Source organism: Triticum urartu, chromosome 2A, assembly GCF_056163025.1.
Source record: "Triticum urartu cultivar PI428250 chromosome 2A, HENAU_Tu73, whole genome shotgun sequence".
Lineage (NCBI taxonomy): Eukaryota > Viridiplantae > Streptophyta > Magnoliopsida > Poales > Poaceae > Triticum > Triticum urartu.
In genome coordinates this window covers 643298658-643370746 of record NC_141874.1, presented here as the reverse complement: position 1 = coordinate 643370746, position 72089 = coordinate 643298658, and the positions used below count along the sequence as shown (strand labels likewise).

At 45.1% G+C, this 72089-nt stretch overlaps 1 protein-coding gene across 2 annotated transcripts; it reads right to left on the bottom strand.

Annotated features, from left to right (window-relative positions):
- Window positions 1–50015: 50015 nt before the first annotated feature.
- On the bottom strand, window positions 50016–54440 carry LOC147986377 (F-box/FBD/LRR-repeat protein At1g13570-like). Of its 2 annotated transcripts, XR_015615198.1 has the most exons (6): window positions 54162–54440; window positions 52974–53109; window positions 51976–52842; window positions 51727–51882; window positions 50788–51207; window positions 50016–50596 (listed from the first exon to the last, which is right to left on the bottom strand). XR_015615198.1 is itself a non-coding variant. In XM_087540034.1 (5 exons), exons 2-5 carry the CDS (start codon window positions 53088–53090, stop codon window positions 50896–50898), a joined length of 1452 nt encoding a protein of 483 aa, XP_087396160.1. In that variant the 5' UTR covers window positions 53091–53109; window positions 54162–54440; the 3' UTR covers window positions 50623–50895. The 2 variants fall into 2 exon arrangements, 1 of the variants encoding a protein (XP_087396160.1); XM_087540034.1 differs by lacking the exon at window positions 50016–50596 and having other exon boundaries at window positions 50623–51207.
- Window positions 54441–72089: the final 17649 nt, after the last annotated feature.

Genomic DNA, 72089 nt, shown 5'->3' with positions numbered 1-72089 from the left:
TGGTCATATTCGACATGAATAACCTGCTTGCCTGCATCATGATAATTTTTTTTATGATTTGATGTTGTGATCATAGAAAATTTCAGAGCATGTTTATTCATTCGTTATATTATACCTGTGTTCTCAATGTTTGCGAGTACATTCAAAAGTACTCACTGGCTTGTCCCTGGCTATTGTCTTGGCCAGATTTCTTACATGGAGAGGAGCGTTGCGATGACAGCCCCGGAACCTATGCAAATGGAGATGGCAGCCTCGCGAAGATAGGAATTATCCTGGTTAGTTGTTCCTGTGGGAAATGGAGTCCCATAGACGCTGGTGATCCGCAAATCGTTTCCGCCATCAACCGCTAGAAACCATTTGTTGTACTCATAGGCCAGAATGGTCTTGTACTACACATTATGTACTTTGCTTGGAATTTATGTATCAAGTTGGTGCCTCATCAGCTAACAGTAATCCTGGGGCTGGTGAGCACAAGGACCATTTTCTGGGAAATTAATATCCCGAAAAACCGGTCCTGACACATATGCAACATGAAACCAATTATCACACTGTCAACTTAGAGCAAGCACCTGCGATGGTGGAGTACGGGAGATGAACTCATCATGTAGACTTGGGACTTCAACTTCATTAGAAGTAGCAGTTGCAAATCTAGAGAGTGTCTGTTTGCGTCGGTGCGGAGGACCACCAGCATCCCCTAACTTACTCTTTTCCTTCCTATTTTATGATATTGCCTTATGAAGTCAAAACCACAAGAAGATGAATAAAATTAGCTCTGCATAACTGGTTGATGCATGATACAGACGAACACTACTTTGATGTAAGGCAAGCATAGGATAGGAGGATGGAATATATACAAAAAAAGACAGCGTTTCATATTCACACGTACGATAGGAGGATGGAATATGTATGAAAAAACAGTAAGAGGAAGGCATTTCAATAAAATTAGAAGAAATGAAAGCTAGGCACCATATGAACATGCAACCAATATCACTCTATCAGGTAAAAAGTGTCTCATCGTAAGTGCCATTTCAAGAAATTAGAAGCAGTACAAGCTAGAAGACAATGCAAGATGCAACCTACATCACAGTCCCAAGGTAAATGTGTCTTATGGGTAAGTGATCGTTGCAGGTATAAGTTGTAAGCTACGCACATGCAACTCAACATAATCAGAAGCAATACAAACTAGACATCATACGGAAAATGCAACCACGTATAACAGTTCCAAGTAAGAGGAAGCACCTGTGATGGTGGAGTAGGGGAGATGTGCTCATCATGTAGACGTATGTTCTAGAAACAGGAACACGGGTCATATTCACAGGCATTATGTGTAAAGTAAGCAGATGCAATTCAAGTTAGAAGCAATACAAGCTAGACATCATGCGCAACATGCAACCACATATAATAGTGTCAAGTTAGATTAAGCACCTGTGATGGTGGAGTAGGGGAGATGTGCTCATCATCTACACAGCTACATTGACTGTCCAGCCTTGTGTTGTCTTGCGAATCTTGTTGGGAGGATGGCGGAGTAGAATCTATAGAGACCCCCTGTTTGAGTTGCTCCGAAGGACCACCATCATCCATTGCCGGACTAATTTCCTTCAGCTGTAATGATTTTGCATTGTGAAGTCAAACCAATAAGAAAAAGGAATAAAATTCGCTCTTCAGAACTCATTCATGCATGATACTGACGAACACTACTTGGATGAAAGGCAAAAACATGATGCGAGGATGGAATATGTATGAAAAACAGGATGGTGTCACATATTCACACCTATGATGTGGTAACTAAGCAGAAGGCATTTCAACAAATTAGAAGCACTGCAAGCTAGACACCATGTGAAAGATGCAACCAATATCACTCTGCCAAGTTCAAACTATATGGCGTTTCAACAAATTAGAAGCAGTACATGCTAGAAATCATATGCAAGACACAATCAATATCACAGTGGCGACTTAAAGGTGCCTTATCATAAGATATAGTATGTACCAAAAACAGGAAAGCGTGTCATATTCACATGTATCATGTGTAAGCTAAGCAGATGCAGTTTACACTAATTAGGAGCAATATGAGCAAGATACCATATGCAACATGCAACCAGATATCACATTGCTAAGTTAGAGCAAGCACCTTGGATGGTGGAGTAGGGGAGCGGAGACTTAGACCTTGCCATGCACTATCAGTACAAGGAGAATCGGTACAGATGCTCCGTTTATGTTGCTATAGAGGACCACCATCATCGCCTTCCTTACTCTTTTCCTTCCTCTTTCTTGATTTTGCCTTGTCAAGTCAAACCCACAAGAAAAAGGAATAAAATTTTCTCTTCAGAACTCATTGATGCATGATACTGACGAACACTACTTTCATGTAAGGCAGCCGCATGATAGGAGGATGGAATATGTATGAAAAATAGGACGGCGTGACATATTGACATGTATGATGTATAAAGTGTAAACTAAGCACAAGGTGCTTGAACTTGTTAGAATCGATGCAAGCTAGAAACCATATGAAAGATGAAACCAATATCACTCTGCCAAATTAAAAGGGTGCCCTAACAAATGTATTTGACCAAATTAGAAGCAATACATGGCAACAGGCTAGAAATAATATGCAATATGCAACGAATAAAGGTGACTCATCGTAAGTCATTGATATTGGTTTCATGTAAGAACAACGTTAACACATAGATGTAGTGTGTACCAAAAATAGGAAGGCATGTCATATTCACAGGTATAGTGTGTAAACTAAGCAGATGCAATTTACCCTAATTAGAAGCATTACAAGCTAGACATCGTATGCAACATGCAACCACATATCACACTACGAAGTTAGAGCAAGCACCTGTGATGGTGGTGTAGGGGAAGTGCGGTCTTCAGGTACAGAGCTACGTTCAATATCTTCATTTAGGATTGCTGTTTCTTGAGAATCATGTGGAGAGGATGAAATTGCATTCTTTATAAGAGTATTGCGTCTCATATTAACCAACGCGCGTGACTGTCTCATCATAAGCGATAGACGCAGGATACACAAGAACAGTAGTTTGATGTAAGAACATGGTGTGATAGGCAGATGTAGTATGTACCAAAAACAGGAAGGCGTGTCATATTCACATGTATAATGTGTAAGCTAAGGAGATGCAATTTAACAAATTAGGAGCATTGATGAGGGATACACAAGAAAAGTAGTTTGATGTAAGAACATGGTTAATAGAAAGACGTAGTATGTACCAAAAACAGGAAGGCATGTCATATTCACAGGTATAATGTGTTAACTAAGGAGATGCAATTTACCCTAATTAGAAGCATTACAAGGTAGTCACCATATGCAACATGCAACCACATATCACAATGCCAAGTAAGAGCAAGCACCTGCGATGGTGGTGTGGGGGAATTGTGGTGATCAACTAGACATCTACGTTGACTATCTTCATTTAGCCTTGCTGTTTCTTGAGAATCATGTGGGGAGGATGACACTGCACTCTTTAAACGAGTATGACGTCTTATAGTAACCCACCCGAGTGACTGTCTCATCATAAGTGATTGACGAGGGATACAAAAGAGCATTAGTTTGATGTACGAACATGGTTAATAGACATATGTAGTATGTATCAAAAACAGGAAGGCATGTCATTATCAAAGGTATAATGTGTAAAGTAAACAGATGCAATTTAACCAAATTGGAAGCAATAAAAGCTAGACACCATATGCAACATGCAAGCACATTTGACAGCGCGAAGTTAAAGCAAGCACCTGGGATGGTTGTGTGTGGCAATTGAGATCATCAACTGCAGAGCTACGTTTATTGTCTCCAACTACTGACACTGCACCCGATAGAGCGCTGGAACGCTTAGTGCTTATCTTCAAATTACACTGGAGCGACTTCTGTCTTTTCTTTTCTGCATTCATCAACATTGCGTCAGAGTCTGAAATACCCATGCATAAAAAAACAATAGTGTGAGTATGGGTGAAGTGTGTGCACAATTAGTACAGTGTAAAGGTAGCAGATAGCAGGTCGGTGAGAAATAAATGACGGGAGACATATGGTAGCTCTACAACATGCATGGCACACTAAATTACTACAGGATTCTATGAAAATAACAGTCGACTGAAAGCAAATAGGTCAGTCCATTTTTTCTGCACCGTCCGATGTACAAAGAACGGGCAGATCGCCTTCATCTACCTCCAGCCAGTCAGTGTTGACGATCTTCCTCGAAACGCCAGCAACCATCGGCCCAGTATTCCTCCCCTGCTTGTGCCCTCCCCTCGATCTCACCACACCGCCGTGCTTGGCACCGCCCCCCGGCCATCCATTCAAGCCCCGCCGACCTCCAGATCGGGCGCCAGCAGCTCCTGCGCCCCACACCCCTGTGATAGACACCGATGCGCCGCTTCCCTGGGGAACAGGCGGACTAGGTGCTCCGCGCGCCTAAGCGGGTGCTGCTTCTTTTAATTGCGGTTCGACTGACCCTGAATTGAAATCCAGGCGGGCTACTGACCTCTAGCAAAGGTGAAATAATAAAAGAGAGGAAAGCTTGTGCATTTAGTATCACGAAGAAGATGCAGTAAGAAGCGCTCAACTAGTTTCTTTCGTGGGATGAATACGGTGTGAGCGAAGACGTAAGATTTGCACGATTAAGGGAAGAGGGGTACCTCTTTCTCCTAGCAGTGATGTGTCCTCCTTCTGTTTTTCCGATGATCTTCTTATTGTTCGCCGGAAACCAGAAGTTGTGGAGGACGGTGCAGTCTTGGATGAACCCATGGCCAAGTTGTTGAGTGTGGTGCGGTGGCCATCTGTCTTCGGCGGGGAAGCAGATCCGAGGTGGCGAACGACAGCATAGTGGGAACAGCTCCGGTGCGGTAGACGGTTGCGACAGTGGAGCCGCAGCAGTGAGGCGCAGGACGGCGTGGTCGGAGTGGTTCTGGTACGGCGCACATCGGCGTTGGCATCGTGGAGGCAGCTCTGCCTCGGCTTTAGCTGCAAAGTCCTTGAGGGTGTTGCGGTTGCATTGGATGACGACGTTGGGGTACCGGCTCCGGCGTGATGGAGGAGGGCGGCGGTGGATTGGCCGCTATGGGGTGGAGGACGGAGGAGGCTGGGGTTTCGCGGCTGGTGAAGAGGGCGTTTTCGCGCCCATGGAGTATGAATGGGGAAACGGAGGGAGGCGGGGAACTAAGGGGGAACAATGTTTCGGTTTGAGACGCGCTTGTTTGAAATTTGGGGAAAGTTACAAACTTTGCCCCCATCTAAAATTTTGGACATATTGCGGGTTGGGGGTAGGACAGTCATGTCAGGTGTCCCAAATGTGGGTGGGATAGATTTCGGCCGAGCACATGGGTAGGCGCCCACGGCGTATGAGTGCTTCTCTGGCGTCTTGGTGAAGTTACAAACCTACCCCGGTTTAGACCTTTGGACATTAGTCTCGCACGGTTTCGGTGACCAGAGGCCTATTTGGCACTTCGTTCAATATTTGGGAGCAGAAGCATTAACGTTCTCGGTTCTCTTGAATTGAACTTTCAGGATTTGTCAAACTTCACAAATCTTTACTCTTGAAAATCCTAAAGCTATGATTATTTTGGAATGGAGGGGGTACATTTGAATATACATTGTACATGAGTATATATTAAAAAATATGCAACTTACCTCAGTTCATGCATGGTTCCAGATATAATCTCCTTGGTTGCAAAAGAAAAAGTTAGATATGCGTATGAATATATATAGCATGTTCGAACTCACAACAAAGATTGATGCCCCCTTCTACATCTGATTTACAAATGCCATTATCTCGGGTTCAAATAGATGAATGCACTTCCTATGAATTCGAATCTTCGAAACCCCCTTTATGTTGAATTCGACATGTATTCTATTTCGTAGCTAGCAATTTGGAATGTATCCATGCAAGTGACAAATGTATAAAGTGCTTCACACTAACAACATGGAGTGCACTAACTAATGTTTATATATGAACTGCAAAAGCATCCATTGCATGTATTTCAAACCGCTCTCACTCTATGGATCGATAATATGAAACAAACACATGCACATGCTAGAATTCAATTGCAGTTGAAGAAAGAGCCTACTCCTGGTACTGTATATTAGTGATAGGGGTGTGTACAAAGTACACGTGAATACCAGGCATTGTGCGTGTGTGTATACTATCGACGAACTAGCCCCCAAGCTTGTATAACATACTAAGGGCCTAGGGTTACAAATCATATATAGTCGGCTTATCACCAGTGGGGATAGAGTCCTCCGCGACTCTGGTAGTTTCGTGTTGTACGCCGAGTCCTCCACATGGGTGTTCGCATAACACGTCTCGGTCCAACCTATATGTGGCGCAGGATGGAACCGACCCATGAATCTTCATGTTGACCCACCACAACTAAAAATGATGTGCCCACCACACCACACACGCAATTGGCCAATAAGAAAATAAGCATATTCAATAGTACAACGGTATCTAGCTCATGATACGTCTCCATATTTTGTTGATGACACTGACGGACTTTGCATTTGATGCGTGCTCCGTATTTTGTTGACGACACTTATGGTCACTGGACTTCAGAATAAGCTCATCACGGTCACCACATACATTTTGTCGTGCTAACCAACATGTGGTTGGATGGTTAGTGGACAGTGGTTTCTCGAGCCCACCAAGGTTAAAATCCTGGTGCTCGCATTTATCTTGTGTTAATTTCAGAATTTTCCGGCGATGTACGTTCAGTGGGAGGAGACGTTCCACTCGACTACGAGGCACCTATGGTGACTTCATAAAATCTCAAGATCATATATTTTGGCCCACTCTCTCGAAGGTGCTCATAGGGGTAGGGTTCGCGTGTGTGCGCTTATAGCGGTGAGTGCTTGCGCGTATATATGAGCCCTTGCGTCTATACCGTGTTAAACAAATACATATCATGATTATACGGTCACTGGCTCACCCGTACAACTCCGTATTTTGTTGATGACACAATCAATTGACCAGTCAAACGTTCCACGCGGCGCAACTAGTGTTGCACCATCGGGGCGCGTAACCGTGGGGCCCACCCGTCAACCCGTATATGAAAGAAAGAAATGGTAGTTTGAGTCTGTACTGTGTTAATAAAATAGGAGTACATTTTAGGGTCATCATACGGTCACTGGCTCACCATACAGCTCTGTAATTTGTTGATAACACGATCAATTGACCAGTCAAATGGTCCACATTCAGCAGCGCACATTACCATAGGGTCGACCTGTCAGCGCGTATATGAAGGACATAAATGGTAATAAATTAGTGGTCACTGGGTATTCGAAGTCGTGAGACCTCTGGTTGGCAGTCACCGACGGTTGGGGTGGGGATCCCCGGAGAAAAAGCTCGGCGGGGGGGGGGGGGGGGGCTAGAGGGATGGCCGGTGCCGCGGTGGGCCGGCAATGGGGAGTGGTTTCGGGGACGGCGGGCCGGCCGCGGGCGGCGGGGGCTGGCGGTTCGGCCGGTGGTGGCTGGCGGCTCAGGGGGTGGAGGTTGATGATAGACTGGAGGCCCTTGATTTCGTATCCAACGACTGGAAAATCTAATGACCAGAGATGAAAAAGTCAGTCGACTGACGTGTAGCCTCACCCCGCACGTACACATGCACGGACGCAAGACACGCACGCATGTAGGCGTGCAACACTGACACGTACACATGCACGCATGCTGGCGTGCAACACTGACATGTACACATGCACTCACAAACACACGCACGTACGCACCCATGCATGCAACACTGAAACGTACCCTTGCACGCACGCAACACTCGCACGCCCGCATGCACACAGCACACGACGCAAGACACACGCTCAACCTATACGTGCATGCACCCTTTGTTAAGGACATGGATTGTTACGGGTATTAATCATCTTATCTGTGATAAAAAGAACATTGATGTTTGCAGCGGTCTGTATGAATCACAATGTATCGGATGGGCTATCAACATAGTAGGCTTATCTACATGAAAAAGATGACGTCACACTCAATGAACAATCATCGGTTTATGAAATGCCCACTTCTGATCGTCCTGGCCCACCAAAGGTTCCTCTGCTGTGCGCTGCCTGCGTTGGGTCACTGACATGCAGGCCATGCACCCAAAGAGCCCACACGTCAGTAGAATAACGGCGCGGTGTCCTAGGTCAGAGTCGAGAGCGCAACTCGCGGCATGCCCGGCTGAACACGCCTTCGTGCCGCATTCAAATGCCTCCATGAAACCCGCCCGTGTGGAAGCCGAGAAACCTACTATGCACACACGTCCGTTCATGACCGGGTCGGCGTTAAACGCAACGCCGGCCGAGCTCCTCCCATCCGCCGTCTATTTAATCTCCTATTTAAACGAGGCCAAACGCCGGCCAAGAATCGCACACCTCCGCCGCTCCCCTATCTCATCCACCATTTTGTCCACTCTTACAATGGCTTACGAAGAGTAGTTATTCCGCATCCAAGCCGGCTGGGTAGCCCGCCGGATACGAGCTATGCAGCTCGCTGATCCACCTCCCTCCCCTCGCCCGACAGAGCCAGTTGCCGCCCCAAGCCGGCGCGCGGTTCAGCAACTCGCCGCTCCAGGCCAGCTCGACGTGGAGCGGCGCACGGGCGCCGTTGTTGCCGTCCACGCCGCCGCCTCATACCACGTCTCCTGTTTCTGTGGCCGAGACTCCCATGCTGGCGGCTGGCCATGCAAGCAGCGACAGAAGCCGGGTCCGTGGAGAGCGACGAGTCGGTGGCCAGCGCCTCCGCGTCCGCCGCCATCATCGAGGAGAAGTAGAACACGGGAGGCCGCCGCCGCTTGGGTCCCATGAAGGCCACCACGGAGGCGACGCCTGCGTACATCGCAGGTGTCTTGCTGGATCCTTCTGTTGCGAGGACCTTTGTCGACCCCGCATGGGCTCCACAGAAGAGGTGAATGTTAGGATGAACTCGAGCCGGTGCCGGCAATGGCGAAGTAGTCGCCAATATTTTGGCTACCTCGGGCAAAATCCAAACAGCCGCTCCCAGCAGATTCAATTCCCTCGTTCGCCGTGGAATTTTGCCATGTGTTGTTTTCATGGACTAGCAAGATGCCCGTGCATTGCACGGAACATCAAGATGCATTTTTTTACAAACTCCCGCATGCATGGAAGGGATAATTAATGTCCTCCTTTGCTAGTACCACGAGGCAAACACCATTAATATTGCATCGATTAGTGTTAGTGGCCTTGTATATCTGCAAAATTGTAATTTTGATAGTGGCCCCATGTATATAAAAATGGAGGGAGAAAGATGAGAGATAAGGTGAGGAGGAGTGGGGCATGGTGGTGACTGGTGGTCGGACTGGGCGGAGGCATGGGGATGGACGGCGCATTATGTCTAGGTTTGTATCTCTCTCACACACACCCACGTAGGTGGGGGACATGCACGAAGAGAAGAGGTGCACACACGGCGCACGTACTCCCGTATCTTTCCCAACCACACCCGCGCGGGTACACGGTGGAGCTCATTTCTATACGAAAAAGGCAGCCAACGTGGTAATTTGGCACATGTACTGGTTGTCCACTTGGTGGAGGGAGGATCGTCTACCACGGGTGAACACACAAATTGCAACTTGACACGTTATGTTAAATTTAAAAAATAGGCAAACCATGTGGGGCCTACCTTAGAGGCAAGGCTCTATACACTGGAGTACTTTTGATGTGTCCCATCAACTCGCAGAACGAGGAGAAGCTTGCTTAGTACGCCGTATCCCCCGCCCACGGGCGTGGTGGCTCGCAGGATGAGGTGAAGCTTGCTTACTACACCTTACACCCGCTCCCTCGCCCACGCGCGCGGTGGCTCGCAGCGCGAGGAGAAAATTTTACTACTCCCTCCGTTTACTCCTCGTCCCTACTACGTACTTTGGTTAGTACTCCCTCCATTTACTTATACAAGACCACTATAAAAAAATACATTTTGCATCTATACAAGGCCACAAATAGTAATCGAGACAAAAGTTACTACTCTCTCTGTCGTGGTTTTGTCACGGCAGATATTCTCATGAAAGGACTTAGTCGTGGAGCCATCGCTATGGGTTAGCTTGAAGGGGTTAAAGCGGACACAGGGACGCAAGAGAGTTTATAGTAGTTCGGCCCCTTCGATGAAGGTAAAATCCTACGTCTAGATGTGATGGAATTGATGGGGTTTCGATGACTAGGGAGCAAACAAGCTTCGCCTAGGTCACAAGTTGTTGTCTATTGTCCTTGAACCACCGCCGGATCGTCCCCTTATATACATTGGTGACGCCCATCGGTTATACAGAGTCCCGACACCGGCTCAGAGATGTGTCTGGTTCGGTCTCCACTATTCCTAACTTACAATACAAGTTACATACCGACGCCGGTTTACGGCTACAGACCTTAAACCGATTATGGGCCTTGAGCCCTCATCTGCCTTCATGGGCTTTAACATACTCAACTACTCATGAAGTTAACCCGGCCTGTCTTGGCCGGTTTACGCCCAGTAGTAATATCCCCAGCATTAGGCCCCAGATTGATTTGAACAGGTTCATGTCAATCCTTAGTAAAATCTTCATCTTCAACATCTTCTGTAAATTGGTGAACCATCGTGACGTCATCTTCTCAGGTCGTTGTAAACCAGCGTGATGTCATCTGTTATAATGAAACTATCCATGATACCTCCTTATTAATAGATGTGCGATAATCAAGGTGACAGCTCTGTTTCCAACTTGCGGCCCCTTGATTCTCGCGCCTGACACATGTCCCTTGCTTTATAAATAGGACCGAAGGGTCATTTCTTTTCCCCCTTCATTCCCTTCTGCTTCGTCTTCCTTGCGTCGCTCAGCTTTGGAGCTTCACCACCGTCGTCGTCCTCTGCTCCGACCTTGGCCACTGCATCACCCTGAGCATACCAGAACATCGCGGCGACCTTCTGCTTCTTCCTCAGCTCCGGTAAGTCTTCTATCCTTTCCACCATAAATCTATTCTAGGGTTTCCAAGTTCTTCAGTGTTCATCGTTTGCTTCTTGTTCATATGATAGATCTTAGATGAATCTGCGAATCTTTGTTCTGTGTAGTTGTAGTTTTTATCCTACATCTTCACTTACGCATCTGAAGACCATAGATGTACCTGTACCTTTGCTCATTGATTCGGTACTGCTCCTTTTGGACCATGAATATTTATCTCTTTTCTGAACACGTTCCAGATCCAAAACTGTAGTATAATCTTGTGAAATCTGTTTTTGCCTACTTACTCATCTGCAATCTTGACTTTTCAATGTTTAGACTAGGCGGTTTAACTTTGTACAAAATTTGATAAGCCAGTATATACCATTAGTCCCCTGGTTGAACCGCCAGAGTCTTTTAGTAAGGCACGGTTACTTTGTAGACCTCCGGTTTAAGAATAACTGCCTCCGGTTTAACAAAATATGCATCAGTGTACGTCCTTCCAATATATTCTTGAACCGGTAATTACTGCTTTGTAGATCTTGACATGGCCAAACAAGCATATGAGTGCACACTACTAGGGAGCAGTAGCGCTGGTTTTGTGCTCACTAGTAGCACGGGTAGGCGCGCTACTAATAAGGCGCTACAGCTATTGCTTAGCAGTAACGCGTGCGGCACGCGCTACTGCTAGGACAAATAGCTGCAGTGCTTGTTCACTCCCACGCTGCTGCTAATGTAACTTCTGGCAGCGTGTTTTCTTTCCATCGCTACTAGTATTGTTTTTTTATTTTTTTATTTTTAGTGTATTTATGCGCCATCGTACAAATATTGGTACAATACCAGTATGAGGTTTACATCATTATGTCCATAACAGTGGGTCAAATGAAGGTGGATTAGGTTCAAGTGGAGGCAATATGTTGTGCATGTCAAAAGTATACTACTAATCCAAACTTGATCTAGTTTGGACTAGTAGTACTTTCGATGTGCACCACATGTTGCCTCCACTTGAATCTAATCCGCCAGCACAAGCTATTTAATCATCATCATAATCATTAGCACCAACAATATTTATTTAATCACCACTAACACTAGGTAATAATAATCATCAGTCATTACCACCAGCACTAGCTATTTTATCATCATAGTAATAGTGTAGCACATCATCATCCTCAAACTCATTTCTAGCTAATCACTCCTGCTGCTCTCTCTTAGGTAAAACAACATAAAACATGTGTAGCTCTCCTCCTTGATCAAGTTGGAGCATGCAGATGAACCTGTCTCCTAATTTTGGGTAGCACATCTGTTTGCTGCCCCCTAGTACTTGTCTGCGCTCCCCCATCACATATCTGGTCCAGTCTTGCACTATTAAGCATTCATCGCTGATCTTGAATGCACTAAAGTAACATGTAGGATATCTTGGCCGTAAGCTAATAATACTCATGGTACCTTTAGTCTCGATCCCATAACGCACAACATTCATCGGGAGTCCCTGTTGAAGAACATCGTATGGTCACATACTTAGCAATGAAGTTTAGCTTCACAAATAATGTATGGAAAAGATGCACTGAGGACAAATAGTAAAAATCTTACCATCCTTCCTAAATAGATGTGACCGTAGTTCATGACGAACACTATTGGTCACATGTTTTCAGTACTAAGATTTCTAAGTCCAGGAAGAAAATTTGTCTTAACAGTATCAAGATCCTCAAGCCATGAAACATAATGACTTAGCTCCTCGCAGTTTAGTTCAGCCCCGAGACAGTAGTAGGTCATGTCTACCAAGCGCTGGACATGTTTGCTTGCACCGAAATAAGATGACAATACAAATTAGTTGTCAACTATTTTTGAATAAAAAATATCAAAGACATAAATATGGTTGAGAAACTTACATTTTGGTGTAACTGGAGGCGTCTACACATCGACCCAGATGTCGGTATTACCTTCAATATCATCTTCCGGACGAATGTCAAAGGTGATAACCATATCAGGCTGAAACGCATAAGTCTTGCATAGTGCTCGCCATGTTTTGCATCCCAAATAGGTGTAGTCGTCTGAATTGTATAATTTTGCATGGAAAATATAACCATGCTCGGTCTTCAAATAAACTTTCTTTACCTCCATAGTATGACTGAAACATATCTTATCTAATACAAAAACTTATGCATGGCAGGGGATACGCTAGTAGAATAGTAAAAAAAATATAAGTTGAAGCAAATGAAGCAGATGTCATGCTTAATTACGAAAAAAGACTTGTCGTTGTGACTTACTGTATCCACTTCGAAGTTCTCGTCCAGCTTGATGCTGAAGCGCCTATCATCATCTAGGGAGATTCCGTCGCACAGGCCGCGCTCGTCTTCGCAGTATTTGAAAATACCGAAATCCTTTTTGTCGTTAGACATTTCCTATGTTCATAGTTAAAACATTAATTGAAAATCGATAGAAGACAACTACCAGGATACGGAACACACAAATCCGGGGCACTCGATATTTCCTACATATTCTGGCAAAAGTCATGCCAAAATTCACGGAAAAATCCGGCATGACCTTTGCTAAAATAGGATATATCGAGCGCCTGAAATTTGCCGGAACGGAAATGAATCAACACTCCGGCAATACATAGGCCACTCGGAGGTGTAACCTGCAAACATGACCGGCCACTTGGATATTGAGAAACACAAGATATACATTTCAAAATAACTTATATGTCTCAAATTAGCATGCATTCAATAAGAAAAAGTAAATCATCTCATGCATCCGTACATCGTCGAATATTATCACAAATACATCCTGAATAGTGTCATACATATAACATCACTAGTAAAACTAAAACCTTAGCACACGACGGGTATCGGTGCGGGCGGTGGACACCCACAGAGAAGGAACCATCATGGGATCATAGCTCCAGTGAGATCCCTGGAGAACCTGCCAGGTATTGGAGAACCTGTGCTCCAACACAAACAAGTAGCGACGGATGTGCGCGTCCTCCCCACTAACACGGTGACGCACCACCTCCGCGGAGTCCTCGAGCCTCTGGACCGTCACTGGCTCAGGCGACCGCCACCAAAGAAGGTTCGGGTCAACGACAGGCTGGCTCCTCACCAACCTGCGCCCCCCGGTAGGTAGCGCCTCCCAGTACCACCCCGGCAGAGCCCAGTCCCGGACATGGCCCATCTGGTCAAGCAGGTGTCGTCCTCCTCCGACTCGACGACGAGGATGCGGGATAGGCATCGTCCACGTCGATGCGGGAAAATTGCTTTAACTAAAAAAATAGCAACAAGTTCTTACTAACTAGTTCTATTAATTCAACTAGTTCTTACTAAAAATAAACTTACTATAAATAAAAATATTCTAGTACCTAATTAGTACCTAGTTCTTACTAACTAATTAGTACCTAAGTACTACTGCCCTAATTACCATCTAATTTGATGAACCTATAGGGGTGGAAAGTGGTAGCAGATATTCCAATTATCCAACTATAAAGTGAAATAAGTGGTCAAATTTTACTCGTTTTATGATTCATCTTAGAAATTTGATTCGTTTCCACCCTTACATGAACCCTAACTCATTTGAGCCGCATCCGCATCCGATTCATTTCCACCCTAACTAATTTGATGGAGGTAGAAACCCTAGGCAGAGGTAGGGGAGAGGGAGGAGCAGGCGTGCTCACCTCGGGTGCCTGCGACGAGGGAGGGGCAGGCGGCGTCGAGGTCATGGTCGGGGCTCCGGGGCGGCGTTGAGGTCGGGGGGGGGGGGCGGGGGCAGCGTCCGGGGCGGCGTTGAGGTCGGGGTCGGGGGCTGCGTCCTGGGCGACGTTGAGGTCGGGGGCGGAGCCGGCGTTGAATCTGGGGTCGGGGCGGCGTGGGGAGAGCGCGCGGCAGCCGAGGGGCGACGGCGGCGGCGAGAGTGGAGTTGATTTGGGGATGAAGTGGCCGTGGGGAAGGACGAACCGCGTGGTTAAGTCAGAAGTACCAGTAGCGCGTTCCAGAAAGGGCGCTACTGCTACGTTAGCTACAGCGTGTTCTGGAATACACGCTGCAGCTATAGCGATTTTCTGCAGAACCCGCTACTGCTATTCCTTTCTCCTTTTTCCCTTTTTTCTTTTATTTTTCTTTACATTTTATTTTTTCCCTTTCTCCTTTTTCTATTTCTTTCATTTTCATTTACTTTTCTACTTGTTTTTCACTTTATTTTATTTCCGTTAGCAGCAGCGCTTTACACATAAGCGCGCTACAGCTAACGAGATTAGCAGTAGCGCTGGCCCATTATACGCGCTACTGCTAGGTTGGGCTAGCCATGTCCGCCCAGTTCAAACGTAGCAGCAACGCTTTTCGCTAGTACGCGCTACTGCTAAAGTCATAGCAGTAGCGCGGTTTATTTACGCGCGCTGCTACTAAGTAGCAGCAGCGCTTGATTTTGTACAGCGCTACTGGTAAAATTCTGTGTATAGGCTTTTCCCTAGTAGTGGCAACTGGGTCCCTTCTCGAGTGACCGAAGCTCAACTGAACAATTTGGTCAGAACTGGCGCTTTAAGTAAGCAAGACGCCATTCATTGGAGGGTCCTTGGCCCGGAATGCCCTCCCACACCCCAAGCTGGAGAAGTTGTGGTTTTTGCCGATCACTTAGCCCGAGGCTTCAATCCTCCCGGTTCAAAGTTTTATCGGGATGTTTTAGCCAACTTCCAACTGTGGCCACAAGATACTGGCCCCAACTCTGTAACCAACATCTATCACTTTCAAGTTTTTTGTGAAGTGTACCTTCAAGAGGAACCTACTGTAGAATTATTCCGGGATTGCATTCACCTGAACCGCCGTACTGAGTTCACAGACGGACCCAATACAGAACTGGGCGGTATGGCCATTCAAAAGAGAAAAGAAGTCACCTTCCCTCACGCAAAACTGCACAGCCACCCCAAAGAGTGGAACCAAACGTGGTTTTACTACAAAGACACTTCTCCTTCTGAAGAAAATCCCCTGCCGGGTTATCGTCCGGAACGTCTGAGCAATACGCATCCTTTCCCACAAAGGCTGACTGCTAATGAAAGACTCAAGTATTCTCCTCAACTATCCAAACTGAGGGCCTTCATGGCAAATGGGTTGACAGGGGTTGACTTTGCTCACTGCTGGATATCTTGGAGCATACTACCCTTAAGCCAGCGCCCCGGTTTGATGTGCGAATATACAGGAGATGTAAAAGACCCTCAATGACACATTGATATCCAGCTCACAGATGGCGAAGTTACTGAAGCTGTGAAAAAGATATTGAATGAACCGGAAGCTGTCTGTGCTCAAACCGGCCTACTTCCTTTCTACGCTCTTAACAAACCGCCAGCTGTAGGACTCGTACCTTATGCTTTTATTGAATCTGACTTTGTTCAAAATACCCTCTGTTGACATTAACATCTTTCAAACAGGGTGATGATCCGTTTTGGAGCAAGAAGCCTCCACAAGAGAAACCGGAGAAACCAACCCGGCCCAAAACCAGAGTTGTGAAGAGACCCGCTAATAGGAAGAAAACCACTACGTCCTCCAATCCACCAGCTGATGATGATGTGGGTAACCTGGACCTTGAGGTAGAGCTTGACTCACTTGGTTTATTTTTCACACGCCTTATTGATAATGATCATTGCCAGGATGACACTGAAGTCAGTCACGCTGATGCTGTAGAGGTAATCGCTCTTTCTTCCAATTCAAACCCTTTGCCTTCACTAAAAATCCGTCAGGCAAAACGGAAAATTAAATTTTCTCATCCTCTTGCTTATTTGGACCCAAACTTTCTTGTGAAGACACAACAGCACGAAGCTCGCCGCACAACCCGGCACAGCGGCCAGGTAGTTACCTCCGCCGGTTTACAGAATAGTCCGGTTCGGAAATGCCGTTCAGAGGTCTCTAACTCTCTTGTCAATGCTTGTCCTAAAGCGGGTTGTTTTCGTCAACCTCTTAGTCCGTCTGACTTCGGTTATCAGGGCACGTCTCATTCATCCTCCAGCGAGTCATCAGCCACCAAGCTTCTGCCACTTAAAACGGTGCTTGGGTAAGTTGTATTTCATCTTGCGTCCTTGATATATTGCTTCAAACAGAAACTGTACTGATCCTTCTTAATTTTTCTTTCTCATGGCCAAACCTAGACCCAGCAAGAAAGCTCGTCTAGACAAAGCGGTAGAAGAAAATATCGCTCCTGAACCGGACAAAATACCAGATCCCGAAGAAACCATCCGTGATGATGTACCGAACGACCCACCACCGCAAGACCATGACTTTGTTGCTGAAGAGGCACATGTTGATGCCACATGCCCTTTTGATCAGCCCATAAGCCCTGTCCGGATTGACAAAACAACTAGTCCATCAAAGCACACTGACAAACCGGCGACCCCAGTACAAACCGGTGAAGCAAAAGATGATGATGTTGTTATTACTGGCATTGGTCGTATGGAGCCAAGCAATCCTGTCGCCTTATCCAAGCATACTGCCAAAGATGAATTTGCTGCAATTGGTAAAGGCAAATGGAATGCCGATTTGGCAACCTATGCCGCTCTGAACGCCCAAGATCTCCATTCCGGCTATCTGAACCGGCTATACACCACTCGTGATTATGAAGCTGGACTGGTTAATATGATGAAAGAAAATATGAGGTAATTTCTATATGCTTCTCTGCTTGTATATTACAGTCTGTCAACTCCAATAGCCCCCAAGTGATGGTTTAAGATATCAACTTAAACCGGGACTTTCCAAGGTGAACTTCAATTCATTTGTACTTTGCTGACGTAGCCCCCAAGGGCCGGTTCAACTTAATGCAGTTAAACCGGGACTTTAGATAGTAAAAATTCCAGCGTTAGTAATAACTGAGCAAATAGCCATTAGCCCCCAAGTGCCAAGTTGAATACTTGTATTGAGCTTGGGTCTTTATATAAATTGTATGATGAAAAGCAAATATGCATTAGCCCCCAAGTACCAAGGGCATAACTTGTTATGTGGTTGGCACTTCAATTCTATATCGTCATCTTCATCATATGATTATCTGTATGCAGGCTGAGCTGAGCAAAAGAGAAAGTCAAATCGCCGATCTGCAAGAAAACCTGAAATCCCAACAAGCTAAAACCTCTAAGGCAAAAGAGGAATTAACCAGCGCTTTAAGCGTCATGGAGAAGCTTAAGGAGGGCTACAACAAAGAGCGGGTGGATTGGGCCACTGAGAAAGCCGCTTTAACGCAATGAGCAGAGAATGCCGAAGCTGCACTCAAACTGGTGGTGGATGAATTAACCAGTGTAAAACGGCAAGTTCATGCCATGACTGCTGGTGTCTTTGGTAAGCCTTCTTGATTTCTGAAGTAACTAGGCCTTCTCATGTAACTGCCGGTTTATTAACCCTTGCAATGATACAGGAACACGCATTGGTCACTTGGGATCAGATGTTGGGAAGAAGTTGAAAGCCGCCTATACATTGATAGAACAACTGTATACTAGTGTGCAATGGATCATCTTTACTGCTTCCCACAACAACCCGCCGCCCACCTTGATCCAGGACACTATTAAAAGGTTGTCTATGCTTCCTGCCCGGGTTGAAGAGCTGAAGAAATCTGCTGCTAGAACCGGCGCTATAAACGCCTTAATCCAGGCAAAAGCGTGGGTGCCGGATTTTGATCCTGTTGAAGCGGCCCAAGGCTACCCTAGCTTGAAGGAAGACGGGACAGAGTTTTGTGAAGAGGATCTCCGAGCTATAAACCGGGAAGTGTGCCCTCTAGCTTGTCAATTGGTTGAAGAGGTGGATTTGTCCCACTATCATGCCCAATATGATGATCAAAACAAATGAGTGGCTGCACCAGTTCCTGAAGCGGAAAACCTTATACCCCCAATCCGTAAGCATACTTACGCTCCTGACATTGAACCGTCGTTGCTGATCGGTGATGAAGATATCTTTCAAGCATTAACTGGAATCGACTGGGCAACTGTTGACTTCCAGCCGCTGGGTAGGGAAGTAGAGGCTGAAGCGGCGCGAGATGACCCGCAACCATCAGGTCAAGCTGGTGACCAAGCATGAACCGGAAGCCGGTTTAAATCACTGCATGTTTGTGTTATCCAGAAAACAATGATCTTATTTGGGCACCGTGTTGCCTTGTAATAGGCTAGCTGATACACTTGGTTTTGATATGCCTTCGTGCATATTTATTGCAACTGATGCCTCCGTTAAATTATCAATCTCCAAACTATTTTCTGCAGCCAAAAAAAACTTAAAGCGCCGCCGCGGTTTTATCACCAGGCGGGTCATGATATCTATGTGTGTGAAATCAAAGATAATAGCTTAGATTTAAGCATATGGTCAAATATTGAGATACATAATACCTGCGATCATGGGGCATGAAGTTGGCTGGGCCAATCTTGAAGCGGAGTTTAGGAAACCCACACTATTGGAGGAGAAAGCAGCTCCTGTGTATATAAGGTCGGTTTACAATGTAAACCGTTCCTGGTTATGATAAACACCGGTTTTACTCATAATAGGATGGTAATAAAAATCAAACCGGGTAATTAGTCTTCGAATTAAAATTTGACCGTGCTCTGTCAATGTGTAATTGAGAGTTGAACCAGTTTAGTAATGTCGGTTTAAAAATGCAACAAAAAAGGTCTTTAACAAGAAAGAACAGAATTCAAGCAAAGGCAAAGAGAAAACCATTTGCAAATGAGGCTTTGGGCCGATCAAGTGGCATTACCATGGTCAGACAAGACCATGCCCCCAAAAAGGCGTAGCTATGGTTCAAGTAAGCCAGGTCCCCAAATGATGCATTGGCATTACGCCGATCAAGAGGTGTAGTGATGGTTCGGGTTCGACCAAAGCCCCCAAGTGATGTTGTGGCACTAGGCCGATCAAGAGGCGTGACTATGGTTCAGACATGACCAAGTCCCCAAGTCATGCTGTGGCTTTCGCCTACCAAGTGGCGTTGCTATGGTTCGGACACGACCAAGCCCCCAAGTGATATGATATAAAGCTTTGAGAAGCTAACTCAAGGGGTAAACCGGAGGCCGGTTTAAGACAGAAACTCCGTGTAACCACACATGATGTAAAAAGAACAGAGACCCCACTTTAGCTGAGGCTCCGGTTTATTGCATTGATCATAATATATACATTGTCATAATATGTACATAAGTAGAGCCTATGGCTCAAGTATAGTAACGCCGAAGATGGGCTATGTTCCACGGCATGTTGGTCTCCTCCTCTGATGTACGTGAGTCTTTGTGCTCTCGAATATCGATCAGGTAGTATGACCCGTTGTGTAGATTCTTGCTGAGCAGATAGTTACTCCCCCGGCCACCAGATCAGGTTTGGAAACCTGAATTATGTTGCTAACATCCAAGGAGACCTAGTCTTCGATGGGTTTGCGTCCTCGACCACCACTCTATGTCCCCGCCAAGAAGACTCTTCAGATCCCCTGCCAGATCTCGTCTAGGGGTCAACACCAACACCCACCTCGGCCTTAGATCCGGGGTAGGTCTCATTGTCCGAAGACGGGAACATAAGCCCCACCGAGCTTCTTTCCCTCAAGGAGCTTCCTACCGAAGACCCAGATGCAATCTTAGACTTGGCTCTGGGCAACCATCCCGAACTGCCGAGGTCTGCACTTAGCGGGTCTGATCAGGCGCCCCGTGCCGAATTCAGCACGACAGATCCGCAGTTCCCGGTCCCGCTTCCACTCCTAGATGAAGCATTGGGTTTGATGCAGTCTCTCGCCATCACGGAAGCTTTACCTCCGAACTGTACCCAGCTCGGTCTGGGGGCTGAGAGTGGGGAATTTTGCGCCCCACCCACCACCCACTTAGTAGACACTATCAAGGACTTAACTGACATGTTGTACTATGCGTCCGAAGACATCAACGACATGGACGACGATGCCGACGACGAACCAAGCCAAGTCCCACCCGTTACGGGGTGTTGGACGGCCACCCGTTACATGGTGGAAACTCCAAAGAAGGACGAGGATAACTCAAGACCAGATGAGGACAAACCTGTCGATAAACCTCAAAAACGCTGACGTCAACGGCACTGCTCACGATCGCATCGGGCAAAGGATAGCAATACCGGCACCGGAGATAATGAGACTCCGGACGATGCCGAAGATCCCGAATACCCTGTCGAGCCCACATCTGAACAGGATGAAAGGGAAGAGGATGAATATAGCCCCGGACACGCTGACAATGAAATTGTGGAGGACATCAACTATATGCCAGAATCCAAAGAGGAGGTCAGCCTCGGTGAGGAAGACTTCATTGTCCCAGAAGAACCCCTTGACCAAGAACGCTTTAAGCGGCAACTCATTGCTACAGTCCGGAGCCTGAAGAAGAAGCAGGAGCAGCTCAAAGAAGAACAAGACACACTAAATGAAAGGTGGACTAAGGTCCTGGCTGCTGAGGAATACGGCCAAGAGCGACCTGTCAAAAGTTACTATAGGCGCAAGCTACTGTTCGATGATGAGGTCCTTGAGCCAATACTGTTGAAATAAAATCAGGCAGATCAACCAGACCAACCACCGCGTGGACGGGACAAAACGACATATCAAGCCGAATACCAACCCGCACCCCCTCGCCGAAGAGGCAGGGAGATGGCAGTTGCGGGATACACATACGACTTGCAACATGACCTAGGCAATAAAGCTGGTTAGACTAGATCTATTTACGGATCAAGGGGCCGTGCCCCGGTGCGAGACAATGGCTATGAAGCCCGGCGTGATGACCGTTACTATGTTCGGGATCAGTACCGAACTCAGATGTCAGCCAATCTCCGTCGTGACATTGCGCGATACAGAGGGGCTGCACACCCCCTATGCTTCACCGATGAGGTTATGGAACATCAATTTCTAGAAGGGTTTAAACTTGTAAACATCGAACAATATGATGGAACGACGGATCCGGCCATCTGGATCGAAGACTTCCTTCTCCACATTGATATGGATCGAGGAGATGATCTCCACGCCATTAAATATCTTCCTCTAAATCTTAAAGGACCAGCATGGCACTGGCTAAATAGCCTCCCAGAAAACTCCATTGGAACCTGGGAAGACTTGGAAGATGCTTTTAGGGCTAACTTTCAGGGCACTTATGTCCGGCCACCAGATGCTAACGACTTGAGTCACATAATTCTGCAGCTAGGCGAATCAGCTCACAAGCTTTGGAATTGGTTCTTAACTAAAAAGAACCAGATCGTAGACCGTCCAGATGCCGAAGCCTTAGCGGCCTTTAAGCACAGCGTCCATGATGAATGGCTCGCCTGATACCTTGGGCAGGAAAAGCCGAAGACCATGGCAGCCTCAACGGCACTCATGACCCACTTTTGTGCGGGCGAAGACACCTGGTTGGCTCATAGAATCAATAGCTCAGGCATCCCCGGCACCTGCGAAGTGCGGTAAGGCAACGGTAAACCTTGCCGAAATAAAAACAAACGTCGGAACAACAACAACGATGATGCAGACGATACGGCAGTCAATGCCGGATTCACCGGTCCTATGTCCGGTCAGCGGAAGAAACCTTTCAAAGGCAACAAAGAGGGGCCATCCAACTTAGACAAAATCTTTGAGAGGCCCTGTCAGATTCATGGCACACTCGATAAACCTGCAAATCATACCAACGGGAACTATTAGGTTTTAAAACAGAGCGGTAAGTTAAATACCAAACACAAGGGAAAAGGGCCTCCAAACAAAGACGATGACGAGCCCCGTCAGCTGAACACGGGGGTCAGAAGAAATTTCCCCCTGGGGTGCGGACAGTGAACATGATGTACGTCACTCATATCCCCAAAAGGGAGCGCAAACGCGCGTTACGGGACGTCTATGCCGTAGAGCCTGCCGCTCCTAAATTTAACCCACAGTCAGCCTATCCGATCACCTTCGATCACAGGGACCACCCAACCAGTATCCATCATGGGGGTTCGGCCACCCTTGTTCTTGATCCAATCATCGATGCATACCACTTTACTAGAGTCCTTATGGACGGAGGAAGCAGTCTCAACTTGATCTATCAAGATACTGTCCGAAAATGGGTATCAACCCATCATGGATCAAGCCTAGTAACACTACCTTTAAAGGTGTGATACCAGGAGTGGAGGCCCGTTGTACGGGCTCAATAACACTGGAGGTAGTATTCGGCTCCCCAGATAACTTTCATTGTCAGGACCCCGATTCCAAGTCACATCGATCTAGCCGGTAACACCTCATATCACTTTGCGGCCTCACGCACGGTATTCCCACGGGTGTAGCCTTACCATGGCACGGGACCGTTTGCGCCTTTTGGCTCACGTATATGATAGTGTCGCTAGCATCCATATGACAGAGAACCCGGGCCGACATGACTAGTCATGAACCCAAAGTGGCACTAACTTACGGGGACAGGCATACATGAATCAACATCGAGCATGTCGGTCAGCAGCGTGCGAATCTGGGCTGTAGCACTGGGCTGACAGGACTCCGGTGAACCGGGTTGTAGCAGGCTAGACAGGACTCCGGATGTCACCGCGTGACATTTCCCCGAAGGGACAGACACGGGAACGAAGTGAATCACATGCCGGCCAGTCAAGTGTTCCGGAGCAGTAGTGCTGGGCTAGCAGGACCCCGGTGAACTGGGCTGTAGCGGACTACTATGGCTCATGGAAGCAAAAGACTACATTTCCCCATAAGAGAGGCTACCAAGGATAAACAACTAGGTTGTCAGATCCCACACATACCAAGCATTTCAATCATACACACAATATGCTCGATATGTGTAAATACAACATGGCATCACAACAAGACTCTACGACTCAAAGTATTTATTCATTAGGCTCCGAGGAGCAAGATATTACAAACATGGGTCTCATGACCCAACATTTAGAGCATACAAGTCAAAGCACATGCGGAAGCTTAACATGTCTGAGTACAGACATCTACAAATGAAAAAGGCTGAGAATCCTGACTATCTACCAGATCCTACTGAGGGCACAAGATCGTAGCTGAGGTATCAAGCTAAACATCGAAGTCCACGCGGAACTACTAGCGAGACTGACGTCTCTCTGCAAAAACATAAAATAGGCAAACGTGAGTACAAATGTACCCAGCAAGACTTACATCAGAACTAGCTACATATGCATCGGTATCAATAAAGGGGTGGTGGAGTTTGACTGTAGCAAGCCAGCTTTGACTCGGTGGCTATCCTAAACTATGACTGCAAGTAACTCTTTTGAGGTGGCGCACACGAGTCCACATATTCACCATATCAATACACCACTATGGATCCGCTCCCGTCTCCGTACGAGAAGGCCATCCATAGCACTCATGCTTATCTTTCGAGTTTTAGAGTATCCACTTTCACTTGTCTATGAACTGTTATAGGCAACCCAGGAGTCCTTTACCGCAGACACGGCTATTCGAATAGATGATGTTAACCCTGCAGGGGTGTACTTCTGCACACACGCTCTCACCACTTATCACCGTTTACACGACATGTAATCGGCAACCATCAAGCGGAAGCCCAGCGAGGGTGTCGGCCACGGCCTACCTAAACACTCAAGTCTCTAGTCCAGGTTTATCGCCTATTCAGGTTACATCCACAGGGAGTGCGGCCGAGGTTTCCACATACGGCCCCGAACGATGTGAGCAGGGTTCCCGAGACACCAAACGGGCGCCCGGTACACCGTGCCACATGCCTACCACATCACAGCCCACCCCTCAGGTCAGCGCTTCCCACGGCTTCCAGCATACTACAAACACCAGAAACTACTTGCAACTCCTGGACAGAGGACAAGGGTGATCAAGAAGCCGAGAGGGTCCATTGGTTTCGGGCCCAATGCGTGGTAGTAACTGTTTCATGGATCACAAACACAGAACTCAGTTCCTGAGGACGGCTTCAATGAGACAACACACCATGTACTCCTACATGGCCTCTCACCACTACCTTTACCAAATCGTGTTCACACACTTAGCTCACACACAGTAGGACATGTTCATCACCATTCCAATTCATCCCCGATGAATCAGACCTGACTCAACTCTAAGCAGTAGCAGGCATGACAAACAAGCATGAATGAGTAGGCACATCAGGGCTCAAACAACTCCTATTCATGCTAGTGGGTTTCATCTATTTACTGTGGCAATGACAGGTCATGCAGAGGAAAGGGGTTCAACTACCGCAGCAAGTAACAGTTGAATCGATGCTGTCCTAATGCAGTAAAAGAGAGTAGGAGCGAGAGAGTCGGATTGTATCGGAATGAACAAGGTGGTTTTGCTTGCCTGGCACTTCTGAAGATAGTATAACTATTCATCGGTGTCATCGATCTCATCGTCGGAATACGTCTATCGAGAGGGGACAACCACCGCCAATAGAGAGGAAACACAATCAATGCAATGCAACAATATGATGCATGAATGTGCCATGGTAATATGAGTGTGTTGGGCTAATGCAACTACAACCAGGGTGGTTTGAGCTTATTTCAATCAAAGATTCAAACACTAACTCAAGTTATGAATTCAAAAGAGTGCATTATCATGTTTGATCTAAACAGCAGGGTTAAGTTGCTTTAACATGCATGAAAATGGTACAGATGGATAGATTGGATTTTTTCTGATCATTTTTCATATATAACTTATTTCATTCCGAGCTACGGTTGAATTTCTATGATTTTTTTGAAGTTTGAACTATTTTCTGGAATTTCCTGTATAAGAATAATTCCAGTAATTGAATTAATGTGTCAGCATTGCGTCAGGGTGACGTCAGCGGTCAACGGAGCTGGTCCAGGTCAAACTGACCAGTGGGTCCCGTGTGTCAGTATTAATTAAACTAACTAAAATTAGTTAGCGCTAATCCTAGGTTAATTAGCAGAGCGGACCCCTCTTGTCATAGACTCAGGGGGAGTCAACCTGGGCTCACCCAGTCAAAGTCAACGGGTCAAACCCGCCGGCGTTTAGCCACCGGCGAGGCCAGACGCGGCGGTGGAAGTGCATCTTCGTGTTCCGGCGACCAAATGGACGATGGAGAGAATCTACGCATAGCTGGGAGAAAGCTGCATCGTTTGGTGGCGGTGGTTGGGCTCGGGGTTGCCGGAAACATCACCGGCGACAACCTTGGCGGTCGCCGGAGTCGGTGAGCTCGGGCTCGTCGCTAGGAGGCACAGCGAGGCACGTGGAGTGGTGCATTGGGCTCCTGGGGGTGCGGTAGGGCTAGTGGACATGGTGGCGCGGCCGTTGAGTGGCCGGAGTCTCGTCGGCGACGAGCTCCGCGGAGGCGCGTGCGGGTGAGCTACATGTAGTCGCTATGGGGCTCGAGAGGGAGAACGGAGGGGATAGAGAGGTGGCCAGGCTCACGGTGGTTGCGACGGAGCTGACGGTGAGGTCGGGGACGGCCTGCTGCGACGGTGACGGAGAAGGGGATCTCCGGTGGTGGTCGACGAAGACGGGGTCGGTGGAGGCGGTGCAGAGCGTGCGAGCGCTCGGGGCTCAGCCTGCTCGACGTAGTCGACAACGGCGGAGTGAACGGACATGGTGGCGCGACACGGGGACGACGGCGGATGCGGTTATCACGGTGGCGCGGGCGCGGCAGCGTCGGCCATGGTGCGGGAGAGCAAGGGAGAGGAGCTGGGGAGGAAGAGGCGTGTCTGCGAGCTCGGGGGAGAAGTGGGTGACCGACCCAGGGCAGCGGAACAGCAAGGGGAGGAAGCAGGGCGGCAGGCGGCTGCGTGGCGCGCGCTGGTGTCGGCGTCGAGCACCTGGCTGCCTGCTTGGCTGAGCCAAGCAGCTCGCTGGAGCGGTGGCTGGGCTGGGCCGGCAGGTGGGCCTGCTGGGTGGCGCCAGGTAAGCCTCTGCTCTCTGCTTTTGTTTCTGTTTTCTATTTTTATTCCTCTGTTTTGAATTAGTAAAAATGCTAATTCATTTTTAAAACTCCTAAGACAAATTGTGGACACTAGTTGGTTTATTCCAACAGCCCACAAATTATTCCAGAATATTTGGAGCATTCTAAAATATATATAGAATTCAAATTCCCCAATTCAAATACATTATGATTTAATTCAAAAATCCAGGAATGACCTATAGATATGTTCATCATTTTTGGCAGGGGTGTTCACCTTTATTAGAAATCATGAACATTTCCAAAGGGCATTCTGGGTCATTGAAAAATATTTTCTTTGAACCTATTTGAGTTTCATTTGGTGCTAGGGTTTACCAATCCCCATTTCAAAATTCATAGAAATTAAAAATGATGCATGGATGCAATGCCACTAATTACAAGAAGATTTCTAGGGCTGTGACATTCATAGTGAATAGTTAATCTTCGACATCGTCCCTTTCCGCAATAGCTATGCACTGCTCGGATGAACTACTTTTGCCCGCTTCAATGCAGTCCTGCATTATGCTTAATTGAAGCTCAAAATGCATGGACCTCGTGGCGTTATTACAGTCAATGGTAATATGGAGCGCTGACTCATACTGAAGAGCACACCGCGGCCCTCGCAGCTGAAGTGTACAACAGCCTTATCAAGCTTAACAATTCGCCGGCCAATAAAGCCAATGACGTATCCAAACAGGTCCGGTCCATGCATAATAGCAATAAGTCAACGGATCCGGACCTTCATTAGTAGTTTGGCCTCCACCGATCGCCCCACCAGGTCGCGGCTTATGTACCGCGCGTACATAATTACGCACTAAAAATACCTTGGGCGGCGCCGGAGGCACACTGCTGAATAGGTCCATTACATGGCTTGACCATAATTGGACCGCATATATCCTTTTTGTTTTAATGCAGGTTCATCAAGAGCCCTACTTGCAGGATTCTTATCGCAGGAGACCCATTTAAGGCGGGCACATTTCGAACCATCAAATACTCCTCTCAAAGGACTCGCTACTAAGGAGAAAAGGCGCAGACGTGCCGCGGGGCATCATTGGAGTTTCTCTTCTGAACTATGGTTTTTAGGCCCTGTGGTAGACTTTCCCTTATGTAAAATCTTTTCCTTTTTTCTGTGGACATGTAATATGACCCTATTATTGAATGACATTGCCTGTCATTGACATATCAATAAAGATATAAAGGGCACAAATTCTTATCACCTTCTTGGTTGGGGTTTTGAATTTTTTGTTGTCATCTGCGCTCCCCCTTACGTTCGACTCGCATACGTGGCTTGACACGGTCTTCATACCAGGGGATGTCTTCGGCCCCGCAAATTTCTTAAGTCCGAACACCTATAGGGAACTCTTCGGCGTCCCAGATATGGCATTATATGCATCCGCTCCGAATCATGTGTTTGGTCTATAGTTGGGTTGCCCGGCTCCTATGTTTGCCACCTTACGTTCCACAAGTTCGGCTAAGGTAGTAAAGGGAGAACTATTGCGATTGTATTTCCGGTTTGTCCAGTTAAGTACCTCAGTAGAGAAAGCCGAAAACCGATTGTCATGGTATGCCATAGCGGGTTAGCCATCCGGTGAGTTAGTGTTATACTACGAATCACTCACGATTTACGTTGTGTTATATGAGGGGCTAGGTTTTTTGACCAGCCGCGTTGCAAAGGCGCCGAACTTGGGACTGCGGATCATGCAATGAGGGGCTAGTACTTAGCGCCACCAATGGACTCTTATGGCTAAGTGAAAGTTCTAAAGCTGCATAGTCTGATTGCCTAGTTCATTGTGCAAGACGCCTCCTACATCGGACCAAGACGTTGGATTAAGTGCTGTCATGCGTTCCCGAACACCCCCGTAATATTTACGTGGGGGCTGAAGCGGACGACTGGTAAACTTTCAGACATATAAACGGCTAAAATAGGAGGATAAACTACTCATAAAATGCATAATCATAAATATCATACACAATGAGTTCATTATACAACTCTTATAAACCATACCCAACTACTCAAAGTTGACATCCTTCGAACACTGCACCTCCACAATGCGGGCTCCCTCGAGGACCTCGTCAAATTACTCTCCGGCCGCCGGTGCTCTTTCCCTTTAGGTGGCCCTGCGGAAGCAATTTCGATGACCTTCATCTTTGCCCACTGCACCTTGACACGGGCAAAGTCCATCCGGGCACCTTCAATGCAAGACGACCGCTTGAGGGCATCGATCCGGGGAAGCGCCTCCACTAACCTCTCCAAGAGTCCGAAGTGACTATGAGGGATAGGATCGGCCGGCCACAAGCAAATTATAACATCCTTCATGGCCAGTCCGGACACCCTGTGCAGCTCGGACAACTGCTTCAGCTGGTCGCTCAGGGCCATGGGAAGTTCCGACACAAGGTACTGCGACCAGAATAACTTCTCCGTCGAGCTCCCCTCTTCGGCTCAAAAGAATGCGGTGGCATCCGCAATACTCCTCGGTAGATCAGCAAAGGCGCCTGGAGAACTCCAGACTCTGGTCAATAAAATATACCTCTTACTACTATATCTACTCTGCATGATAAAGGCCTTACCAGCCGCAATCTGCTTCGCCTCTTGTATCTCCTGGCGAGCACCCTTGGCATCAACCCGGGCCTCCTTCAGACTCTCAAGAGCTTTGGTGAATTCGGAGGCTTGCTCCAAACTCTTCTGCTCCAAGGACTCGCACCTTGCGATGGCGTCCTTGAGCTCCTACTCTATTTCCTCCACCCGCGCCTCGTGTTTTCGGCGGGTGGTTTGCTCTTCCTCTAGAGCCTTGGCCGCCTTGTCAGTGGCCAGCTTGCTCGCCTTTGCCCCCTTCTTGGCTTTGGCAACTGCGCTCTCGAGGGACTCGAGCTCTGCTGTGCCAACTGCGAGTATATTCATAACAGTCTTAGTCCGTTTCAAACTGACTACACATGAATATAATTTCCGGATATACTGAAATACCGCATACCTTGGGTTTCGTCGAACCGCTTGTTGGTCCGGTCGAGTTCCTCATCGGATAGCCGGAGCTTCTGATTGAGCTCGGCAATTTTCGCGGCCTGGGCAGCAGCCGCCAGCTTCGAAGCCTGTCAAATATAAAAAAAGTGCATGATATACTTGTTAATGATCATCTGGTCAGATTGTTCTAATCTGGACGGAGTCTCAGGGGCTACTGTCTACACATGGGCATCGCCACACACATATATATACAGAATACTCATGAAGAATATTAAGCCGATTATCGCGAAGCCTATCAGTAGGCTGTGGAAGGCTTCGGTCAGTCCCCTTTTCGTGGACTGAACCTTCTCCATAGCCGCACGCATAAGGGTGCGGTGTTCCCCTATGATGGAGGCACGTTCCAGTGCATCCCGCCAGGTGTCAGCGGCCTCCGGATTGACATAGGTCACTGATGGAGCTCCTGCTCCTCCCTCCCTCTTTCGAAGGGGGGTGTTGGTCCGAACCTGGAGCCGAACTAGGCTCCGGAACGGTGTTCGGTGGAGGCCTGGACTGTTGAAGCCCCCACCCTCGGCGGTCATGGGGGTCACCATGCCCTGCTGTGCAACATCCAGGTGTTGTCATTAGGCGCCTTCTGAAAGGTCTCGTCCGCCCCTCCCCGGCCAGGAGATGGTCTTTGGGATGACACCTTGGTGTCCTCCGTGGCAGGGGGTGAAAGGGCACGAGATGGTCTGTCACTCTCCACCTCCCCAGGGGTTAGAGAGTTCCCCGTTGAAGAAGAGGGGATCGGGATCTCGCGTGGAGGGCTAAAAAGCATAAAAGAAGTTGAGTATGACGAAGGCAGACCAAAGCGATAAATGAATGTGTAAGTTTCTAATACTTACGTTTCGGCCAGGGGCTTCTCCCTTTGGACCCACCCGGGCTGTGTTCGGACTCTGTGTCTGAACTATTCGAGAGGATCAGTCGCTCTTTCTTCGGCGTCGCCCCCTCCAGGCTCTCGGAGGATGTCCTTTTCCCCTCCTTGTCTTGAGGGGGGAGTCGCTCTCCTCTTCCTCATCATCCTCCTCCCCCTCTTCTTCGTCCTCGTCCTCCTCGTGGGAGGAGACGGGCTCGTCCTCTCCGGGCACAGCTTGCGGTGGGGTCCGTTCTTGGGCCCCTTGCTTTTCTTCTTGGCCTTCTTTTCCAATGGCTGAAACGGCACCGGAACCAGCATCTTCTCCAACTGAGGAGTGACTGTGTTTTTGGGTAGTGGAGCAGGACACTTAATCCGCTCTGACTTCTTGGTCCAGCCCTGTAACAAAAAATGGGTTGATGAGTTTGGCATAGATATAATATATACATATATTAGGCATGTCTTCGAAGGTATTGAATACTTACTGGAGAGGCCAGATACGCGACGTTGAGGCCGTTGTCTTCGGTCTCCATAGGCCCCAGCTGCTCTTCTGCGCCTTGAAGAGAAGTTTCCACATTCCATCGTGCGTGGTGCTGAGGAAGTACTATAGCGTCCGTGGATCCTCCATCTTGAATTCCCACATGGGGGAAGCCCGGTGCTGGCAGGGGAGAATGCGGCGGAAGAGCATGATCTGAACCCCGTTGGTTAGACCAACGTTCTTCCCCAACACATTGGTAATGCACGTCTGGGACCCCCAGTCGAGGCCCTTCACGTTCCAGGAGGTGAGCCTCATGGGGGTCCGGATGTGAACTCCGGAATGGCCGCCCAATTAGTGCGACGCGGCTCGGTGATATAGAGACACTCCTGTTGCCAGATCTTCATGGTCTCCATGAAGGCCCCCTTTGGCCAAGTGGTATTCGGCAGCTTGCTAATGATAGCTCTACCGTAGTCTGCGTGTTGCCCGTCGACCTCCTTTGGCTTCATGTTTAAGACCTTGAGCCAGTGGCCCAAGTGTGGGCGGACACGGAGGAGAGCGTCACACACGACTATGAATGCCGATATGTGGAGGAATGATTTCGGGGCTAGATCGTGGAAATCTAGCCCGTAGTAGTACATTAGTCCGCGGACGAACGGGTGGAGTGGAAAACCTAACCCTCTAAGGAAGTGGGGAAGGAAGATAGCCCGTTCGCCAGGCTCCGGAGTAGGAATGACTTGACCTTCAGGGGGAAGCCGGTTCTTGATATCGGCGACGAGGTACACCGCACTCCGGAGATTTGTTATCTCCTCTTGCGTCATGGAGGAGGTCTCCCACTTGCCTTTGGAGCCAGCTCCGGCCATGGTCGGAGTAGGTGGTGGTGGTGGTGAGAAAGACGGAGACTTTGCGAGCGCAGAGAGCTTGGGAGACTAGAAGGCTGAGGAGATGTGAAGGCGTGGGGAGGAAAGTGGGGGTCCCTTGCCATCTTATAGGCAGTGAAAATACCAACCGCCCCCCACTCATGCCTTGAATCTCACCTATTCCCGATGAAGGCATGCGCTGCAAACGGTTGGATTACCCAAATATCATTGATATGCAATCTCATATTAAGTGGGCATGATCTCTGTTTTGATAGGATATGCCAATGAGGTGTGGCCTCGAAACACGGAACGCAGGGCATGAAAACGGTTCAAAATGACAAAGGGTCAAGTCTGACGCTTCTTCGAAAGAGTTGTCAGTAAAAGACACTATTCTTATTTTTTATATATATCCTGCCTTCGCGGCTAAGGGTTGTGTTTATTGCGAAAAGCCGAATACAATTCTTTTACAGAGGGAAGCCGATGAGTATTCTTTAAGGAACAGCTTTGCAATGCCGAAGACAATCTGAGCGTCAAATATATCATCATTGAATACTGGTTTGGGGGCTATTGTGGGATTCCTGGACTAGGGGGTCCTCGGGCGTCCGGTCTATTGATGTGGACCGGAGTGATGGGCCGTCAAGATACAAGACAGAAGATTATCTCTCGTGTCCGGTAGGGACTATCACATGCGTGGATGGCAAGTATAGTTGTCCGGATATATTGTTCCTTTCTGTAAAACCAACTTTGTACAACCCTAAGCCCCTCCGGTGTCTATATAAACCGGAGGGTTAGATCGGAGGCAGGATCATAACATTGCTAGGCTAGCTATCTAGGGTAGATCAACTCTTGTAGCTCCTATACCCTTGAATATAATCAAGTAGGAGTAGGGTTTTACCTCCATCAAGAGGGCCCGACCCTGGGTAAACACTTTGTCCCTTCTCCATTGTTACTATTGATCCTCAGACGCACAGCTTGGGCACCCTACCCGAGATCTACCGGTTTTGACACCGACACTAGTAAGAGTGCTTCTTTTGATCCTAATGATATGCCTTTGTCCACTTTGATTGAGAATAGTAATGAATCCATGGATGTGAATTTTGTTGGTAGGAACAATTTTGGTAATAACGTGTATAGAGGCAATTCTAATCCTAGGTTGTTTCCTAGCAATTCCTCTAATAATTATGGTAATTCCTACAACAATTCTTATGGAAATTTTAATAAGATGCCCTCTGATTTTGATATTAGTGTTAAAGAATTTATGAGTTTGCAAAAGAATTTTAATGCTTTGATTGAAGAAAAATTTCTCAAGATTGATGATTTGGCTAGGAACGTGGATATAATTTCTCTTGATGTTGATTCTTTGAAAAAAGATCTATTCCACCTAGGCATGGTATCAGTGATTCTCTCAAAGCCATGAGAATTTCCATTGATGAGTGCAAAGAAAGAACCGCTAAGATGCGTCCTAAACAAGATCAGATTATAAAAGCGTGTTCTTCTAGTTTTCAAGAAAATAATGAGAAGATCTAAAAGTGATTTGTGTCACTCCCAATGAATCTTTGTTTTCCAATATAAATCTTGATAAATATGGGACTGGAGATGAGTCAACTTTAGTTAAAAGGCATCCCAATGATTTGGAGTTTTTAGATCTAGATGCAAAAATTGATAAAAGTGGGATTGGAGAGGTCAAGACTTTAACTAGCAATGAACCCACTCTTTTGGATTTCAAGGAATTTAATTATGATTATTGTTCTTTAATAGATTGTATTTCCTTGTTGGAATCCATGTTGAATTCTCCTCATGCTTATAATCAAAACAAAGCTTTTACTAAACATATCGTTGATGCTATGATGCAATCTTTTGAAGAAAAGCTTGAATTAGAAGTTTCTATCCCTAGAAAACTTTATGATGAATGGGAACCTAATATTAAGATTAATATTAAATATTATGAGTGCCATGCTTCGTGTGATTTGGGTGCTAGCGTTTCCACGATTCCAAAAACTTTGTGTGATGTGTTAGGTTTCCATGGATTTGATGATTGTTCTTTAAATTTGCATCTTGTGGATTACACTATTAAGAAACCTATGTGAAGGATTAGTGATGTTCTTATTGTTGCAAATAGGAATTATGTGACCGTAGATTTCATTATTCGTGATACAGATTTTAATCCTACATGTCCTATTATTCTTGGTAGACCTTTCCTTAGAACGATTGGTGCAATTATTGATATGAAAGATGGAAATATTAGATTCCAATTTCCGTTAAGGAAAGCATGGAACGCTTTCCTAGAAAGAGAATTAAATTTCCATATGAATCTATTATGAGAGCCACTTATGGATTGCATACCAAAGAGGACAATACCTACATCTATTTGTGTTTATGCCTAGCTAAGGGCGTTAAATAATAGCGCTTGTTGGGAGGCAACCCAATTTTATTTTTCTTCTTTACTTTTTGTTCCTGTTTAGTAATAAATAATTCATCTAGCCTCTCGTTAAATGTGGTTTTGTGTTTTAATTAGTGTCTGTGGCAAGTTAAACCTTTAGGATAGCTTACGGTGATGTTTGTGTTGATCCTGCTGAAAAAAAAGAAACTTTTGCGCTCAGTAAATAACTTCCAGGATTTTATTGAAACATGCATTTGATCTGACTCTTTTTTCTCTGGATTGTTGCACAAATTTCTCAGGTTGTCCTAATTTTTCAAAAAAATTGGATTTACAGAATTATTCGAGAGTTACACTACAGGCTGTTCTGTTTTTGACCGATTCTGTTTTCTATGTGTTGTTTGCTTATTTTGATGAATCTATGGGTAGTATCGGGGGGTATGAACCGTGGAAAAGTTGGAATATAGTAGATATTACACCAATATAAATAAATAATGAGTTTGCAACAGTACCTTAAAGTGGTGATTTATTTTCTTATACTAACAGAGCTTATGAGATTTTCTGTTGAGTTATGTGTTGTGAAGTTTCAAGTTTTGGGTAAGGATTTGATGGACTATGGAATAAGGAGTGGCAAGAGCCTAAGCTTGGGGTGCCCATGGCACCCCAAGGTATTATTCAAGGACAACCAAGATCCTAAGCTTGGGGATGCCCCGGAAGGCATCCCCTCTTTCATCTTCATCTGTCGGTAACTTTACTTGAGGCTATGTTTTTATTCACCACATGATATGTGTTTTGCTTGGAGCGTCTTGTATGATTTGAGTCTTTTGTTTTTTGTTTGACACAATCATCCTTGCTGTACACACCTTTTGAGAGAGACACGCATGAATTGTGATTTATTAGAATACTCTATGTGCTTCACTTATATATCTTTTGAGCTAGGCAATATTGATCTAGTACTTCACTTATATCTTTTTAGAGCATGGCGGTGGCTTTATTTTGTAGAAATTGATGAACTCTCATGCTTCACTTATATTATTTTGAGAGTCTTTATAACAGCATGGTAATTTTCTTTGGTTATAAATTTAGTCCTAATATGATAGGCATCCAAGAGGGATATAATAAAAACTTTCATATAAAGTGCATTGAATACTATGAGAAGTTTGATTCTTTATGATTGTTTTGAGATATGAAGATGGTGATAGTTGTGAATTTGAGAGATACTTTTGTTAAAGTTTGTGATTCCCATAGCATGCACGTATGGTGAACCGTTACGTGATGAAGTCAGAGCATCATTTATTTTTTGATTGCCTTCCTTTTGAGTGGCAGTCGGGGATGAGCGGTGGTCTTTTCCTACCAATCTATCCCCGTAGGAGCATGCGCATAGTACTTCATTTCGATAACTAATAGATTTTTGCAATAAGTATGTGAGTTCTTTATGATTAATGTTGAGTCCATGGATTATACGCACTCTCACCCTTCCACCATTGCTAGCCTCTCTTATGTCGCACAACTCCTCGCCGGTACCATACACCCACCATATACCTTCCTCAAAACAGCCACCATACCTACCTATTATGGCATTTCCAAAGCCATTCCGAGATATATTGCCATGCAACTTTCCATCGTTCCGTTTATTAATACACACTTCATCATTGTCATATTGCTTTGCATGATCATGTAGTTGACATAGTATTTGTGGAAAAGCCACCGTTCATAATTCTTTCATACATGTCACTCTTGAGTCATTGCACATCCCGGTACACTGCCGGAGGCATTAATATAGAGTCATATTTTGTTCTAAGTATTGAGTTGTAATTCTAGAGTTGTAAGTAAATAAGATATTCATTATTAGAGCATTGTCCCATGTGAGGAAAGGATGATGGAGGCTATGATTCCCCCACAAGTTGGGCTGAGACTCCGGAGGTAAAAATAAATAAATAAGGCCAAATAAAAAAAGGAGAAAGGCCAAAATAAAAAATGAGAGAAAAAGAGAGAAGGGGCAATGCTACTATCCTTTTACCACACTTGTGCTTTAAAGTAGCACCATGATCTTCATGATAGAGAGTCTCCTATGATATAACTTTGATATACTAGTGGGAATTTTTCATTATAGAACTTGGCTTGTATTTTCCAATGATGGGATTCCTCAAATTGCCCTAGGTCTTCGTGAGGAAGCAAGTCGGATGCACACCCACTTAGTTTCTTTTTGAGCTTTCATACACTTATCGCTCTAGTGCATCTGTTGCTTGGCAATCCCTACTCACTCACATTGATATCTATTGATGGGCATCTCCATAGCCCGTTGATACGCCTAGTTGATGTGAGACTATCTCCCTCTTTTTGTCTTCTTCACAACCACCATATTCTCTTCCACCATAGTGCCATATCCATGGCTCATGCTGATGTTTTGCGTGAAAGTTGAAAAAGTTTGAGAACATCAAAAGTATGAAACAATTGCTTGGCTTGTCATCAGGGTTGTGCATGTTTTAAATTTTGTGATGAAGATGGAGCATAGCCAGACTATATGATTTTGTAGGGATAGCTTTCTTTGGCCATGTTATTTTCAGATGACATGATTGCTTTATTAGTATGCTTGAAGTATTATTGTTTTTATGTCAATATTAAACTTTTGTTTGAGTCATACGGATCTGAACATTCATGCCACAATAAATAAGATTACATTGATACATATGTTAGGTAGCATTCAACATTAAAAAATTTGTTTTTATCATTTACCTACTCGAGGACGAGCAGGAATTAAGCTTGGGGATGCTTGATACGTCTCCAACGTATCTAGAATTTTTTATTGTTCCATGCTATTATATTATCTGTTTTGGATGTTTTTTGTGCATTATTATGCTATTTTATATTATTTTTGGGAATAACCTATTAACCTAGAGCCCAGTGCCAGTTTCTGTCTTTTGATTGTTTTAGAGTTTCGCAGAAAAGGAATACCAAGCGGAGTCCAAACGGAATAAAACTTTCGCGATGATCTTTCTTGGACCAGTAGCAAACCAGGAGACTTGGAGATGAAGTCGGAGGAGCCACGAGGCAGCCACAAGGGTGGAGGGCACGCCCCTTCCTTGTGGGCCCCTCGTGGGTCTCCTGACCTAATTCTTTCGCCCATATATACTCTTATACCCCAAAACTATCAGGGGGAGCCATGAAAACACTTTTCCACCGCCGCAACCTTCTGTACTCATGAGATCCCATCTAGGGGCCTTTTCCGGCGCCCTATCGAAGGGGGATTCGATCACGGAGGGCTTCTCAATCAACACCATCGCCCTTCTAATGAAGTGTGAGTAGTTTACAAGAGACCTACGGGTCCATAGCTAGTAGCTAGATGGCGTCTTCTCTCTCTCTCTCTCTGATTCTCAATACCATGTTCTCCTCGATTTTCTTGGAGATTTATATGATGTAGTACTCTTTTCTGGTGTGTTTGCCAAGATCCAATGAATTGTGGATTTACGATCAGATTATCTATGAATATTATTTGAATCTCCTCTGAATTCTTATATGCATGATTTGATATCTTTGCAAGTCTCTTCGAATTATCGGTTTAGTTTGGCCTACTAGATTGGTTTTTCTTGCAGTCGGAGAAGTGCTTAGCTTTGGATTCAATATTACGATATCCTTTCCCAGTGACGGTAGGGGCAGCAAGGCACGTATTGTATTGTTTCCATCGAGGATAAAAGGATGGGGTTTTCATCATATTGCTTGAGTTAATTCCTCTACATCACGTCATCTTAATTAATACGTTACTCCGTTCTTTATGAACTTAATACTCTAGATGCATGCTTGATAGCGGTCGATGTGTGGAGTAATAGTAGTAGATGCAGAATCGTTTCGTTCTACTTGACACGAACGTGATGCCTATGTTCATGATCATTGCCTTAGATATCGTCATAATTATGCGCTTTTCTATCAATTGCTCGGAAGTAATTTGTTCACCCACCGTACTATTTGCTATCTTGAGAGAAGCCACTAGTGAAACCCCGGGTCTCTTTTCCATCATATTAAATATCTTTTCCATCATATTAGTTTCCGATCTACTATTTTGCAATCTTTTACTTTCCGTTATATAAACCAAAACTACCAAAAATATTTACTTTTCTGTTTATCTATCTCTATAAGATCTCACTTTTGCAAGTAACCATGAAGGGATTGACAACCCCTTTATCGCGCTGGGCGCAAGTTTGTTTGATTGTTTGTGCAGGTATTCGGTGACTTGTGCATTGTCTCCTACTGGATTGATACCTTGCTTCTCAAACTGAGGGAAATACTTACTCTACCTTGCTGCATCACCCTTTCCTCTTCAAGGGAAAAACCAATGCAAGCTCAAGAGGTAGCAACGAGATTGAACTAGGTATGGAGATACGGACGATCTAATCTCGGGCAAGTAACATACCAAAAGATAAACGAAACTACATATGTTGTCATAAAGGTTCAACCGATAGAGATCTTCGTAGAATATGTAGGAACCAATATGGCCATCCAGTTCCCGCTATTGGTTATTGACTACAGAAGCATCTCAGTCATGTCTACATCATTCTCTAACCCGTAGGTTCCGCACGGTTAACGTTCGTTGACGATATAATATTTTATGAGTTATGTAACATAGTGACCGAATGTTGTTCGGAGTCTCGGATGAGATCACGGACATGAAGAGGAGCTCCAGGATGGTCCGTAGGTAAATATGGATATATAGGATGATACTATATATTTGGTCTCCGGAAAGGTTTCGGAGTGCACCGATTATTATCGGATCACCGGAAGGGGTTCCGGGAAGGCCACAGGAAGTTATTGGGCTTATTGGGACAACGATGGAAGCACACCCCCCACGTCTAGGCCGCCGGCCCTTAAGGAAGGAAAGGGGGAGGGCTAGCCCCTGCTGCCTTCGCTTCCACATGAGAGAAAGGAAAGGGGGGCTCCCCTCCTGCCTTCTCTGCAAGCGTCAAGGAAGGAAGCGCGGGGGGGGGGGGCAGGGCAGGAGCCCAGGGTGGCCTCCGGCCCTCTTGGGGGTGCCCTAGGCTGCGTCCCCTCCTCGCCCACCTATATATATGAGAGGAGGGACAAGGGAAACACTATTGGGGAACGTAGCATGCAATTTCAGAAAAATTCCTACGCTCACGCAAGATCTATCTAGGAGATGCATAGCAACGAGAGGGGGGAGACTGTGTCTATGTACCCAGTAGACCGGAAGCGGAAGAGTTTGACAATGCGGTTGATGTAGTCGGACTTCTTCTCGTTCCGACGGATCAACCACCGAACGTATGACACCTCCGAGCTCTGCACACGTTCGGCTCGATGATGTCCCTCGAACTCTTGATCCAGCAGAGTGTCGAGAAAGTAGATGAGTTTTGTCAGCACAATGGCGTGGTGTTGGTGATGGTGAAGTGATCCGCACAGGGCTTCGCCTAAGCACTACGCGAATATGACCGGAGGCGTAAACTGTGGAGGGGGCGCCGCACACGGCTAACAGATGTTGTTGTGTGTTCTAGGCGCCCCCTCCCCATGTATATATAGGTGGGAGAGGGAGGGGAGCGGCAGGGGGCGCCCCAAGTAGGAGGAATCCTACTTGGGCACTTCCCCCAATTTGGCCTCCCCGCTTCCTTATTCATCGGTGGGGAAAGGAAGGAGAAGGGAGGAGGGAAGGAAGAGGGAGGCCGAATCCCTCCCCTTCCTTTCTCTCTTCCCCTCTTTCCTTCCCCTAAGGTGCGGCCCATATGGGGGGCGCAACAGCCCCTGCTGGCTGCCGTGTGTTTCCCCTCTTGGCCCATTAGGCCCATATCTTTGCCGGGGGGGTGCCCGGAACCACATTCGGTGACCCGATATGTACCAGGTACCCTCCGGAACACTTCCTGTGTCCGAGTACCATCGTCCTTTATATCAATCTTTACCTCTCGACCATTTCGAGACTCCTCATCATATCCGTGATCTCATCCGGGACTCTGAACAACATTCGGTCACCAAATCACATAACTCATATAATACAAAATCGTCATCGAACGTTAAGCGTGCAGATCCTATGGGTTCAAGAACAATGTAGACATAACTAATGGCGGAACCTAGATGCTCATATTGGCTCCTACATATTCTACGAAGATCTTTATCGGTCGAACCATAATGACAACATACGTTATTCCCTTTTTCATCGGTACGTTACTTGCCCGAGATTCGATAGTCAGTATCTTGATACCTAGTTCAATCTCATTACCGGCAAGTCTCTTTACTCGTTCTGTAATACATCATCCTGCAACTAACTCATTAGTCACTTTGCTTGCAAGGCTTCTTATGATGTGTATTACCGAGAGGGCCCAGAGATACCTCTCCGATACTCGGAGTGACAAATCCTAATCTTGATCTCTGCCAACCCAACAAACACCTTCAGAGATACCTGTAGAGCATCTTTATAATAACCCAGTTACGTTGTGATGTTTGATAGCACACAAGTTATTCCTCTGGTATCTGGGAGTTGCATAATCTCATAGTCAAAGGACTATGTATATGACTTGAATAAAGCAATAGCAATAAATTTGAACGATCATAATGCTAAGCTAACGAATGGGTCTTGTCCATCACATCATTCTCCTAATGATGTGATACCATTTATCAAATGACAACAAATGTCTATGGTTAGGAAACTTAACCATCTTTGATCAACGAGCTAGTCTAGTAGAGGCTTACTAGGGACACGGTATTTTGTTTATGTATCCACACATGTATCAAGTTTCCGATTAATACAATTCTAGCATGAATAATAAAAATTTATCATGAAATAAGGAAATATAAAATAACAACTTTATTATTTCTTCTAGGGCATAATTCCTTCAGTCTCCCACTTGCACTAGAGTCAATAATCTAGTTCACATCGCCATGTAATTCAACACCAATAGTTTACATCGTCATGTGATTAACACCCATAGCTCACATCGCCATGTGACCAACACCCAAAGGATTTTCTAAAGTCAAGAATCTAGTTCACATTGTCATGTGATTAACACCCAAAGAGTACTAAGGTGTGATCATTTTTTCCATGTGAGAGAGGCTTAGTCAACGGGTCTGGCAGATTCAGATCCGTATGTATTTTGCAAATTTCTATGTCTACAATGCTCTGCATAGAGATACTCTGGCTAATTGCTCCCACGTTCAATACGTATCTAGCTTTAGATTAGAGTCATCTAGATCAGTGTCAAAGATTGCATCGACTTAACTCTTTATGACGAACTCTTTATCACCTACATAACCGAGAAATATTTCCTTAGTCATTTTAAGGTAACTAAGGATAATTTTGACTGCTATCTAGTTGTCTACGTTCTGGATACGGGGGTGCCCAGACCTGCCTGCCCGCGGCCCATGGTGTGGCTCCATCGACGGCCTGGTACGGCCCAGCTCCAGCATCAACAACTCAAGACCCTCACGAGGGGCCAAGCCTCGTAGGGCGGACGACACCAAGACCTCCAAGGGGATCGGCCTCCTCAGGCTGGCTCCCGAGGAGCGGAGATTTCTATGCAAGGTGCACCTCACGAGGCTCAGTTTATGCGAGCCATGACAACCAAGGCCACGCAGGCGCCAGCGGGCGCAATGTACCAGTTTCCTCTTTGGTGCAAAGGAGGCAAGCAGCAGGCGCGGAGTCCCGAGGAATCAACCAAAGGTTACCATTCTAGTGAAACAAGACCAAGACCGCCAGGACGACAGGACAGAGGTCATCGCCGAGCCCACCGCAGCGTCACGAGCAGAGGCTTTTGCAGGCGAAGACCACTTTAGTTAGGATAGGATGTACTTCTTGTGTCCCTTCAAATCTGACCATTGTGGGATCCCTCCCCGCCAACATTTGGGAAGAGGACCAAGGTCACTATAAATAGGACCTAGCCACCACCAGAGAAGAGGGAAGCGGGATCAAATCCATTCCACCCTCACCATCTCACCAGCTCACTTGAGGTCAAGAACACCTCACCTCCTAAGGCTGTTCAACCAGTGTACTAGTTCATCCTCAGCCCCTCGAGGCAATCCACTACAAAGCTGGAGTAGGGTATTACACCGCAAGGTGGCCTGAACCAGGATAAACTGTTGTGTCTTTCTGTCTTTATTTCCCTTCGAGCTCGACGCGCTAGGTTGTGAGGTTTCGCGAGTAGCAGGCTGGGTAGGTTGAGATCTCTGCACGCACCCCAGAGTTCAAACCTCTCAAGGGTTTGCGGAACCCGAAATCCGACACCAGTGATCTACTCCTGGATCACTATATTACCCCCTTGCCAAACTCATGGCAAGGCACACATTTGGTCTGGTACACAGCATGGCATGCTTTATAGAACCTATGGCTGAGGCATAGGGAATGACTTCCATTCTCTCTCTATTTTTCTTCCTTGGTCGGGCTTTGAGTCTTACTCAACTTCATACCTTACAACTCAGGCAAGAACTCCTTTAACTGATCCATTTTGAACTCCTTCAAAATCTTATCATGGTATGTACTCATTGAAAGTCTTATGAGGCATCTTGATCTATCTCTATAGATCTTGATGCCCAATATGTAAGCAGCTTCACTGAGGTCTTTCATTGAAACAATTCTTATCCAAGTATCCTTTTATGCTATCCAAAAATTCTATATCATTTCCAATCAACAATGTGTCATCCACATATAATATCAGAAATGCTACAGAGCTCCCACTCACTTTCTTGTTAATACAAGCTTCACCGTATGTCTGTATAAAACCATATGCTTTGATCACCTCGTCAAAACGTATATTCCAACTCCAAGATGCTTGCACCAGTCCATAGATGGATGGCTGGAGCTTGCACACCTTGTTAGCACCTTTAGGATTGACAAAACCTTCTGGTTGCATCATATACAACTCTTCTTAGAGATACCTATTTAAGGAATGCAGTTTTGACATCCATTTGCCAGATTCGGATGGACTTAAGCATCGTTACGGGTGAGAAAGTCTCAGCGTAGTCAACTCCTTGAACTTGTCGAAATCCTTTTGCGACAAGTCGAGATTTATAGACAGTAACATTACCATCAGTGTCAGTCTTCTTCTTGAAGATCCATTTATTCTCTATGGGTCGCCAATCATCGGGCAAATCCACCAAAGTTCACACTTTGTTCTCATACATGGATCCTATCTCAGATTTCATGGCCTCAAGCCATTTATCAGAATCTAGGCTCATCAAAGCTTCTTCATAGTTCTTAGGTTTGTCATGGTCTAGTAACATGACTTCCAGAATAGGATTACTATACCACTCTGGTGTTGATCGTGTTCTGGTTGACCTACAAGGTTCCGTAGTAACTTGATGTGAAGTTTCATGATCATCATCATTAGCTTCCTCCCTAGTTGGTGTAGGCATCACGAGAACGGATTTCTCAGATGAGCTACTTTCCAAATTGAGAGAAGGTACAATTACCTCATCAAGTTCTACTTTCCGCCCACTCACTTCTTTCGAGAGAAACTCCTCTAGAAAGGTTCCATTCTTGGCAACAAAGATCTTGCCTTCGGATCTGTGGTAGAAGGTGTACCCAATTGTTTCCTTAGGGTATCCTATGAAGACGCACTTCTCCAATTTGGGTTCGAGCTTATCAGGCTGAAGCCTTTTAACATAAGTGTCACAACCCCAAACTTTAAGAAACAACCGCTTAGGTTTATTGCCAAACCACAGTTAATACAGTGTCGTCTCAACGGATTTAGACGGTGCCCTATTTAACGTGAATGCAGTTGTCTCTATTGCATAACCCCAAAACGATATTGGTAAATCAGTAAGAGAAATTATAGATTGCACCATATCTAATAAAGTACGGTTACGACGTTCGGACACACCATTACACTGTGGTGTTCCAGGTGGCGTGAGTTGTGAAACTATTCCACATTGTTTTAAATGAAGGACAAACTCATAACTCGAATATTCGCCTCCGTGATCATATCGTAGAAACTTTATTTTCTTGTTACGATGATCTACACTTCACTCTGAATTCTTTGAACTTTTCAAATATTTCAAACTGGTGTTTCATTAAGTAGATATACCCATATCTGCTCAAAGCATTTGTGAAGGTCAGAAAATAATGATACCCATCGCGTGCCTCAACACTCATCAGACCACATACATCGGTATGTATTATTTCCAATAAATCACTGGCTCACTCCATTACTCCGGAGAACGGAGTTTTAGTCATCTTGCCCATGAGGCATGGTTCGCAAGTATCAAATGATCCATAATCAAGTGATTCCAAAAAGCCCATCAGCATGGAGTTTCTTCATGCGCTTTACACCAATATGACCTAAACGGCAGTGCCATAAGTATGTTGCACTATCATTATCAACTTTGCATCTTTTGGCATCATTATTATGAATATATGTATCACTATGATCGAGATTTAATAAACCATTAACATTGGGTGTATGACCATAGAAGGTATTGTTCATGTAAATAGAATAACAATTGTTCTCTGCCTTAAATGAATAACCGTATTGCAATAAGCATGATCCTATCTTGTTCATGCTCAACGCAAACACCAAATAACATTTATTTAGGTTCAACACTAATCCCGAAAGTATAGCGAGTGTGCAATGATGATCATATCAATCTTGGAACCACTTCCAACACACATCATCACTTCACCCTCAACTAGTTTCCATTTATTCTGCAACTCCTATTTCGAGTTACTAATCTTAGCAACTGAACAGGTATCAAATACCCAGGGGATACTACGAGCACTAGTAAGGTACACATCAATAATATGTATATCAAATATACATTTGTTCACTTTGCCATGCTTCTTATCCACCAAATATTTGGGGTAGTTCCGCTTCTAGTGACCATTTCCTTTGTAGTAGAAGCACTTAGTTTCGGGCTTAGGTCCAGCTTTAGGCTTCTTCACGGGAGTGACAACTTGATTGCCATTCTTCTTGAAGTTCCCTTTCTTTCCCTTGCCCTTTTTCTTGAAACTAGTGGTCTTGTTAACCATCAACACTTGATGCTCTTTCTTGATTTCTACCTTTGCCGATTTCAGCATCGCAAAAAGCTCGGGAGTCATTTTCGTCATCCCCTGCATATTATAGTTCTTCAAAAAGTTCTAATAGCTTGGTGATAGTGACTAGAGAACTTTGTCAATCACTATCTTATCTAGAATATTAACTCCCACTTGATTCAGGTGATTGTCGTACCCAGACATTCTGAGCACATGCTCACTGGCTGAGCTATTCTCCTCTATCCTGTAGGCAAAGTACTTGTCAGAGGTCTCATACCTCTCGACATGGGCATGAGTCTGAAATACCAATTTCAGCTCTTGGAACATCTCATATGCTCCATGGCGTTCAAAACGTTTTTGAAGTCCCGGTTCTAAGCCGTAAAGCATGGTGTACTAAACTATCAAGTAGTCATCATATCGAGCTTGCCAAAACATTCATAATGTCTGCATCTACTCCTGCAATAGGTTTGTCACCTAGCGGTGCATTAAGGACATAATCCTTCTGTGCAGCAATGAGGATAATCCTAAGATCATGGACCCAGTCCGCATCATTGCTACTATCATCTTTCAACTTAGTTTTCTCTAGGAACATATCAAATAACATAGGGGAGCTACAACGTGAGCTTTTGATCTACAACATAATTTGCAAATACTATCACGACTAAGTTCATGATAAATTAAAGTTCAATTAATCATATTACTTAAGAACTTCCGCTTAGATAGACATCCCTCATGTCATCTAAATGATACGTGATCCAAATCAACTAAACCATGTCTGATCATCACGTGAGATGGAATATTCATCAATGGTGAACATCTCTATGTTTTATCATATCTACTATATGATTCACGTTCGACCTTTCGGTCTCAAGTGTTCCGAGGCCATGACTGTACATGCTAGGCTCGTCAAGTTTAACCCGAGTATTCTTCATGTGCAAAACTGTCTTGCACCCATTGTATGTGAACATAGATCCTATCACACCCGATCATCACGTGTGTCTCGGCACGAAGAACTGTCACAACGGTGCATACTCAGGGAGAACACTTATACCTTGAAATTTAGTTAAGGGATCATCTTATAAAGCTACCGCCGTACTAAGCAAAATAAGATGCATAAAAGATAAACATCACATGCAATCAGAATATGTGACATGATATGGCCATCATCATCTTGTGCTTTTGATATCCATCTCCAAAGCATCATCATGATCTCCATCGTCACCAGCTCAACACCTTGATCTCCATCGTAGCGTCGTGGTCACCTCGCAACAATTGCTTCTATAACTATCGCTACTGCTTAGTCATAAAGTAAATCAATTACATGGCGTTTGCATTTCATACAATAAAGAGACAAGCATAAGGCTCCTGCCAGTTGCCGATAACTTTTACAAAACCTGATCATCTCATACAACAACGTATATCACATAATGTCTTGACCATATCACATGACAACATGCCCTACAAAAAAAAGTTAGATGTCCTCTACTTTGTTGATGCAAGTTTGACGTGGCTGCTACGGGCTTCTAGCAAGAACCGTTCTTACCTATGGCATAAAAACCACAACGGTGATTTATCAAGTTTGCTGTTTTAACCTTCAACAAGGACGGGCCGCTGTCAAATTCGATTCAACTAAAGTAGGAGAAACAGACACCTACCAGCCACCATTATGCAAAACTAGTTGCATGTCTGTCGGTGGAACCGGTCTCATGAACGTGGTCATGTAAGGTTGGTCCGGGCCGCTTCATCCAACAATACCGCCGAATCAAAATAAGACGTTGGTGGTAAGTAGTATGACAATCACCTCCCACAACTCTTTGTGTTCTAATTGTGCATATCATCTATGCATAGACCTGGCTCGGATGCCACTGTTGTGGATCGTAGCATGCAATTTCAAAAAAAAATTCCTACGCTCACGCAAGATCTATCTAGGAGATGCATAGCAACGAGAGGGGGAGAGTGTGTCTACGTACCCTTGTAGACCGAAAGAGGAAGCGTACAACGCGGTTGATGTAGTCGAACCTCTTCTCGCTTCGACCGATCAAGCACCGAACGTACGACACCTCCTAGTTCTACACACGTTCGGCTCAATGACGTCCCTCAAACTCTTGATCCAGCAGAGTGTCGAGGAAGTAGATGAGTTCCGTCAACATGATGGCGTGGTGACGGTGATGGTGAAGTGATCCGCGCAGGGCTGCGCCTAAGCACTACGAGAATATGACCCGAGGCGTAAACTATGGAGGGGGGTGCCGCACACGGCAAACAGATGTTGTTGTGTGTTCTAGGCGCCCCCTCCCCATGTATAAATAGGTGGGAGAGGAAGGGGAGCAGCAGGGGCGCCCCAAGTAGGAGGAATCCTACTTGGGCGCCTCCCCCAATTCGGCCTCCCCCCTTCCATATTCACCGGAGGGGAAAGGAAGGAGGAGGGAGGAGGGAAGGAAGAGGGGGGCCAAATCCCTCCCCTTCCTTTCTTTCTTCCCCTCTTTCCTTCCCCTCAGGTGCGGCCCATATGGGGGGCGCAACAGCCCCTACTGGCTGCTGTGTTTCCCCTCTTGGCCCATTAGGCACATATCTTTGCCAAGGGGAGTGCCTGGAACCCCTTCCAGTGACCCGATATGTACCCGGTACCCTCAGGAACACTTCTGGTGTCCGAATACCATCATCCTATATATCAATCTTTACCTCTCGACCATTTCGAGACTCCTCATCATGTTCTTGATCTCGTCCGGGACTCCGAACAACATTTGGTCACCAAATCACCTAACTCATATAATACAAAATTGTCATCAAACATTAAGCGTGCCGACCCTACGGGTTCGAGAACTATGTAGACATGACCGAGACACCTCTCCGGTCAATAACCAATAGCGGAACCTGGATTCTCATATTGGCTCCTACATATTCTACAAAGATCTTTATCGGTCGAACCGTAATGACAACATATGTTATTCCCTTTGTCATCGATATGTTACTTGCCCGAGATTCGATCGTCGGTATCTTCATGCCTAGTTCAATCTCGTTATCGGAAAGTCTCTTTACATGTTCCGTAATACATCATCCCGCAACTAACTCATTAGTCACTTTGCTTACAAGGCTTCTTATGATGTGCATTACCGAGAGGGCCCAGAGATACCTCTCCGATACTCAGAGTGACAAATCCTAATCTTGATCTATGCCAACCCGACAAACACCTTTGGAGATTCCTCCAGTGCATCTTTATAATCACCCAGTTACGTTGTGACGTTTGATAGCACACAGGGTATTCCTCCAGTATCCGGGAGTTGCATAATCTCATAATCAAAGGAATATGTATATGGCATGAAGAAAGCAATAGCAATAAAATTATACATAACATCATTCTCCTAATGATGTGATCCCGTTTATCAAATGACAACACATGTCTATGGTTAGGAAACTTAACCATCTTCGATCAACGAGCTAGTCTAGTAGAGGCTTACTAGGGACACTGTATTTTGTCTATATATGTATCCACACATGTATCAAGTTTCCGGTTAATACAATTCTAGCATGAATAATAAAAATTAATCATGAAATAAGGAAATATAAAATAAAAACTTTATTATTGCCTCTAGGGTATATTTCCTTCAAACACACACCATGATCCCCAAGCCGTGTGCGGCGCCCGGTCTCCCTCTAGTTCTAGTTTCTCCTCCGTCCATATCCGTTGTGCTTGGCGAAGCCGTGCGGATAGTTTCACCAGCTCCGTCACCGTGCCGTCATGCTGCTGGAACTCATCTACAACTTCGCCTCTCTTGCTGGATCGAGAAGGCGAGGACGCCATTGAGTTGAACGTGTGCTGAACGCGGAGGTTCCGTACGTTTAGTACTTGATCGAGACAGATCATAAGGTGTACGACTACATCAACCGCATTGATAAACGCTTCCGCTTAGCGATCTACAAGGGTATGTAGATGCTCTCCCCCTTTCGTAGCTATGCATCTTCATGGATAGATCTTGCGTGTGCATAGAATTTTTTTGCTTTCCATGCAACGTTCCCCAACAAAAGAGACACAAGACAACCAGCAACGCGGTGACCATCGTTGGGCCTCCACCCTCCCCCGCCTTGATGTGCGACTAGCTAGAGCATGGCCTACTTGGAGAACAACAACATCATGGAGGTCGACGATGCCATGAAGGTGATCGTGAGCGCCAAATGTGCACAATACACCCTTACTGCCACTACCATCAAGCTTTGAGGGGCACCTGCGACGTGCTGGGAATGAAAGAATTCACTTGCCCACATGCGGGGTTTAATTCAAGATCAATGCAAACAAGTATTGCAGAGCTTTTGAACAATTAAATCATAGAAATGCAAGTGGCTCTAGAACATGTAAGTTCTTTCTTATTGCAATGTTCACTTGCCCACATGCGGGGTTTGATGTTTGCTACCTATGTTGCGTATCTATTGCATAGATCTTTGGCATTCTTAGGGGGGAGGGTGGAGGGCATTCCATTTGGTTCATTGTTACCAATTGCTCAGCATGTGCCCCAAGTGACAAACTCATGTAGCATCCCTCAAGAACTCAAGTGCTTCCACAGAGAAGCAAAATTTGGATGGTGATGTTTGAAATATTGAATTTGAATTGTCTTTGAATTATATGTGCTGTAATATTTATATTTGAATATTGTGATGCAAGACAAATATGAAGTATATAGATGTTGTAGAAGAAGAGACAAACTAGAAGAACAAATTTGGTTGATGGCTCTCAGATGCATATATGGGGGGTGACAATTTTTTTTTGAGAATATATGGGGGTGACAGATGAGTAGAACCCTTGGAGATGATCTAAGGTGCACTATCAGCTACTATATACTTGTCTGGTCCAATCTCCATTTACATTACAATTATGCCCTAATTTAGCCAATTTACTAATAAAAATGTACACACTTTATTTTTGCAATGAGCATAGTAAACCAGTACCATCGCAAAAAAAGCATAGTAAAGCAGTAGTTTCAATAGATCAATCCTTCGTGCACACAATTGCAATTGCAAGAAACATGCCAAGCGTGTAGATCCAGTGTATGTTTTTAGACGATGGGAGGATCATCCTCCCGGCCTCTACATCCTGCAATGCTGCAAGATGCACACATTCAAAAGGTAGATGTGTCACACACTCCAATTTGCGGTGGACATAAGCGGCATTCAGTGTGAAACCTTAGCTTATATATTCCAAAACCATGTGAACAACCCATGACCATGGAGACAGACTTCAGAAGAGAAGCAGAATATAAGGTTGTCCCGGTAAATCCTTGTAAGAGTAAAGAGTAGTAGTTGATCAGCATTCAGCTGTAGACACCCATTTCTCGACCAAGCAGGACCTGAAGAACAAACAAATAAAAAAAATATGAAATACAAACAATCTCTCAAGAACAAACAAATAAACAAAAGCTCTTAAAACTTCATAATAACACATATGCTGTAACCAGTATCCAGAGTCATCTTATTTAAATGTGGCACCATCTGTGCCGTTCATCTAGTCTTAACAAACAGACTATAAAGGTACACATACTCGTATCGTATGACTTGCTTGTGAGCACCTTCCTCCGGGTATCAGTCACCGTCTCAATTCATTAAACCGACATAAAGATGCAGGCAATTCAGATACTTCTTTCCCTTTTCACAGAATTTCAAGGACGCCTCTGAACTCGTTGTTCCTCCAAAGTTTAGTCCTGGCCGTTATCCTGCCTTGATATATCTGTTTTTCTGCTACCACCAGAGGTGGAATGTATGACTTGTTTCTCACCACAGGATCTATGACCATACACTTGAGAGAAGTCGCATTCCGAAGCAGATAGAGTGCTAGCTCAAGCTGACCATGCAAACCGTAAAACCCGGTCATTCGGATAGTCTTCAGATGACTGTGCGGATGAGGCAGGGAGGTATCCTCAATTGTTTGCAAGACAGGAATTGTCAAGTTAAGATAACACATCTGCATGATTTTTTTTGTGATGTATAATTAACAGATTTTTCAAAAAAAAAACATAGTGTGGATTTTTTTCAAAAAAATATAGAGTGGAAAAATAGTTGCTTGTTATCATATCTCATATTTTTGCAAGAATATAACAATGCACAAAATGTTATGCGGAAAACGGGTTTTCTTTGGTGGTGCCTTTTAAGACTTTCTTGGTGCATCTGCACCAGGAGTTTAAACAAAATTATAAAGTAGCACCTCCAAGGTCTGAAAGTCCTGAGCTATGAGTTTAAACAAAATGATAGATATATATATTGTTGAACTATTTATATAAATTTACAAAGTATAGTGAAAAGCATATGTCAGTTTTTTGGGTGCATCACACAAATGGATATATTTCTTCCCACCAAAATTTGGATGTGCATCTACATCTATGAACTTTATTCACATTTTTTCAACCTACCTTTTCGTTTTTTTTTACTAAATGTATCCAAGTTCATGTTTGCATTTTGCATGGTAATATGAGAACACACTTACATGGAGTACCAACTCTTCCAAAAAGGGGGCTAGCTTCAAAATGTAAGCCAAACGAAGAATTCCACCAGTAGTTTCTGGCCACCCAGAAATATCTATATTCAAGATCAAATGTCTCAGATTGGTAAGTCTGGTAGGATTTTTCACAAACCCCAGCACCTGTAACATTAGCAAATGGAAAATGTGAGACAAACAATGACCTCCTCGTACAGCATAAAGAAATGGAAGCAAAACCATGAAGGCAGAACAGACCTCGGTGTTAATTTTGAAGTTTATGGAGAGAGACTGCACATGTGAAAGAGCATTGACAAGATCAGTGAAGACATAATTGAAACAGTCGGAGGACGAAAACAAACCAATCGTCGCCTCTGAAATTATCAGAGGTTCACCAAGCATGATAGGTATAGCATGATCGTTGAACATGAAGGTGACAAGGTTTGGAGCCCGGATTTCTAACTTCAGTAGGAAAGAGAACTGCACGCATAGATAATGCAGCTGGCTTAGTTCCTGCGCTATGCTTAGCCCAGCCATTCTGCATCTGGTGATGCTTAGCCACTCAAGAACAGCACATACTGGGAGCAAGCACGAGAATTCCCCTGTGATGGTCACCATATGCAGAGAGAGTTTCTTAAGGTTCGCAAATCCGCAGAGATCAGGGAGTGGCGTTAAATAGACGAACCCTAGACGAAGAGACTTGACACAAGAACCACTACTGGCATCAAAAAGATGGAGTGGGAAGGTGTACATGTCATCCGTGTCGGTACTACTAACTTTCATTCCTGGACATAAATCAAGAACCAAATGTTTTGTTCTTGATGCGACAGAAAAGTTGACCCATCTATCAATGTGAGCCTTGTGCCTTTTCCGAAGCGCGAACTTGACCACAAACTTATTCAGGCTAGCTGATTGTAGCTGCCGCAGGATGCTGTTGATACGCCTGACGAACCTTGTCTTCGAGGTTTTTTGGCGGCCTAACATGGCATTGCTGCTGCGCATTGTGGCTCTGGTGAACACTAGTTTTGGGCAGCATTTCCAAAGCCGCTCCCACTTCCTAGACAGTATGCTCATCCGTACAGCTTCTTTCAGTGTCAATCGTGACAGTATGCAGCGTAAAACATCCTGCAGAAGATGCAAAATTAACTCGACAGAATTCCTCAGTGTGTTTTAACCCACCAGGCGTATGCGTGTGTGCCACACAGACAAATCATGAATTTTTTTACAGGGTGTAGAGGGCTAAGCAATTTACTTACAAGAGGTAGATGGTGAAGCTGAAGGTCCTTGGACCTTGTCAGCTTAATAGTTTTTTCCACACATTCTTCAGTGTTTGGTCCCTTCTTAGGAGCCATGGACGCACTCTTTTTCAGCATCAAAGTAACATTACCAGATCTGTTAAATTAATGTTGTATAAGAAAGCCAATTGATAAAGGAGGTCTGGCATGATTCTACATCATTCATTTTCGCATAACTATTGGATCCATCTGAGCATCTGTTGCATCTATTACCATGTAATACTTTTCTGCTTGTGGATGGTCAAATGTTCATAAAACATCACAAGAGGCTGGCTGGATGATTCTACGTGGTTAGCATCGTACAGTTTTGTAGAGTATCTCTGGTATTTTCTAAACTGACTGTGTTAGAAACTTAGAATACAGGTGGTAACTATGAGGAACAGCCAATAATGGGTTAAACTTCGGCTTCAAGTTTTCAAGTACGCTGCAGTAAACTGCATTCGTAGTTAGCTTTCAGAAGAAGAAAAAAAACACCAGGAGGACAGAACTAGTAAATGCTAAAGGCAGAAACATTGCTTTGATCATGAATCGTGATTTCTTAACAGAAATCTCCCATCCCGCCATATGCAACTAGTCTCAAATCCTTTCAAATGCTATAAAATTGTACTGAAAATCCAAATTACGGAACTACGAAGCAGATCATGTGAATCTCACATTACCACCATAGTTACATACTACCATATATTGTGTGAATGTGGATAATTTACACAGTTATGAAATAATACATCAAGTATCTTCTACATATTATTCTAGTATTCCCTCCGTCCTGAATTAGTTGTCTTAGATTTATTTAGATACGGCTGTATCTAAACACGTTTTAGTGTTAGGTACATCATTATCTAGACAAATCTAATAAGACAACTAATTTGGGACAGAGGGGATACATAACAATTAATATGATCATGTTTTCATCCCGTTCCTACCATGGAAACAAAAGGTTGACAGATTCACTACCACAAGGCTAATTGATTTAGCCTAAATGACTGAAACCTGTAGCCTAAATTAATGGTTCAAGAACCGGCAGCCCATCCAATACACACATCTCAGACGATACATACACCCAACCTAAAGGCGCAACAACGATAGAAGAGATAATTGGCAGGAGATGCAACGGGACAATAAGAATATAAGGAAAATGAGAAGACGAACATGTGACCGCCGATTGGCTTCCCTTTGTGTGCCTCTACGGAGACGGTGGCGCGAAGGCTGTTGATCACAGGCGTGCTGTGCGACAGAACTCCGCGGCGCGAGGACAGGAGGCGATCATGTCAGCCGGGTGGCAGAGCGACGGGAGACGCTCGACCGGGACGGCGGAGCGAGGATGGCCGATCGCGGGGGACACGGGGATGTCATGGGTGCGCGATTGATGAAGGCAGAGAAATCTGATCGGACTTGGTGTGCCGTGTCTTCTTAGAGCATCTACCAATACAGCAAATCCGACCCCTCAAAAGCGATAACAAACAAGGACCTCAAGTTCTGGCTGGCACATCCCCGTACTTCGTATCCGACACCTTATATTCATACCACGCATGCAACATAATAAACTACTCTACATAATCATCGTAAAAAAACCTATTCTACATGATCATCGTAAAAAAAACTACTCTACATGATCAAACAACGGATAATTTTTTTTTGCATCAAACGGACAAGAATGCAGGTAAACCCACTTAACATCATCGCGAAGTTCCCATGTAACATCGCGAGTATTTAAACCCACTTAACATCATCCAAAAGATTACTAGAGTTCATCGCAAGACAAGTTCTAAACTTAAACAACTAAAAAATGATAATATAAACGGAGAAGGAGCGGGATCACCACTTCCTCACCAGGCTATTGCCCTTCCGGTCAACGACGTAGTTGTAGACGTCCGCGGCAGGTGGTGGATCGTCAGAGTCATCCAAGGTGGAGCTGTGGTCGTCGCCGTCGTCGGCCGAAGAGTCGGAGAGGACAATGAGTCCCTTCATCCGCCGGACGGCCCTATCTTGCTGCCGCTTGAGCCTAGCCACCCGAGTCGCCTCCACCGCCGCCTCCACCGCCTCGCGCTCCGACTACTCAATGGCAAGCCGGAGCGCCTTCTCGTTCTTTCTCCGTGGCCGGCCAGCGTCCGTCTCCACGGTCATTGGCGACCGGTGATAGACCCAAGTGAGGAGCCGCTCGTCCTCGCCAGGCACCACCAGCAGCCCGCGGCGGCGGCACATGAATTGCTCTGTCGTGTTCCTTCCCCTTGCCTGCTGCCTCTAGCGGCGGGTGGCGTGTGCCTTTGATTCCGGCGTGCGCGTCCGAGCCGCCGGTGCAGGGACTAGCACCCACCGCTGCCCTTGTAGAGCAGCGGCCGACGGGCGAAGGGGACAATGTGGGGGCGGAGCGGACTGCTTAGCCCTCGCGGAGCTGTGCGCGGGCAGGGAGGGTCTTCTCCGACCTCTGCGCTGCGTCGGCGCGGGAGCGGCGACGGGGCATGTCCAGAGATGCCCCCTGGGTCCACCTTGGATAGCTCGATGCAATGACGTCGAGGTCTGAGCCTGAGTCGATGTCAGAGGTCGACATCTCGCCGGAGTCGTCGGACTCGATCGAAATCGAAGATTGGGGAGGAGGGGACATGAGCGAGAGAGGAGAGTGGAGTGAGCTAGGGATCGCAGAGAAGTTTTTTGTGGGGACGGTGTGGGGTCGGTGGTGGGCTGGGGTGACGTGGCAGACGCGCACAGGCGCACCTAGGCCACCACATATCTGCTCTACATTTGGGCTGGATATGTGGGGCATTGGATAGCCTGGGCGTTTGAGGTGCCCGGGTGGGTATGTTTTTTGGTCGATCAGTGACCGGTCCGCCGGCTCAGGCATTTGAGACTGATTTGAGGCGCCCGGATGTAGATGCTCTTATGGCTTCCTTCATTTAACAATTTTAAAATATCTTCTCTCACTACAAGAAATATGTGAACTATGCGATCATCGCTATTGGTCGCTGAATGGTCATTGCTTTTCATTTGCGACCTTTTTGTGATAAAAAATAGATGGTCAAAAGCTGAACGTCTTTAATGAAAATTAACGACCTTCTCTACGATAAGGTCGTTGGAGGTAACGACCAAAACAAAAGGCCGTTGAATCAATGACCTTTTGTTTTGGTCGTTGGTTGTCTGCATAGGCCATGTCGGATCCGACATGGCAAGCTGACGTGAAAAAATTGCGACCAAATAAAAAGGTCGTTGATTAGAATCAGCCCGGTCCAATTCGATGCTTTACATGGGCCAACCCCAACAATTTTCAAGCTTTTTTTCAAGTCAATTCTTGTGGGCTACATGGGCCAAGCCCAATATTTCAACTTCTTTATTTCTGAGCCTGGCCTTCTTACAATCAATTTGTTTTCTATTTCCACTCATTATATTTTGGAGCTGGTACCATTGTTCAGAAGGTTCCCACTAGTCATAATGCCATACATCAGTCCCACATGTCAGGAATTTGAAAATTTCTCAGATTATATTCATAAGTGGGTCCCACTGGTCAAGTTTTCAACATACATAATCACTATTTCAAACAGGACAAAACAAATATAATTCATCAAATAACACTACAGTAGCCTTTTACAATCCGTTACAATATTAAAATTTACAGTCTACTACAGAACCAAAAAACACTTTCCTAAGTAGGGCTTCACTGCTTCGCACTTGGCTTCATGGCTTCACACTCAAAAGAATTAGGCCTGAAGCTCCTGTGAAAGAGTGAACATAAAGGCGAAAAATTAGGCCTGGAGCTCCTGAAAAAGAATGAACATAAAAGGCTACCAGCTTAAATAAAGAAAAACAAGTAGGAAAAGTACATATATGTTGTCCCTAGAAGGCGAACGCATAGAACAACAAGAACAGTAGGAAAATTATACAAGAACAAAGCATAGAAGTAGATTGATTATGTGGAACCACAAACTGAATCACTGCATATCAGACTACACAGGAACAGAATGTAGAAGCAGATTATATGGAAGCAAAAACCAAAGCATTATGGGGCACATAATAATACATGAAGAGAAAGAAGCAACTATATTTGCCAAAACTGGACAAACCACAAACAACAACATCACAACGACAGAAGTAGCCCTATTTGCATCATGTTGAATAGCACAAGGAGCCATATATGCATCACAAACAAAGAACACTCGACATCCAACATCTGAAGACATTGCAATGATTTCTAAGAACATCTAGCATACTAGTTTCCGCAAAGAGCATAAGCAAACACGATGCAATATCATTTGCATCTCATCAACCAAATTATTCAAGCAACACAACATGCACATGAACAAAGACAGGTTTTGGGTCCTGTTTGATTCACCTAGTTGATGAGGGCGGCAGAGTGGGAGACGAGCTCGATGTCGTTCTCATCGAGGATGATCTCATCCTTGACCTTCTCGGACTGCAGCTCCACCAGATACGGCAGCAACACCTCCGACAACCACAGCAACAGCATTAGCACCAATAATGACCTGCGTGGCATTTCATATCATCATTACAGAAGAAAAAAATTAAGACAAAAGCAATCATAATTTCTAACAACAACAATCATCATCAGCAAGTCCTAACTTAACAACAACAAAGAGAAGAAGAGAAGAGAGGAAAATAGAAGAAAAGAGATGAGAAGCTTCTGTTAATGAAAAAGAATTACTCATCTTTTCAAATGAATCAAATGAGTACATCTACACTGCATGTTTAATTTAAAGTAACTGAAATTGTTTTAGTTAATTTAAATCAATAGAAAAAGGGCTATGCTGATCAGTTAACAGAAAAGGGTATTATTTAAACTTACTGAAAAAGGTTTCAGTTAAATTGGCAGAAAAAGGTTTCAGTTAACTGAAGAGAGGTTCCATTTACTCTAAATATTTAGAAGCCTAGTTATAGAATTAGGAGTAGAAGTTGTTACATGCTAGTAGAAGTAGCTTCAAATTTACAACTTCATTTCAGACAAATTTACAACTTCATTTCAGAATTAGTAGTACAACTTAATTTCAAATTTATAACTTCATTTCACTGAATCCAGTGTTATAGGCTAGCAGCAGTAGCAAGGGAACTCAAGATTAACAAAGCTACAGAAAATCAACAATCTACTCCAAAGGACGATTCATATGTATATTAATCAACTATAAAAATCATTCGTGCAACACATGCATTTTCCTTTCATTTAGACAAATGACGGAAAATGGTGGTTCGAGTTTCACTGAAATTCAACCAAAATCTGAATTCTGCTGGGGCTGGGCGTGCGTGCATGCAGGTGTCACCGAATATTGTCAGTTTTAGGCTCCATAGGCCCAAGAAAGGTTCGAACTCTGGAGCGTGCGCGAAGAACTCAACCTCTCAAACCGTTCGCCTCGCTGCTCTCACGACCTAGCTCGATGAATAGGAAGGAAAAGGACACAGCAGTTTACCCAGGGTTGGGCCACCTTGCGGTGTAAAACCCTACTCCTGCTTTGTGGTGGATTAGCCTCGCGGGGGGCTGAGGATGAACTAGTACAAGGGGAAGAACAGCCTCAGGAGGCCTGTTCTTGTGATGAGATCTCGGGGTTCTTGTCTCTCAAGGGCTGGATGATTCCCTCTCTTCTACGGTGGTGGTTAGACTATATTTATAGTGGCTCGGTCCTCTTCCCCCAAAACTTAGGCAAGTAGTGCGTTTGAGCCTTACAAAAGGTGGTCTTCACCTGCAAAGCTTCTGAACATGATGTCATGGTGGGCTCGACAATGACATCCATCCCATCGTTCTGGCGGTCCTGGTCTTGTTGCACGCAAACAACAACGTTTGGCTGATTCCTTGGGACCCTGCACCTGCGCTTGCCTCCTTTGCACCAAAGAGGAAACCTGCCGCTCTATGCCCGCTGGCGCGCGCCTGGCCTTGGTCGTCATGGCTGATGTCATTTCAGCCTCATCTCCTCTGCACTACTATTAAACAATCAAATAAGAACTTTCTTAGGCGCACCTTGCAATTAGTCCCACAACATCGCACAAACCAATCAATACCACACGATTAGGCGCACAATTATCAATCTAACAGCCATCATTAAGCTAATCCCTTAATGGTGTGCACTTCGCCATTTTTGTTGACTGACCGTGCTTCACCAGGGAAGTAGTACTCGAACAACCGGTCCCTACAATCACGGAAGTGTGATAGCAAACTAAGGAAATTCCACGCCCTGGACCTTGATCTCACCGTCTGTCACGGCGGCGACCTCGTGCCAGACGCCGCCCACCAACAACGTCTCTTCCATGCACGATGACCTCACCGCACTGCACCGCTCCATCGCCTCTGTGCACGATCGCCATCCCCGATTGTTACCCCTCACAGCGTGGCATTGGTCCTGCGATATCCAGGAGATAGAGCCTGCCCCGGCACCCGAGTGGCCGCACCCACGTCTGCACTGCCCCGGCGCCTGCGCCGCTGCGTCCTCTGAACCAGCCGCGGCCGTCCTCGCGACGCCGCCAGCCGATGCGACACCGCCCCCCCTCCTACCCACGTGACGCTGCTGCTCCCTCCTGCCCGAAGAGCGCACATCTCCAAGCAGCCTTTGCGGGAGGGACGACGCACCAGGCGCATCGAGCCGGCGCATCCTGGCATCGCCTCCGTCCTTCGCTCCGCCTCATCGGCGCTGGTACAGGTTATCTCCTCCGACTGCATGCCCATCATGGTGGCCATCTCCTCCAACCGTGCTCCCCGTCATCTCCCTTCTTGATCCCATCTGACCAGTGCATCTGACCCTAGGAAATTTTTACAGGCCTCGATCTCACTCCTCCCCGTAGCTTCAGAGATCTTAGACAGAAAAATGATATGGTAGCGCTGTGCCGACTGTCTGCTCTTCTCTTTCCTGGTCTAAGGGACCTCAAGATCTGGCACGGGGAGCTTTCTTCGTATGGATTCGTACTTTATGTATTGGAATGCTATCTTCCGGGTAGCAGCAGTTGGACTTCATTTGTGATTAAGGATGATAGCTATTGAAGTGAATAAATTGTCCTTTCAAAGGAGATTTTTATGCCTACTGTTTCAGTATATTCAGTGTGACCACAAACAAACATGCTGACTGCTAAAGTTCTTGCAGGTGTGATTGCTTTGATTAGAGAAGGCACTGATGTAACACGAGAGATTATTTCTGTAACACTTGATCTTGGGTCTGCACTTGCTAACATAGATGCAGACAAAACAAAACCATGAGCCTTTGTACTGAATGTAAACATACTCTGCAGATCAATACCCATCTTTTAAGAGGTATGTACTATCCAGTGCAGTTTATTTACTATGTCTCGGATTCTGAATGTATAATTCAATTTCATGATTTTAACCTTTGAAGTTATTGGTGTGCGCACATGATTTTAACATATCCAGTTTTCTTTCAAGTTATTGGGATGTTGCTTTGACAGTTGTCATGTACTGCTTATTATTTTTTGCACTATAGTCTCACAATTCTGAATTTAACCTTTTTAGTTGACTAGCATCATTTTCTTGATTGTGACCTCATGCTTAAATAGTTAAATTTGGTAGGTTGTAGAAATTCGAATTCACTATCTCTGAGAATTAGTATATATTTTGTGGGGGTCAATGAATTCTTTTTCTCTTCCTGGAATTTGCTGCTTCCATTGCTAATATTTGATCGTCGATAGCAATGCTCTTTTCCTTCCATGTCATTCATGCCAAAAAAGCACAGAGGTGAGTATTTGATCCTCCATTAATCATCTATGTCCTTACTGAAACCGAATGCCGTTTTTTCTGGCACAAGGGCGAGTCTGCACCAATCCACCATGCTTAAGTCTGCACCAATCCATCATGCTCGAGTCAGCGGGATCACCTATAGTGCGATGGCCAAACCTATCTTGCAGGTTAATTCACTTTCGAATTTTTTATGGGCTTTAAGACTAACTTATCCTTATTCAATTGCACAATTTTCAAACCATATTAAAATGTTAGTTAACAGGTTCATTGTGCACTCGCGGGAATCATGGTATCATTTTAGGACAGATTTATGTCCTGTCATACTATATGTAGGCAATTGGTATGATTCTTTTTAAGTCAAAGTAATGGTGTGTAGCTAGAAGAAAATACATACGTTATGTTCTAAATATTTGATTCCATTTTTAGAATCAAGTACATGTCATTTGGAGAGCATACATTGTTTATATATTTTATTTGTATAGAACCAGGTCTTTGGATATGTGGCTAAACATGATACAGACTTGATCCTGGTGCGACTTTTTACCCAGGATAATAAACCTATGTTATTCTTGTGCGGTTGCAGGGGAATCATGTACCGACATAATAATTTATCCCAAATGATATTTCACTGACAAGCCACATATAAATTGAAGTCAAATTCGGCTATACTATGTTTCAGTGGTTAATCTTATCTCAGTGTTCCCTGGATATTTCTTTTTTTTGTAGCCTCTATTGCAGTGTGCACCGCTGCAAGAATGAAATTAATTTATTCTATATAAATGCTATAATAAGTATTGCAGAACATTTTTTCCGCTGTTGGGTTTAATATTCTATTTCATTTCGGATGGATAAAAAATGTTTGAGGCTACTTCCATATTTATCCCTTGTTTCTTACGGTCTAATGTGTTAGACAATTTTTCTTTTAGATTTACCTCTCCTGTTTGTGCAGCAGGTACAAGGTCTCACCTTGTTGAAGGCTACTTCCAATTCTTCTATTTTCATTTTCATTTTGTTAATGTACATTTTCAACCTAGTAAGGACTTGAGGTGACTCGTGGATTGTAGCGCATGGGAGCCTCACGATTGTTGTGGTTACTTTTTACACAAAGTCATAGCACGAGTTGTATGTATAGCTTATGATACATGGTGATGCATCTTTCCAAGGTTAATTGTGCGTCCCATTTATTGATGCTTTGACGGGTGTCTAATTTAGTGGTTTACATTGAAGGTGCATAACATTAAATAAGATATGATTAGGCTTAAGATATAAGAAGAATAATGATTATATACAAAACTTAAATACACATGGTTTGTGGCTTTTATAAAGAATGGAGTTATGAGAATAGGTGAAATATGCCTCACGGGACGAAATTGACTACGCATTTGTGTATGTTTAGGGTTTAGAAGTCCATTGTGTGTGCATGTTTGATATGAGATATGTTGCTCATATGAAAAGAACTATATCTCCAAAGCTATATTAAGTTTAAATTAAGATTTGAGCTACATTATTGCACTCGTTCATTTTATTGACATAGTTATGGCCTAACTAGGATGACCTCGAATTTTTTTCTATGATTATACGTGTGTTGCACGTGCATACTTACTAGTGAGGTAAGGGCTTGCATAGAAATCTCCGCTCCTCTGGAGGCTGCCTGAGGAGGCCGCTCCTTCGAGAGGTCTTGATGTCGCCCGCCTCGCGAGGCTTGGTCCGTCACGAGGGTCTTGTCTTGTCGTGGTTAAAGATGGGCCATACCAGGCTACCGATAGAGCCACGTCGTGGGCTGCAGGAAGGCAAGTCTGGGTACCCTGGTTCCTAGAACGCCGGCAGAAGCCCCCGAGCCCAAGGCGTGCTCGCACTTGGCTTCGAGGTGAAGCCAAAGGGCAAGTGCGAAGCACCGCGAGCCCCAATCGCATACAGACCAAGTCGACGCGTGGCGCTTGATGGGACGTGGGCGTCTTCGCTTCCCCATGCTGCCTCGGCAACCGTCCGACCTGACAACTGCCCACTACTAGGGAAAACCCTAGCAGTAGCGCTGGTTTTGTGCTCATTAGTAGCGCGGGTAGGCGCGCTACTAATAAGGCGCTACAGCTATTGCTTAGCGGTAACGCGTGCCGCACGCGCTACTGCTAGGACAAATAGCTGCAGCGCTTGTTCACTCCCACGCTGCTGCTAATGTAACTACTGGCAGCGTGTTTTCTTTCCATCGCTACTAGTATTGTTTTTTTATTTTTAGTGTATTTGTGCGCCAACGTACAAATATTGGTACAATACCAGTTATGAGGTTTACATCATTATGTCCATAACAGTGTGTCAAATGAAGGTGGATTAGGTTCAAGTGCAGGCAATATGTGGTGCATGTCAAAAGTATACTACTAATCCAAACTTGATCTAGTTTGGACTAGTAGTACTTTCGATGTGCACCACATGTTGCCTCCACTTGAATCTAATCCGCCAGCACAAGCTATTTAATCATCATCATAATCATTACCATCAACAATATTTATTTAATCACCACTAACACTAGCTAATAATAATCATCAGTCATTACCACCAACACTAGCTATTTTATCATCATAGTAATAGTGTAGCACATCATCATCCTCAAACTCATTTCTAGCTGATCACTCCTGCTGCTCTCTCTTAGGTAAAACAACATAAAACATGTGTAGCTCTCCTCCTTGATCAAGTTGGAGCATGCAGATGAACCTGTCTCCTAATTTTGGGTAGCACATCTGTTTGCTGCCCCCTAGGACTTGTCTGCGCTCCCCCATCACATATCTGGTCCAGTCTTGCACTATTAAGCATTCACCGCTGATCTTGAATGCACTAAAGTAACATGTAGGATATCTTGGCCGTAAGCTAATAATACTCATGGTATCTTTAGTCTGTTGGGTTTCGTAGTAATTTCAAAAAATTTCCTATGCACACGCGAGATCATGGTGATGCATAGCAACGAGAGGGGGAGAGTGTGATCAATGTACCCCTGTAGATCGACAACGGAAGCGTTAACTTGGTTGATGTAGTCGTACGTCTTCACGGCCCGACCGATCAAGCAACGAAACTACGGCACCTCCGACTTCTAGCACACGTTCAGCTCGATGACGATCCCCGGACCCCGATCCAGCAAAGTGTCGGGGAAGATTTCTGTCAGCACGACGGCGTGGTGACGATCTTGATGTACTACTGTCGCAGGGCTTCGCCTAAGCACCGCTACAATATTATCGAGGACTATGGTGGAAGGGGGCACCGCACACGGCTAAGAATATGATCACGTGGATCAACTTGTGTCTCTAGGGGGTGCCCCTGCCTCCGTATATAAAGGTTCAAGGGAGGGGGGCCGGCCGGCCAGGAGAGGCGTGCCAGGAGGAGTCCTACTCCCTCTGGGAGTAGGACTCCCCCCCTTTCCTAGTTGGAATAGGATTCGTGGAGGGGGGGGGGGGAGAGGAGAGAGAGGAGGAAGGGGGGCCGGCCCCCTCTCCTTGTCCAATTCGGACCAAGGGGGGGAGGGGCGCGCGGGCCATCTATGTCCAACTCTCCTCTCTTCCACTAAGGCCCACTAAGGCCCATATACCTCCCGGGGGGTTCCGGTAACCTCCCGGTACTCCGGTAAAATCCCGATTTCACCCGGAACACTTCCGATATCCAAACATAGGCTTCCAATATATCAATCTTTATGTCTTGACCATTTCGAGACTCCTCGTCATGTCCGTGATCACATCCGGGACTCCGAACAACCTTCGGTACATCAAAATGCATAAACTCATAATATAACTGTCATCGTACCTTTAAGCGTGCGGACCCTACGGGTTCGAGAACAATGTAGACATTACCGAGACACGTCTCCGGTCAATAACCAATAGCGGAACCTGGATGCTCATATTGGCTCCTACATATTCTACGAAGATCTTTTATCGGTCAGACCGCATAACAACATACGTTGTTCCCTTTGTCATCGGTATGTTACTTGCCCGAGATTCGATCGTCGGTATCCAATACCTAGTTCAATCTCGTTACCGGCAAGTCTCTTTACTCGTTCCGTAATACATCATCTCACAACTAACTCATTAGTGGCAATGTTTGCAAGGCTTATGTGATGTGCATTACCGAGAGGGCCCAGAGATACCTCTCCGGCAATCGGAGTGACAAATCCTAATCTCGAAATACGCCAACCCAACATGTACCTTTGGAGACACCTGTAGAGCTCCTTTATAATCACCCAGTTACGTTGTGACGTTTGGTAGCACACAAAGTGTTCCTCCGGCAAACGGGAGTTGCATAATCTCATAGTCATAGGAACATGTATAAGTCATGAAGAAAGCAATAGCAACATACTAAACAATCAGGTGCTAAGCTAATGGAATGGGTCATGTCAATCAGATCATTCATCTAATGATGTGATCCTGTTAATCAAATGACAACTCTTTGTCCATGGTTAGGAAACATAACCATCTTTGATTAACAAGCTAGTCTAGTAGAGGCATACTAGTGACACTCTGTTTGTCTATGTATTCACACATGTATTATGTTTCTGGTTAATACAATTCTAGCATGAATAATAAACTTTTATCATGATATATAAGGAAATAAATAATAACTTTATTATTGCCTCTAGGGCATATTTCCTTCAGTCTCCCACTTGCACTAGAGTCAATAATCTAGATTACACAGTAATGATTCTAACACCCATGGAGCCTTAGTGCTGATCATGTTTTGCTCGTGGAAGAGGCTTAGTCAACGGGTCTGTTACATTCAGATCCGTATGTATCTTGCAGATCTCTATGTCTCCCACCTGGACTAGATCCCGGATGGAATTGAAGCGTCTCTTGATGTGCTTGGTTCTCTTGTGAAATCTGGATTCCTTTGCCAGGGCAATTGCACCAGTATTGTCACAAAAGATTTTCATTGGACCCGATGCACTAGGTATGACACCTAGATCGGATATGAACTCCTTCATCCAGACTCCTTCATTCGCTGCTTCTGAAGCAGCTATGTATTCCGCTTCACACGTAGATCCCGCCACGACGCTCTGTTTAGAACTGCACCAACTGACAGCTCCACCGTTTAATGTAAACACGTATCCGGTTTGCGATTTAGAATCGTCCGGATCAGTGTCAAAGCTTGCATCAAAGTAACCATTTACGATGAGTTCTTTGTCACCTCCATATACGAGAAACATATCCTTAGTCCTTTTCAGGTACTTCAGGATGTTCTTGACCGCTGTCCAGTGATCCACTCCTGGATTACATTGGTACCTCCCTGCTAGACTTATAGCAAGGCACACATCAGGTCTGGTACACAGCATTGCATACATGATAGAGCCTATGGCTGACGCATAGGGAACATCTTTCATTTTCTCTCTATCTTCTGCAGTGGTCGGGCATTGAGTCTGACTCAACTTCACACCTTGTAACACAGGCAAGAACCCTTTCTTTGCTTGATCTATTTTGAACTTCTTCAAAATCTTGTCAAGGTATGTGCTTTGTGAAAGTCCAATTAAACGTCTTGATCTATCTCTATAGATCTTTATGTCTAATATGTAAGCAGCTTCACCGAGGTCCTTCATTGAAAAACTCTTATTCAAGTATCCCTTTATGCTATCCAGAAATTTTATATCATTTCCGATCAGTAATATGCCATCCACATATAATATCAGAAATGCTACATAGCTCCCACTCACTTTCTTGTAAATACAGGCTTCTCCAAAAGTCTGTATAAAACCAAATGCTTTGATCACACTATCAAAGCATTTATTCCAACTCCGAGAGGCTTGCACCAGTCCATAAATGGATCGCTGGAGCTTGCACACTTTGTTAGCTCCCTTTGGATCGACAAAACCTTCCGGTTGCATCATATACAACTCTTCTTCCAGAAATCCATTCAGGAATGCAGTTTTGACATCCATCTACCAAATTTCATAATCATAAAATGCGGCAATTGCTAACATGATTCGGACAGACTTAAGCATCACTACGGGTGAGAAGGTCTCATCGTAGTCAACCCCTTGAACTTGTCAAAAACCTTTTGCGACAAGTCGAGCTTTGTAGACAGTAATATTACCGTCAGCATCAGTCTTCTTCTTGAAGATCCATTTATTCTCAATTGCTTGCCGATCATCGGGCAAGTCAACCAAAGTCCATACTTTCTTCTCATACATGGATCCCATCTCCGATTTCATGGCTTCAAGCCATTTTTCGGAATCTGGGCTCACCATCGCCTCTTCATAGTTCGTAGGTTCATCATGATCTAGTAGCATGACTTCCAGAACAGGATTACCATACCACTCTGGCGCGGATCTTACTCTGGTTGATCTACGAGGTTCTGTAGTATCTTTTTCTGAAGTTTCATGATCATTATCATTAGCTTCCTCACTAATTGGTGTAGGTGTCGCAGAAACAGGTTTCTGTGATGTACTACTTTCCAATAAGGGAGCAGGTACAGTTACCTCGTCAAGTTCTACTTTCCTCCCATTCACTTCTTTCGAGAGAAACACCTTCTCTAGAAAGGATCCATTCTTAGCAACGAATGTCTTGCCTTCGGATCTGTGATAGAAGGTGTACCCAACAGTCTCCTTTGGGTATCCTATGAAGACACATTTCTCCGATTTGGGTTCGAGCTTATCAGGTTGAAGCTTTTTCACATAAGCATCGCAGCCCCAAACTTTAAGAAACAACAACTTTGGTTTCTTGCCAAACCATAGTTCATAAGGTGTCGTCTCAACGGATTTTGATGGTGCCCTATTTAATGTGAATGCGGCCGTCTCTAAAGCATAACCCCAAAATGACAGCAGTAAATTTGTAAGAGACATCATAAATCGCACCATATCAAGTAAAGTACGATTACGACGTTCGGACACACCATTACGCTGAGGTGTTCCGGGTGGCATGAGTTGCGAAACTATTCCGCATTGTTTCAGATGTAGACCAAACTCGTAACTCAAATATTCTCCTCCACGATCAGATCGCAGAAACTTTATTTTCTTGTTACGATGATTTTCAACTTCACTCTGAAATTCTTTGAACTTTTGAAATGTTTCAGACTTATGCTTCATTAAGTAGACATACCCATATCTGCTTAAATCATCTATGAAGGTGAGAAAATAACGATATCCGCCACGAGCCTCAACATTCATCGGACCACATACATCTGTATGTATGATTTCCAACAAATCTGTTGCTCTCTCCATTGTACCGGAGAACGGTGTTTTAGTCATCTTGCCCATAAGGCACGGTTCGCAAGTACCAAGTGATTCATAATCAAGAGGTTCCAAAAGTCCATCGGTATGGAGTTTCTTCATGCGCTTTACACCGATATGACCTAAACGGCAGTGCCACAAATAAGTTGCACTATCATTATCAACTCTGCATCTTTTGGCTTCAACATTATGAATATGTGTGTTACTACTATCGAGATTCATCAAAAATACACCACTCTTCAAAGGTGCATGACCATAAAAGATATTACTCATATAAATAGAACAACCATTATTCTCTGATTTAAATGAATAACCGTCTCGCATTAAACAAGACCCAGATATAATGTTCATGCTCAACGCTGGCACCAAATAACAATTATTTAGGTCTAATACTAATCCCGAAGGTAGATGTAGAGGTAGCGTGCCGACCGCGATCACATCGACTTTTGAACCATTTCCCACGCGCATTGTCACCTCGTCCTTTGCCAGTGTTCGCTTAATCCGTAGTCCCTGTTTCGAGTTGCAAATATTAGCAACAGAACCAGTATCAAATACCCATGTGCTACTGTGAGCTCTAGTAAGGTACACATCAATAACATTTATATCACATATACCTTTGTTCACCTTGCCATCCTTCTTATCCGCCAAATACTTGGGGCAGTTCCGCTTCCAGTGACCAGTCTGCTTGCAGTAGAAGCACTCAGTTTCAGGCTTAGGTCCAGACTTGGGTTTCTTCTCCTGATTAGCAACTTGCTTGCTTTTCTTCTTGAAGTTCCCCTTCTTCTTCCCTTTGCCCTTTTTCTTGAAACTAGTGGTCTTGTTGACCATCAACACTTGATGCTCCTTCTTGATTTCTACCTCCGCAGCTTTCAGCATTGCGAAGAGCTCGGGAATAGTCTTATTCATCCCTTGCATATTATAGTTCATCACAAAGATCTTGTAGCTTGGTGGCAGTGATTGGAGAATTCTGTCAATGACGCAATCATCTGGAAGATTAACTCCCATCTGAATCAAGTGATTATTATACCCAGACATTTTGAGTATATGCTCACTGACAGAACTGTTCTCCTCCATCTTGCAGCTATAGAACTTATTGGAGACTTCATATCTCTCAATCCGGGCATTTGCTTGAAATATTAACTTCAACTGCTGGAACATCTCATATGCTCCATGACGTTCAAAACGTTGTTGAAGTCCCGATTCTAAGCCGTAAAGCATGGCACACTGAACTATCGAGTAGTCATCAGCTTTTCTCTCTCAGACGTTCATAACATCTGGTGTTGCTCCAGCAGCAGCCCTGGCACCCAGCGGTGCTTCCAGGACGTAATTCTTCTATGCAGCAATGAGGATAATCCTCAAGTTACGGACCCAGTCCGTGTAATTGCTACCATCATCTTTCAACTTTGCTTTCTCAAGGAACGCATTAAAATTTAACGGAACAACAGCACGGGCCATTTATCTACAATTAACATAAACAAGCAAGATACTATCAGGGACTAAGTTCATGATAAATTTAAGTTCAATTAATCATATTACTCAAGAACTCCCACTTAGATAGACATCCCTCTAATCATCTAAGTGATCACGTGATCCAAATCAACTAAACCATAACCGATCATCACGTGAAATGGAGTAGTTTTCAATGGTGAACATCGCTATGTTGATCATATCTACTATATGATTCACGCTCGATCTTTTGATCTCAGTGTTCCGAGGCCATATCTGCATATGCTAGGCTCGTCAAGTTTAACCTGAGTATTCTGCGTGTGCAAAACTGGCTTGCACCCGTTGTAGATGGACGTAGAGCTTATCACACCTGATCATCACGTGGTGTTTGGGCACGACGAACTTTGGCAACGGTGCATACTCAGGGAGAACACTTTTATCTTGAAATTTAGTGAGAGATCATCTTATAATGCTACCGTCAATCAAAGCAAGATAAGATGCATAAAAGATAAACATCACTTGCAATCAATATAAGTGATATGATATGGCTATCATCATCTTGTGCTTGTGATCTCCATCCTTGAAGCACCGTCGTGATCACCATCGTCACTGGCACGACACCTTGATCTCCATCGTAGCATCGTTGTCGTCTCGCCAATCTTATGCTTCCACGACTATCGCTACCGCTTAGTGATAAAGTAAAGCATTACAGCGCGATTGCATTGCATACAATAAAGCGACAACCATATGGCTCCTGCCAGTTGCCGATAACTCGGTTATAAAACATGATCATCTCATACAATAAAATTTAGCATCATGTCTTGACCATATCACATCACAACATGCCCTGCAAAAACAAGTTAGACGTCCTCTACTTTGTTGTTGCAAGTTTTACGTGGCTGCTACGGGCTTAAGCAAGAACCAATCTTACCTACGCATCAAAACCACAACGATAGTTTGTCAAGTTGGTGCTGTTTTAACCTTCGCAAGGACCGGGCGTAGCCACACTCGGTTCAACTAAAGTTGGAGAAACTGTCACCCGCAAGCCACCTATGTGCAAAGCACGTCGGGAGAACCGGTCTCGCGTAAGCGTACGCGTAATGTCGGTCCGGGCTGCTTCGTCCAACAATACCGCCGAACCAAAGTATGACATGCTGGTAAGCAGTATGACTTATATCGCCCACAACTCACTTGTGTTCTACTTGTGCATATAACATCAACATATAAAACCTAGGCTCGGATGCCACTGTTGGGTTTCGTAGTAATTTCAAAAAATTTCCTACGCACACGCGAGATCATGGTGATGCATAGCAACGAGAGGGGGAGAGTGTGATCTACGTACCCTTGTAGATCAACAACGGAAGCGTTAACTTGGTTGATGTAGTCGTACGTCTTCACGGCCCGACCGATCAAGCACCGAAACTACGACACCTCTGAGTTCTAGCACACGTTCAGCTCGATGACGATCCCCGGACTCCGATCCAGCAAAGTGTCGGGGAAGAGTTCCGTCAGCACGACGGCGTGGTGACGATCTTGATGTACTACTGTCGCAGGGCTTCGCCTAAGCACCGCTACAATATTATCGAGGACTATGGTGGAAGGGGGCACCGCACACGGCTAAGAATATGATCACGTGGATCAACTTGTGTCTCTAGGGGGTGCCCCTGCCTCCGTATATAAAGGTTCAAGGGAGGGGGGCCGGCCAGCCAGGAGGAGTCTTACTCCCTCTGGGAGTAGGACTCCCCCCTTTCCTAGTTGGAATAGGATTCGTGGAGGGGGGGGGAAGAGGAGAGAGAGGAGGAAGGGGGGCCGGCCCCCTCTCCTTGTCCAATTCGGACAAAGGGGGAGGGGCGCGCAGCCCATCTATGTCCACCTCTCCTCTTTTCCACTAAGGCCCACTAAGGCCCATATACCTCCGGGGGGGTTCCGGTACTCCGATAAAATCCCGATTTCACCCGGAACACTTCCGATATCCAAACATAGGCTTCCAATATATCAATCTTTATGTCTCGACCATTTCGAGACTCCTCATCATGTCCGTGATCACATCCGGGACTTCGAACAACCTTCGGTACATCAAAATGCATAAACTCATAATATAACTGTCATCGTAACCTTAAGCGTGCGGACCCTACGGGTTCGAGAACAATGTAGACATGACCGAGACACATCTCCGGTCAATAACCAATAGCGGAACCTGGACGCTCATATTGGCTCCTACATATTCTACGAAGATCTTTTATCAGTCAGACCGCATAACAACATACGTTGTTCCCTTTGTCATCGGTATGTTACTTGCCCGAGATTCGATCGTCGGTATCCAATACCTAGTTCAATATCGTTACCGGCAAGTCTCTTTACTCGTTCCGTAATACATCATCTCACAACTAACTCATTAGTTGCAATGCTTGCAAGGCTTATGTGATGTGCATTACCGAGAGGGCCCAGAGATACCTATCCGACAATCGGAGTGACAAATCCTAATCTCGAAATACGCCAACCCAACATGTACCTTTGGAGACACATGTAGAGCTCCTTTATAATCACCCAGTTATGTTGTGATGTTTAGTAGCACACAAAGTGTTCCTCCGGCAAATGGGAGTTGCATAATCTCATAGTCATAGGAACATGTATAAGTCATGAAGAAAGCAATAGCAACATACTAAACGATCGGGTGCTAAGCTAATGGAATGGGTCATGTCAATCAGATCATTCATCTAATGATGTGATCCTGTTAATCAAATGACAACTCTTTGTCCATGGT

Coding starts and splice junctions, on each gene's coding strand:
- LOC147986377 (XM_087540034.1), bottom strand. CDS start 53,090: ATGCTGAAAAAGAGTGCGTCCATGGCTCCTAAGAAGGGACCAAACACT. Junction 51,883..51,975: donor ACTTCAAAATTAACACCGAG/GTCTGTTCTGCC, acceptor CTAATGTTACAG/GTGCTGGGGTTTGTGAAAAA. Junction 51,208..51,726: donor TGGAAGAGTTGGTACTCCAT/GTAAGTGTGTTC, acceptor AAAATCATGCAG/ATGTGTTATCTTAACTTGAC.